The following is a 62,878-nucleotide window of genomic DNA, read 5'->3' as shown; positions in this document are numbered from 1 at the left end:
AGCATGACAATTAATCTTCTTCTCAATTGATTTATTATCTTTACATTTAAAATGGTAAAAACAAAGCTTATACAGGAACTATTGCTTCTGCTGCTGATATCTGAATGTGCCGTATACAACAGCACACGTCCAGAGATCTAGTAGAGTTAATCTTTAATGACATCATAATGACATTGTTTATTCCAGTGGTTCTCAAACTTTCAACAACCATTTTGTGTGTTTTTGTGTGTTGATTGTGTTATTTAAATGAGTCTCTCTCAGTGTGTGTGTTTTTGGTGTCATTTTGTATATTTCTCTGTTATTTTTGTGTATTTTATTGTTGTTAATTTTTTTTATTATTCAGTATGTTTTTTTCTGTTGTTTTTTTGTTATTTTGTAATAATATTAAGGATGATGATCATTTTTAACTAAAAATAGAGGGAGTGCACCATGCTCTGGCTGTGGTGCGTTCAATGTACATTTAAAAGGTCGGACAAAAGACAACAACAAAGGACTTTTTACCCCTAGTCAATCTGATCAAGGCAAACGTTTGCACTGTTAATTTAATTGTTCAGTAAATTTGGATAGTTTATTATTATTAAATATAAAAAGGCAACAGCTAATGGGGCAACAAACCACGTTTATAAAACGTATGTGAACATTTTTTTATAAGTTACATTTGACCAGATTTACAGCAATATTTGTGAAATTTGTGATTTTTTTTTTTTTTTAACAAGTTCTGATGAACTACAGCAGAGCCCGCTGAACGTCTCCGCTCCAAATAGCACGTACCCCGTTCCTGAGAATTCAGTCAAATGACTCGGTTTCACCAAGTAAAACAAACCATATTGTGCGACGTAAAATTGTAATCTACGTTGAATTGCCTTTGAAATGATATATCACACAACTATGTTCCGATAAATTTAGAAATTACCGGAAACCCCGTGCACCCCCCCTTTCAAAAAGGTCTCAGAGAGGCTCTTGAAATCCACTCATAAAATAACCATGTCAAACTACAGCCTCGTGGCACATACAGAGTAATGGGCCCCATTCGTATATTGGTATGTGTCAATGATTCGGTACCACCAAATGTCACATTTGACTCACAAATAAATGAGAAAACGTCTTTAATGGAAATTGCCGAAAAGGGGAGGGAGGGGGGGGACCCTAATGGAATTGTAATCTACGTTGAATTACCTTTGAAATGATACATCACAAGACTATGTTCCCATAAATTTTGAAATGACCAGAAATGGGGGGTGGGCCCCCAGGCCCCATTTTAAAAAAAAAGGGGGCTCCAAGTGTCTCATCAAATTCATTCATAGAGTATTCATACCAAACTGCATTCTGATATAAGGAGAACTAACGGAGAAGTAGTCATTTGAAAAACGGGGCACCCCCATGCCACGTACGGGGTAATGGGCTACCTTTATATATTGCTATGTGCCAATGATTGGGTACCACCAACCGTTGTAAAAATTTGACTTGCAAAATAAATGAGATATCTACTTTTGTTTTCCTTTTCTTTTGGGGCCCCCGTGGGCCCCAAATCAAAAATTGGGCTCCGAGCGTTGATGCGTACACATCTATAGATTATAGCTACCAAATCATGAATAACAGAGTAGTAGTAGTGATTTTAACTTGTGTACACAACAACAACAACAACAACAACAACAACAACAGCGCAAGTGGCGTTTTGAGTCTGGCAAAAATATGTCAATGTTAAATCTAACTGTTAAATATTCAATCTAAATCCTAAATATAAATCTTAAATGTTAAATCTAAATGTCACGGTGAAACTGAATATTTAGCCAATATGCAAATTAACCGGAAGTACCAAAATAAAAGCTCATATACTTGTTCCAGTCCACCACAGTGTTTGTATTGCTTAAATTGGAAAATATTTACAAAATGAAAACTTGCTATTAAAAGCATATGTTGTTATTATTTTAAATGTGTTTTCTTTATGCCTTTTGATGTTGTTATATTGGACCATAGTGTGATTTTTTATTTACTTTGAACATATGAAGTTTTGGACATGATTGATATGTTACAAATATATAACAGTAATATTTAACATGTTGTGACCACTTTTGTTGTACAGTATAATCTTCTATTTTAGTTAACTTAAGCTTTCTATGAATACCAGTAATACTTACATGTTCTCACAGCACAGATGCTTAAAGAGATCAGACGTTTAACGTAACCGTGTGTACTGTACGTTTGCTAATTCACCAACTATTAATTGGATCCATTTGGATCTTGAGCCCTATTTAAACACCATTACAACACTTTGGTTCACATACTTTGCACCACTGCAGAGGAAGAAATATGTCTGAAAACTGACATTTTGGCACCAGTTATATAATGTATAACTGAATATCTGTAGGTTGAGTCAAAACATTCTCATTCAGAATCAGATTGCGGGTTTATTTCATGCATCTTAATCATTGAAAAAGAGTTGTTTGTGTGTCTGTGAAACAGTTACAGTAAAGCTAAAATAAATTAAAAAAAAAATACTGGGAGCTAATATTGATGCCTTTAGAATCCAATACCAAGATTTACAGTAATAATATTCCAACTTTTTATGCTGTGCTCAGAAATGTTGTGTTTAAATTTATAGTGAGGTTATCCAAGTCGTAAAATGAGATGAACCAGGCATTGGTTGAACCTAAATTGACAAGATGTTCCTCCTGTTATTGGATCCATTGGTGGGAATGTTTTTATGCAAATTGGTCTGAAATGAAGTTGAAATGAAGTGTAAAATTATAACAATAACATATATACATAGTTTCAAAGAAAAAAAAAGAGTAAAAGAACAATGGAATTTTCAGGGAGAGGTTGATATGTAGCTACTATTATTTAGAATCAGAATCAGAAATGTTTTATTGGCCAAGTACAGTTTTTAGGACAGCACAAGGAATTGGACAAAAAACAAACAAACAAGACAGCAACAATAATAATAATAATGATAAATATAAAGGATGAGGGATAAATAAAGGATATATAGAGAATAAAGGATAAATATATATATATACAGTGCAGCAGGTAATGTCTTCATGGAGGTGGTGATGGGGGGGGGGGGGGAACAACAGTCGTACTGCTGCATTATGATGAAGAGGAGGGAGAGAAACCAACACTACTCGCAGCTTTGGATGGCTTCCCAAAGACAAACAACATTAAATATGTAATGCACAAACTGCAGCAAAATATGGATATTAGATAACCTGCATCACAAATTTCAACAAATGCACATTAGGATTTTATGCATTTATGAACCAATAATAGCCCCAAATAAGAAATGCATTCAGATTTAGCATTTACAATGACACAGAGACAAATCAAAGCCACTTCCAAAGATCACATGGATAAAGTGATGGGGTTAAACGAAGGGTCTCATTTATAAATAGCTGTGTTTTCCCACAGAAACTATATGGTCTGCAGATGAACCAACATGTGCAGCAGCAGGAGTTCAGACCCAGCCCTCATGGTGATTGGATCATCGATTGGCTTTCTCATTGGTTGAATAATCAGTCAGTCAGAAGGACTGGTTGGTGGTTCGCTAAAGCCTTCACATTTGTGCACAGTGACTAATCTGTGCTTTGGATTGTTGCCGCAGCGACGGAGCGCATCAGTGCGTCGAGTTGCGGCTTTTTGGGGGGCGAAACGCAGCTTAACCATCAGCCTGTAGCTCCAGGCTAAGGAGAGGAGATCTGGGGTTTTTTCTTTGGAAAAGTCGTATCGATGGATTTCCATTTGTGGTCGTGACTGCTGTCCACCACCGACCATTCTGCAGAAGAAGAACCTGAGGTTGAAGTCGCAGCATCCGCGCACTGCGTCGCAGACATGGGTACCGTCCTCTCCATTTCTCCAGCCTCTAAGAAGGCGTCCATCATAGACTCTGAGATCGGGTGTGATGGACTGAAGAATGAAAAAAGCCTCAAAAGACACTCCATGTTCGTGTCCCTGTCCTGGAAGAAGCTCGTGGCCAATTCGGCCAAGAAAAGCGCAAAGAAAGTGACGCCGAACCCGCCACCGGTGGTCGCGCAGCTCAACAATGAGAATATCAGGAAAACGCACCAAACCGTGGAGAAGAAACAACCCAAAGCCCCCATCCCGGTGCCGGTGCCCACTGTACCCACGGTGCCCAAGCAGAACGGCGAAGCACGGCTGGCCTCGGTCCAGAAGCAGCCCAGCAGCCTGTCCCTGGTGTCCCCCAGGCGGATAGTCATCCAGGCGTCCACCGGGGAGCTCCTGCGCTGTCTGGGAGACTTCATGTGCCGCAGGTGCTTCAAACTGAAAGAGTTAAACTCCGGGGAGGTGATCCTCTGGTTCCGAAACATCGACCGGACTCTGTTGCTGCAGGGCTGGCAGGACCAAGGCTTCATCACCCCGGCCAACGTGGTCTTCGTGTACCTGCTGTGTGAGGACGCGATAGAGGACAGGGTGGAGAGCACCGCGGAGCTCCAGGGAACCTTCCAGACCTGCCTCTACCTGGCCTACTCCTACATGGGCAACGAGATCTCCTACCCCCTCAAGCCCTTCATGATCGAGTCCAACAAGGACGTGTTCTGGGACACGTCTCTGCGCATCATCGACAGGATGAGTGCCAAAATGCTGCAGCTCAACGCGGACCCGCACTTTTTCACCGAGGTCTTCCAGGACCTGAAAAACCAGCGCGACACCAGCGAGTCCAACCTGGACCGCTGACCACCTGCTGGACACCATGGGAACACTGGTACCAATGAATGTAAACGTGGTTCTGACTGACACACGTGCAGGTGTATCACATATGGGCTGAAAAATATCCACATCTTTTAGTCCCGATGTGTAGACGATGACATCGTAGGAGAAATAATATATTAAGGCACATGTGTCAAACTCAAGGCTCGGGGGCCAAATCCGGCCGTTTAGAGCATGTAATTCGGCCCGCAGAAGAAAGTAAAAATGACAGAAAAAACATGTATCATTGTGTAAATGACAAAATAATTCAGTTGTAGATATCTTAGCCACTCCCAATACACATGGATACACCTTTACAAATTTCCCAGTCATTATTTAATCTCAAATAGGTGAAAGAAAATTTATTTTTTTTTCAAAAATCTTTCAAACTTCCTCAAATTATTCTATAAAATTAAACAATTGCTCATAATATCAAGGAAATGGAAGTAAATTTATGTTTAAAAGTCACGTAATGCTTTGATATTGTCGGTCTCTTATACTTTATATGTAATTTATACCTGGAAGTGCAAACTATGGCACATTAATGTTGAAAATGCTCTTTTTCCAACCTAAAATCTGTGGCCCACTTGAGGTCAAACTGCTCTGTATTTGGCCCCTGAACTAAAATATATTTGACACCTCTGTGTAAAGGTTTCATTTATTCAGACAATTTTTTTTTTTTTTTTTTTTTTTTTTTTTACCGGAAATGTACTTCGAAATCGACTTTGATCTCCTGACATGTCTCAACTGCCATCTGTCAGTCTTACTCAGAGGCATCTACTGATTCCTTTGATGTTGCTATTCCTTGTAGGAAAGCAATCAGTAGATGCTTTGATGCATTCCTTATGAAATAACTCGTAGAGAGATACATCAAAGCAATCAGTAGATGCCCCTGAGGAAGACTGAGAGTTAGCAGTCGAAACATGTCATGAGATCAAAGTCAAGTTCAAAGTAAATTGCTTAAAAAAAAAAAAAAAAATAGTTGTCTGAATGAATGAAATCTTAACATATTATTAGAAAAAGAAGACAACATGAACTTTTTTGGAGTTACAGTGTAGGAGAGTTTATCACTGCATGCCAATGAACGGTGTTTTGTCCTCTGTTTATTAGTCTTGTCCCCTTTGAATGACGCAGGGGTTTTACTTTACAGTACAGATCACACGTTTAGATGACACCTAAATCCCCGTTTCATTCATGATTAGCCTACATTCAGAGGAAGTGAGTGAATGGACAGTGTGGGATGGATCAGGGTGGAGCAGATAGCGGTGAGCTGTCCGAGGTGCTGACCTGTGCAGACGTCATTTGTGCACATAGCGACGCAGCCAAGCACAGCTTTAGAAGCCAAAGCCTTGTTGTCGATACAGGTATTTATAAATTGTCCTTTCACATTCCCCTTCAGTGTGATGCCAGAGATGTTTGTATTTAAGAAGTCAAAGCTTTCTAATCTGACCCTGGGGAGGAGGAATTAAATCAAGAGTGAAAGGAAAAAGGTGGTAAAACTGCCTTATTCCTGGTGCTGCTACTTTCCGATTATGGGTTTAACTTTCCCTGTGACTAATAATTAGTACTTTACGAAATTCATCTTTTTTGGGGACACTACATGTGTCAAACCCATGGCCCGGGGGCAAAATCTGGCCCTTTGGAGCATCCAATTTGGCCCGCAGGAGAAATATAGAAATGACAGCGAAAACATGAATCATTGTGTAAATGAAACACAACAATATTGCACTCATGTTTAAAGATAAAACATTCGAAAAAAAACTCAAAATTCTTACAAAATCCTTACATTTTCCTCAAATTATGACACATTTGCTTGGATATTGTCGGTTTCTTATACATATTTTGTATTTTACGTATGCATAGAAGTGCAAACTATGGCAAAATAATGTTGAAATTACTCGTTTTCTTGCATAAAATCTGTGGCCCGCTGCTCCAGAACTAAAATGAGTTTGACACTTCTGTTAGACACGGTTCTCAGTCGCTCACAGAACGCCAACTTCCACCTCAACCTTTTCACAATAAGAGCCGTTCATAAAAGCTTGACAGTTCCCATAAAAATATAGATTTATTAACCCAAATTTTGATTTGTCCAATACAAAGAAGTAGCGTTGTTACCTCCGTCGATGTTTACTTCTTTGTTTGTTTGTTAGCAGGATGACGTCAAGAGTACTCAACGGATTTTGACCAAATTTTAACCAAAGATAGAAGATTACATAAAAGTTTGGAGAGGATCTGGATCAATACGCTGATAGGTCAGTTTGAAAATCAAAAATCCTGCTTATCTTTGGTGAACTAACCAAAAATTCATCTCTCAGTCTCAGATTGCGCATTTTATCGCAAATTTTCAGGGCAGAAATGATGGTGTTCAAACATTTGGACCTACTGTATGGTTATTAACGGGAATATAAATGTATTCCAGGCCTTTAAAGTGTGAATGATCATGGTACCATTGATCCAGATAACTCACAATATCTAGAAAAGAGGAGATTTAGTTGCGCTCTTTGAGTCTGTCACACAGAAAGTTGCATCTATATTCAAATAGCGACTCCAGATGGAGATTTTAACTCCTGATTTCAAGCCGTTGTTTGCGATTTTAAGTGATCAAAAGGGGGAAAAAATATGGATTGCATTTATTGCTACTGTAGTCTATATCACGTGTCAAACTGAAGGCCCAGGGGCCAAACCCGGCCCTTTAGAGCATCCAATTTGGCCCGGAGGATAAAGTAAAAATGATAAACATGAATTATTGTGTAAAGTATCAAATAATCCAGCTGTAGAAATCTCAAATTCACCAACTTTAGGGGCTTCCAATTTTCCCTTGTTTATGTCACATTAATGCTGTCACTTTTTAGTGCAAATTGTGGAAAGAACTCTCAATTTTTATTTTTCACAAATCTTGCAATTTCACGCAAACAATTCCTCTAAATTACACAAAATAATTGGTGGTAAAATGAAGAATTTGGCACCTGAAATAAAATGAGTTTGACACCCCTGCACTAGATAATACATAAGAAATCTTATTCATTTAATTTTTACTACAAATTTTAACTGGACCTCAGTCGTTGTGCTTGGCTGGAAACATCACGTCGTTGCATGCCGTTAATGAATTAGTTCTTCTCGTTATGTAAAAACTCATGCGTCATCCCAGTCCCACTCATCATCAGTGTGATTCATCAGTACTGTACTCAACGTTTGCCCTCCAATGTGAGAAATTATTGCACTAAACAGACACATTTTCAACCCCCAGGGTCTCTGTTTTCTATTGTTTTCCAATACATTTCCATCATCTTTGCACAGGTTGGCAATACAACAAGTTCCAGGCTGGGGATCAATTACAATTACGTCTTAAATTATCCATGTTCAATTACACATTCCACATTTTTTCAAAATTACAATTATTATATTTTCATCTGAAAGTTTAAAAAAAAATTACGTTTTCAATTATAATTAATCACAGTTACTGAGCCTTTAATAAATAATCCCATAAAACGTAACCTTCCCGTGTTAGCTTTCTGTTAGCATCTCCGATGATGATAATAATCAGCTGTAAAATGCACTGAAAAATATTATCTTTCATCCAATTTGTTTATCAGCTATTGGTTACCTTGTTAAGCTTCAAAATTAATGATAATATTGGGTTTTTTAAATATTTTTGTCAATATACCCCTTAATTTCAATTTTTTAATTTTTTTAAGATAAAAAAATATACTCAAGAGAACTGAAATGTAGGGGGAAGACTTGATATGAAACATATTTTAATAATTATTAACTACGCATGTGTAAGACATGGTTTGCGTTTTAATTAAATTGCAGTTTTTATAGAATTTCCATGACAATTACAGTGAATTATCTCAACTCAATTGCAATTCAACTATGATTACAACAGAAACGGATGTTGTCAATTGCAGTTGGAATTATAATCATGGTATAATTGTAATTAATTGTCAATTATAATTGACCCCAACCCTAACTACAGGTGGACAAAAGAAGAGCTTGAATGTGCAGATTTGAAGAGATTTTGGTTGTTGACGTACCATCTGTGCCAACATTAAGAAAGCCTGAATCTACATGGTTTACATGTCCAAACCCATGAGTAAACTCCGCCCCCACATGTTATTTTGGTTGTTCATCCACCTCTCTGAGAGCTGTGGCTGTGTCTGAGCATTAGAAACAAACAAACATCTCCATGATAACACCAAACTGCATTTATCGGCAGTTGTGACTGTACGGTGGACACTGGGTTCTCTTTTAGAACCCCGGAAATGGATGAACGTAAAGTCTATAAATATGAATATTTATTAAAAAGACAAATTATAATTGATCAACGGATGAGTATTGCTTTTCACATGTGGTGTTGCGACAGTTTTTATAAGCTATATTTAATTGTTCTGAAACCAAACTGAGGGGACAAATTGGGACTATTCAGTGCTGTGGTTCTCCGTGTGATGTTGTGTCGTGAAAAAAAAAAAATCAAGTGAATTAAGATGCTGCTATTTTTTTGCACAGCTGTGAACAAAACCTTTGATGTTTTTTGCACAGTGATATGATATCAGACTAATGGTGACGTGCCAGCATCAATGTTGCGTTACGGTTAATAATAGTCAATGCTCTAGGTTTATCATCTGTGGAATGAAGCTTTTGTAAAGATTCTGTTTTCCTATACGATAACATGGGAAAGTGGTACTGAGGTGTGTTTTCTGTGGTGGTGGTTACGCTGCAGACGCACACACACACACACACACACATCAACATATGTCGATGAAAAAAATAAATCAACACACTCATTGTTCAAGGTATCCATAAAGAAATAAAAAGCAGACTTGTGTAGAATCGTATGTCTTTGTCTTTATTTCTTCTTTAAACATTTTCGTCGACTACTTTTTTTTAAGTGACAATAACTAGACCAAACTTGGGGTCAGGACTTGATTTGGGGTCGCAAGACTTTGGGAGGGGGTCGTCAGATGCCTGAATGAAACTAAGAATATTTTTTTGAAAAATTTGAGCCCATATTTTCTTATTTTTACCCTTTTTCTGCAACTACATGAAACTTGCCATATTTTAACCTATTTTCGTCACTTTTTCTTGCCATATTTTTTGCTACATTACTCATTTCTGACACTTCTCCATCAAATTTCAATGCTTTTTCTGGACATTTTTTCCACTTTCAAGACATTTTCAGCACTTATAAACCCTTTCCACCACTTTTCCCACCTAATATTGCACATGTTGACCCATTATTGTCACTTTTAACCTTTTTTAACCATATTTCATGCTTATTTTTGCCAATTTAACCACATTCACAATTTGTAATGCCCATTATTTGCCAGTTTTAACTGTTCCTATTATTCTCACCTTTATTTTGGGGGTCATGGGCTGAAAAGGTTGAAAACCACTGAACTAGACTATGACTAATTGAAGAAAATAAATGTGAACAAAAATTATACAAAAATTAATTAATATTTTCATGAACTAAATAACACTAAATATTCACGAGACAAAATCCGATCAAAAGTACTTTTGTTGCGTGGAGGGTAGGACAAGGCGGTAAGTGATCCAATAGGAAGTAAGCTAGTTGTTTATGAACATAAGACGGCTCGTGGTCGTTCACGTTGATCACATCTAATCCATCTGTGTGTATTTACACAATTTACTACCATATCAGGTTGATCAACGCTAATTAAAACTTAAATAATGCATGAACTTTTTGTCTTTATCATTTATTTATATCAATTATATCTGTAATCAATTTAGTCGACTAAAACCTTAAAGCTGCAGTATGTAAGTTTTTTTTTTGGCGTCATTTGGTTAAAAATCCATAATCACCTTTGAGCATATTGTAATTCTAAGTGTTGTGATGGAAACTAAATCTCTTTTCCTTCTCTTGGCTCTGGATCTGAGCTTTAGATATCCAGGAGCATGACGCTAGATTTCAGCCAATCAGAGATCTTTCTACAGAGTGCTCCATGAGCTGTTTTGCGTGTTACTATTGGTTGCTCGACTGAAGTCAATGCACATTTAGGTAACATCGATAGTAAAAATGCACTGGCAGCCGCTCCAGCAGAAGTCTCACTCACAGTGTTAAGCACATCGGTTACACGGCAAAGAAACCAAAAAAAGGAAGACCGACGTGGTGAAGCAAGAGTCTAAAGGCACATATTTCGGGCAGAATGAACTCGATGGAGTTTCACGCAGACTCAAAGTGGACCGTGCGCAGACTGTAACACGTACTAAGTCAGAGGGAGAGTGGTAACAGATGGGATAAATCGCTCGTAAACCTAAGAGAAGCTTATCCGAGGTGGAGAGAACATGCATCCTGGTGTCGGTCTGCTCTGACCTGCAGCTGGAATCACTGTGACTTCTGGTGTAAACTTTGTGGCAGAGGTCAGGCTCTAGTTACTGTCCACACAGCAGCGGTAAATACAGATTAATACATGTACATGCACTCCAGTCAGAGTCTCTAAAACATCTGAAAACTCTCCAATAACACAAGATAAAGTCCCTACATTTGAGAAAAAAGTCACCAAGAGTGTCACAGTTATGTGCGTTCATGAGAATACCGGTAAGGGACCATAGGTTTGGAGCGTGGTTGTTTCTATTACAAGTCACGTAATTCTACATACTGCAGCTTTAGGGTTTGTCTCATGCAGTGTTAATTGTGTCGACTAAAAATTGTCCAGTTTTCGTCGACTATATTCTGCTTTTAAAAAAAATCAGAACTCGTGTAATCAATCATACGCATTGATCACATCAACTCTGTCTGTAAATATTTACAAACATCAATAACATCCGATATCAGGTTGGATTTAGTCGATTCAAATCTAAAACTATATTATACTGTATCACTAAAAAAGTGCTACATTTTTACTAAAATGAAGTTGTATTTTAGTCACTGATCAAAACAGTGGCCTGAGCACGATGCTTGTATCTAGGATTCAGTAATACCTGTTCTCCACTCACTCACGCCCTCCACTAATCCCTGATTCACAGGGACCTCTAGAGACCGGTTTATGTAACGGAAATAAACCTGTGACCAATACGCTTATACTGGGATGATGCTGCTGCAGGTTGTCATGAATCTCACGGAGGCATTTGGATGATTCTAGTTAGTGGGAGAGGGTTTTTAAACCAGGTGTGTATGAAGAAGATACACATCTTTAACATATAGCAGTCACTAAAGCAGGCTGACATACATGAGGAGTTATTTCAGGTGTGTCTCCTGAGGATTGGAATCCAGGACACACAATGTCAGCCATCATCTTTAATCTTTAATGCAAGGACCAGATTTCTTAAGATTTGTAAAATTACAGGTGAAGAAATAAAGAAAAACTGTTGCTTTGAGTCGTCATCCTGTGTTCATTGATAGTTTTTACTGTGTGACAAAATGGAGGTGAATTGATGAGGATTTGCTGTTGTTTTTTTTTTTTTTTTTTTTATGAATAAGACACGTAGGCTGACGGGTTCCTTCATGTGATTGGTCAGAATCTGCTGCAGTCTCAGAACTCTCTCTCTCTCTCTCTCTCTCTCTCCTCTCCTCCTCTGTCTCTCACAGGAACACGAGGCGTCTATTTACAGAAACGGAACTCACAACGGATAAAATGGGAACGAACGGCTTCGTAAAGGACTACAAGAATACACAAGTTGACTAGAGAAATACACAAAAGGATCACAATATACTCTAGATGACTACAGAATTATACAAAAGGACTACAAAAACATACAAAATGACTACAATATACAAAATTAGTCAAGACCACTAAAGAAATGCACAAAAAGACTACAAAATATACAAAAGGACAACAAAATAACTTAAGATGATTTAAAAAATACACAAAATTACTACAAAATGCCAACAGAAATACACAAAAGGACTACAAAAACATACAAAATGACTACAATACACAAAATTAGTCAAGACCACTAAGGAAATGCACAAAAAGACTACAAAATATACAAAAGGACTACAAAAATACTCAAGATAACAGAAATACACAAAAGGACGAGAAAAACATATAAAAGGACTACAATACACAAAATTACTCTACACTACTACTAGTACAGAAATGCACAAAAAGACTACAAAAATACACAAAAGAACAACAAAAATACACAAGACGACTAGAGAAATACACAAAAGGACTACAAAAACATACTAGATGAATACAAAAATACACAAAATTAGTACAAAAATACACAAAAGGATCACAATATACTCTAAGTGACTACAGAAATACACAAAAGGACTACAAAAACATACAAAAGGACTACAATACACAAGACAACTACAAAAATACTCAAGACAACTACAAAAAAACACCAAAGGACAACAAAAATAAACAAAATGACAAAATACTCAAGGTGGCTACAGAAATACACAAAATACTCAAGATAACTACAGAAATACACAAAAGGACTACAAAAACATACAAAAGGACTACAATACACAAGACAACTACAAAAATACAACAAAGGACAACAAAAATACACAAAATGACAACAAAATACTCAAGGTAACTACAGAAATACACAAAAAGACTAGAAAAACATACAAAAGGTCGACAAGAATAGATAACATTGCTCAAGAGGACTACAAAAATACACAAAAGAACAAAAAGGCTCACGACTGCTACAAGAAAACACAAAAGCACTACAAAACCTCATTTCAAGAAGATGAAATAATAAAAAGTAGATGATAATAATCTGAAGTCTGAATTCCAATTAAAGGTAAGAATGTGCAAAGGTCATGGAATGCAGCACCGTATCAAGTTAAAAATAACTCTGCTGTTGGTGTTTTTTCTCTCCATCTAAGTCTTGACTTGTGGACTTCGTGCATGTCAGGATTCTGCAGCACAGTTATGTAACGCCCTCCTCTCCCAGTGCTGTGTTCGTGTGTTATTTAAAATTCAACCCAGGTTCTCCTGCATATTATCTGTTATCTGTGAGCCTGCTTTGCTTTCTGCCATCTGCATTCTTCTCCTCTGGGTCTCTATAGTAACAGGTAGGTAATGAATGAGAGCTGGATGGAGGCGAGCGTGGACCACACACACACACACACACACACACACACATGCTGCAGTGATCAATAACGAGTCATGCAGGTGCTGCAGATGGACTCATGCTCACATTCTGCCTTCCTTGATTTTCTGAACCACAAAGAACAAAGAAAATGACTTTTTTTTTTTTACTTTTCTTTCTATACATCCATCATACAACAAACTGTGCAAGACACCATTAATTTCCATAAATGCATGCTGGGATTTTCTAAACCTGCAGACATGGGCAATTGGTGGCCCGGGGATCACATACGGTCCTCTGATGTAATGTGGCCCCCAAACACACAAAAAATGAGTACTAAAAATGTGCAAAATTACAGAAAAATACAGAAAAGGACTGCAAAAATACATAAGATGAGAGAAAGACACAAAATGACAAAAATGCACAAGATTACTACAAAAATACACAAAAGGAACACAAAAACATGCAAGACGACTACAAATATGCCAAAAAAAGAACAACAAAAATACACAAGACGACTACAGAAATGCACAAATAAACAATAAAATGCACAGGACTACAAAAATACATAAGACTACAAAAATACACATGCCTACAAATCTGCCAAAAAGAACAACAAAAATGCACAAAAGGACTACAAGAATACACAACATTACTCAAGCAGAGTACAAAAATACACAAAAGAACAATAAAACGCACAAAATGACTACAGAATTACACAAAAGGACCACAAATTACTCAAGAAACCTACAAAAATGCACAAAATAACAGATTTACAACATTAACATTAAAGTCTGTGCAAAGCAGAAATAAATGTGTGTTATGAGTTTGTCACACCACAGAAACACGTGTCATTGACCACTGAGCCAAATTTGAAAGACAAAAAAAATCGCTAAGTATATAAAATTAAGTCTCAAAATCATGGAAAAACAAGCAATTCTCTTTGTTCTGAGATGCTGGGGGCGTGTCAGTTAGAGGTGCTGGAACCACGCCCAGGAAGGGCGCCGCCTCCTTACTGTGTCTATGGGAGAGAGCAGTGTGAAAGCGGCTCCAGCGTCGATAGCGCTTCCAAAAGTGCTTGGATCGGGCCAAACAAGCGAAAGGTCTGCTCCACCCGATAAAGCTATGATTAGCGATGCGAGCCCTAGCACGAGTCACGCACCGGGCTCGTGCACGCTCTCTCGCACACATTTAATAGGCGTTCCATCTTGGGAGCAAGTAGAGTGTGACGCATGTGCATTTTTTCAAAAAGTGGAGAGGGCGTTTCTTTTCCAAACTTTGGGAAAATCCTCCTCTATACCATATATCAATGTGACCTTGTAATGTTCCGCGATGCACGTGCAGAAAAGTAGAGGCGTGGCTTCTGGTGGATTGGCAGAGGCAGTGGTAGGAGCTGGAACTATTTAGGGCGGGACAATCAGACGTTTCTCAGAGACTCCAGATAGCAGCTTTAAGTATGACTAAAAAACACAAAACAACTCCAATAAACAAGAACCTCCAACCCAGAGGTTGGGAACCACTGAAAATGACATGAACTACAAAGCAGCATAAACACATTCACTATCTGCAGTAAAACTGGGAATTAGAACCAATGCAAGAACATTTTATACATATTTTAAGTGTTCAAAAACAACTGATCATGTCATCAGATCAAGTGGAATGTTATGTGTTCAAACTGTTCATGTTGCTGTGCATTATGGAAAACCCCTGTAAATAGAAATATATAAGCCTATTATATGTTTATATGTGTGTGGGTTTTATTAAAGTGCGTTAAAATATTAGCGTAAACACATGTTTAGTGAGTGTAAATTGTGTTTACGTACAAACTGAGTCGTACTCATTCATTCATTCTGCTCCCATTATGAGAGGCTCTCACTATCAACCTCAACACAAACAACTGGTTGACCAGTTTGACCAACTGGAGAGGATTAAGTCTATTTGCTGTCCTCTAGCTGCATAACCACCCTGGTAATCCATTTAACTAGATTATACTGCAGCGTTAAAGTGAGACTCGCCTTCTTCTTACTGTCACATAATACATTCACACGTATTTATACTCATCAAGAATTGTGTTATTTAAATGTTCTTATGTGATCTGTAATAATAATAATAATTAATTCATCACAGTTTTGGACATTGTTTTTTGTTTTTTTGTTTTTTTTCCTAATCAATGAATCATTTCACAGTGTATGAATCCACACCATGATTCACCAAGTGTGATGTAACACCTTTTCTATCATTTATTAAATGCCTTTTTACTGCATTGCAAAACTTCCTTTAAAATGTTGAATAAGTGGGGAAGAAATAGATGGTTACCATGGAAACCACACATCCACTCAAGGCAGTTTGTCATAAATAAAGCACGAAACGAAAACAAAAATACACAAAATGACCTCAATAACACAATAAATGAAGGAAATATGTATGGAATGACAACAAAAACACAAAATATACTCCAAAGACACACAAAATGACCTCAATAACACAATAAATGAGGGAAAAATGTACCAAATGACAAAAAAAACTATTCAAAACACGAATCAAAGCAAAAATACTTAAAATGACTCCAATAACCCAGTAAATAAAAGAAATGTGTCTGACATTAAAACAAAAACATACAAAATTGACTCCAAAGACACAAAATAACTCCAACAACACATTAAATAAGATTATTTTACCAAATTAAAACTAAATTAAAATGAAAACACAAAACAGCAACAAAAATACACAAAATGACAACACAATAAATGAAAGAAACGTGTATGAAATGACAAACACACACAACTTACTCCAAAAATGTATCAAAATTACTCCAAAAACACATCAAATGAGGGAACGATTAACCAAATGACAAAAAAAACTGTTCAAAATAACAACACAAATACACAAAACAACAACAAAAATATACAAAATGACTCCAATAACACAATAAATGAAATAAATGTGTAACATCTGGACCAGTGGGAGGACTTTTAATGAGAAAATATGGGAATAAAGCAGCATTTTAAAATAAAACGGTAACTCCAGCAATGGGCACAAATAAAAGTGTTATATTTGCTTTTTTTTAATTTATTTTTCTATTTGTCATCATTAAATGAAGTCAGGTCACACCTCCTCCTGCGCTGCTTCCCTTTCTTTTCTCAGGTTTATTTCAGAAGATGGAGTAGGTGTGTTTTCCTAAATGAGCTCAACGTTCATTAACACGTCTTCATCCTGAAACAATGACTCACTGACTTGAACGAGTCACAGGAAGTAGAAAAAGAGCAGATATATCCTGTTAAAAGTGTTTCTCCGATGGGAAACATCTCTCACAGTTAAAAGGTCAGATTATGAGTCATTCATAAAGTTAGCATGCGCTCACAGAAGGTATGCATGTCTTAAAAGTTATATACAGTATGTACAGCACGTTAGAAAGCACTTTGCATCATCATGTGCTTGTGTGAAAAGTGCTAAAGTGTGATTTTGATGTGCTACTTGTAATACATAGGCAAGGTGAGTACGGTGAAAAAGACTTTAGTGCATTGTGACCTTGATAAGATAAGTGTGTAAAGAATAGTTGCCTTTGCAGTGACGTCTAGAGGAAGAGAAGTCCAAAAAAAAAACAGCCAAAATAACAGAAAATTACACAAAATGATTCTAAAAACACATTAAATGATAGTAAGATTAAACATATGACAAAAAAAAAACTATTACAAATGAGAAAAAATACACAAAATGACTCCAAAAACACAATAAATGAAAGAAATATGTATGAAATGACAGCAAAAACACATAGTTTACCCCAAAAAACACAAAACAAAACAAAAAATGCACAAAATGACTTCAAAAACACATTAAATGAAAGGAATATACACACAAAATTTACTTCAAATTAAAACCACAAAAAAAACTATTCAAAACGACAACAAACATACACAAAATGACTCCAAAAACACAATAAATGAAGTAAATATGTATGAAATGACAACAAAACACACACACAATTGACCCCAAAAAAAACACAAAAGAAAACTACACAAAATGATTTCAAAAACACATTTAATGAGAAAACCTTACCAAATGACAAAACTATTAAAAATGAAAACAAATACACAAAAAAGCAACAAAAAAAAAAACACAAAATAATGCCAAAAACACTAAACAACAAAAAAAATACACAAAAACACAATAAATGAAAGAAATACGTTTGGGGAAACGATTAACCAAATGACAACAAAAATACAGTGGTATGCAAAAGTTTGGGCACCCTTGTAAATGTTCATGATTTTCCTTAATAAATAATTGGTTGTTTGGATAACAATTCCAGTTAAATTTATCATATAGGAGACAAACACAGTGATATTTGAGAAGTGAAATAAAGTTTATTCGATTTACAGAAAGTGTGCTAGAATTATTTAAACAGAATTAGGCATGTGCATAAGTTTAGGCACCCTTGCATCTTATTGATTTTAATACTCTTAGCACTAATTATTGGAACTCAAAATTGTTTTGGTAACCTCAGTGATCCTTGATCTCCATACACAGGTGAATCCAATCATGAGTCAGGGTATTTAAGTAGGAAAATTCTAGGTGTTTCCTCTTTGCATCTTCTCTGATTAGTGGCAACATGGGAGCCTCAAAACACCTCTCAAATGACCTGAAAACAAAGATTATTCAACATCATGGTTTAGGGGAGGGATACAAAAAGCTATCCCAGCGATTTAAGCTTTCAGTTTCAACTGTGAGGAACATTGTGAGGAATTGGAAGACCACAGGCACAGTTCTAGTTAAGGCCCGAAGTGGAAGACCAAGAAAGATCTCCGAAAGGCAGCGGCGCAGGATGGTGAGAACAGTCACAGTCAACCCGCAGACCAGCTCCAAAGACCTACAACATCAGCTTGCTGCAGATGGTGTCACTGTGCATCGTTCCACTATTCAGCGCACTTTACACAAGGAGATGCTGTATGGAAGAGTAATGCGGAAAAAGCCTTTTCTCTGCACACGCCACAAACGGGGTCACTTGAGGTATGCTAAAGCACATTTGGACAAGCCAGCTTCATTTTGGAACAAGGTGCTGTGGACTGATGAAACTAAAATAGAGTTATTTGGGCATAACCAGGGGCGTTATGCATGGCGGAAAAAGAACACAGCATTCCAAGAAAAGCACTTGCTACCTACAGTAAAGTTTGGTGGTGGTTCCATCATGCTGTGGGGCTGTGTGTCCAGTGCAGGCACTGGGAATCTTGTTAAAGTTGAGGGGCGCATGGATTCCTCTCAATATCAGCAGATTCTGGAGAACAATGTCCAGGAATCAGTGACAAAGTTGAAGTTGCGCCGGGGCTGGATCTTTCAACAAGACAATGATCCTAAACACTGCTCAAAATCTACTAAGGCATTCATGCAGAGGAACAAGTACAACATCCTGGAATGGCCGTCTCAGTCCCCAGACCTGAATATTATTGAAAATGTATGGTGTGCTTTAAAACGGGCGGTCCATGCTCGGAAACCATCAAACCTGACTGAACTAGAGATGATCTGCAGAGAAGAATGGTCCAAAATACCTCCCACCAGAATCCAGACCCTAACTGGAAGCTATAGGAAGCGTTTGGAGGCTGTTATTTCAGAAAAAGGAGGATCTACAAAATATTAAGTATTGTTTTTCTTTTGTGGTGCCTAAACTTATGCACATTCCTAATTCTGTTTAAATAATTCTAGCACACTTTCTGTAAATCGAATAAACTTTATTTCACTTCTCAAATATCACTGTGTTTGTCTCCTATATGATAAATTTAACTGGAATTTGTTATCCAAACAACCAATTATTTATAAAGGAAAATCATGAACATTTACAAGGGTGCCCAAACTTTTGCATACCACTGTACATAAAATGACTTGAAAAAAACAATAAATGAAAGAAATGTGTATAAAATAACACCAAAAACACAAAAGATGTACTCCAAAGACTCAAAACAACAACAAAAAAAATACACAAAATGACTTCAAAAACACGGCAACTGAGAAACTCAGACAAAATGTCGACAAAAATACAAACAATGAGAGAAAAATAAACAAAATTACTGCCAAAAACACCACAAAACAACCACCGTATGCACAAACCTTTTGTGCTTTCTTGTATTAAAGCTCAGGTTGATCATTATTCTAAACACTGAACCCCCCCCACCCCCCCAAGAGACAATCACATTTTTGTGGCCCTTGCTGATATTGATTGGTCTCACCCCTTTAGTTTGTGCCCTCGATGCTAGAATATCACATTTCATAAACTCATATTTAAAAAAACAAGCTGACACATGACATGAATGCTTCAGAGAGCATCTTTAAAATGATCCTAAAAACTCGTAAATCAACTTATTTCTGTCTATATTTGCTATCTAAACACTCTCTGACCTTGTTCAGAAAATGATAAATTCCCAGATGAATGTATGGGAATAGCCTGTAATGTGGTGCAATGTTGTTGTTGTTGTTGTGTTCAGATTGTTTCTTCTCTTCTTTTTCCTCCTCCTCCTCTCCCTCCGTTTGTTTTCTCGTGTTAATCCTGTGTCTTGCAGCAGGAATACACCCACTTAGTTAGTTACGTAAGAGGAGAGAGGCTGAGGATCAGCAACAATCTATAGATATACAGCAGATTACAGCACATCTATCTATCTATATCCATGTCTGTGGAAAAAGCTGGTGGCTGATTGACTATAAATGACTGAAACAGGTTGAGTTGTCAATGGCAACCCTTTGTTTTCTCTATTAATATTCAGCACACACACACACACACACAGAAGCAGACATTTCTCTGAAAGTAATCCACTAATCTGCTCTATTTAAGAAAATAAAGTGTCTTTAATTACAGCCCATCATTCAGAAAGAAGCACAGTGGTGTCCAACATCAGGTCAGGGGGGCGTAAATCTGTCAGAAATTGTGATTTGAGGTGAATCTGTTATTATGGAGTCCCTTTATGTTCTATGAGTGCAGCTTTCTCAGTAAACTGTTATATAAACAGTTTTATCCTGTTGGTGACAGAGCTGTGGCGCCCTCTGGTGGCCTAAAAAGCAACAGCACGTCACAACACAAGTAGCTTCAATATTATTAATAATAATAATATATGAGAACACGTGAACAAATACAAAATGAAAACATCCAACGTATTTATTTGATTCATTACATCTGTTTTAAGTTAAAAAAAAAATAAAATATCAAAGTCCCATCATCAAAGGCTGTTTCAGCCTCATTGGTTCTCTTTGATGTCACTCTTACTGAAAATTTGACATCTTTTTTTTTTTATCTAAATTGGCATTTTATACTCAACGCATACATGAGGGAGGTTTGTGTCCTTAAGGTAGTGTTTATTCCATTAATATAAAAAAATACATATAAAGTAAGATAATCAGTTTTTTAAAGATGTTTTTGCAAGACGTATTTCTATTTATTCTAGGTTTTTATAAATGACATTAAATGGTGTTTTTCCTCAAATTCTCAACGTGTTCCATGTTAGCTTATGATGCTATTAGCTACTATTTGGTTTTATGTATTGTTTTTAAGTCCACATGCTCAGTTTTTTATTCTTATAATATTTGATATTTTTATTATATATTTTAGTTACATTTAAAAAATCTTTTTTTTTTTTTAAACAAAAAAGTTGACAAAAAACGTTTGCTTGATAATATATATATATAACGTAAAAATATCTGTTTTTTAAAGATGTTTTTGCAAGACGCATTCTATTTTTTTCTGAAAAATTCCCATAGTTAAGTTACAATTGTAGATTTAAATAAATTACATATTCAATGGCAATTCTTTTAGGTAATAATGCTATATGCTACTATTTGGTTTTACTTGCATATTTATTAAAATCAAAGTCGCTTTATTGTCAATTTCCACTATATGTACAAGATACGTAGATATTGAAAAAATTACAGTTTACTATGCCCGAAACACAAAACACGAAAACATGACAATGTAGAATATATAAATTATAAAGAGAGAACAACACAACACATATTTACACTATGTACAGTGAGATAAGACTATGAAAATATACATAATATAATATATTTATTTAATCATTCATAGTTGGGGGGTAGTGTGGGGCATGTATTACTTCTGAGTAATACAATTAATACATGCTTTTTGATTTGTTTTTTCACACAAGGTCAGTTTTTTATTCTTTCCTTTGGATCATATTTTTCCAGACAATATTTGATATTTTTTGTTAAACTGCATTTTTTTTTTTTTTTTTTTTTTTAAATTGGGGGTGGGGGGAGTTTAAAAACAAGTTTTAAATCTAATTTACTATATTGTCTGTGGGTTTTACTTTATTTATTAGAAGGATATGAAACATTCTTATCTGAATAATATCCAAAGATTGTGCTATACATGGAAGAAAAAAAAAATCAGAGGGCAGTAAAGATCAATTATAAGCTACCATAGTCAACAACACCATTACTACAAATTCAACAAACTTAAAAGAGGCGATTTAAAAATAAATAAATAAATACATTTAAATTTTTTTTATTAAAACCCATTTTGATACACCTTTATGATACATTTTTAGTGTGTTTTCCCCATTGTAAATATATGAAAGTACAGGCTAATTGTACTCCCATATTCACGTAATAACCAAATAGGAGGGTGTGACCCACACGTATCAAACTCAAGGCCCGGGGGCTAAATCTGGCCCTTGCAAGCATCAAATTCGGGCCACAGGAGAAAGTAAAAAACAACAAAAAATCACAAATCATTGTGGAACTTACCAAATAATTCAGTTGTAGATTATCTTAAAAAATCAGAAATTCAATAACACTGCACAATATTTGCAAGGGCTCCGCCTATATCACATGACTGCAGCCATTTTTAATCACAAATTGTAGTAAAAACTCAAATCCTGCAATTTCTGTCAAACAGTGGTACAAAATTCCTCTAAATTACATTAAAATTAATGACTTAAATGTTTATTTTTTTAACATACACAGTGTGTTAATCCAGTGAGGATGTTTTCTTACCTTTGCTGTTGTTTCCTGTTCACGCTATCACTTGCTTCCTCGTGTGAACAATTAACGTGGTAAAAAAAAAAACAGCTGATTGGGCAGGAAGACTTTTCAAAATAAAAGCACCCGACCTGGCCATGTCAGCTCTCAGCAAGCAACAGACATCCTTACTAGACTTACTGAAAACGACAACAAAATGACTCCAAAAACACAGTAAATGAAAGAAATATGCATGAAACAACAACAAAACTATTACAAATGAAAACAAAAAACGGCAACAAACAACAACAACAATAATAATAATAATAATAATAATAATAATAATGCGCAAAATGACTAGAGCAATACAATAAATTAAAGAAATATGTATAAGTGACAACAAAAACGTACAAAATAGACTCCAAAAACAACAAAAAATACACAAAATGATGTCAAAAACACAGTAAATGAAAGAAATATGTAAGAAATTACAACAAAAACGCACACAATTAACCCCCAAAAAAATAGAAACAACAAAAATACACAAAATCACTTCAAAAACACAATAAATGAAAGAAATATGCATGAAACAACAACAAAACTATTACAAATGAAAACAAAAAACGGCAACAAACAACAACAATAATAATAATAATAATAATAATAATAATAATAATAATAATAATAATAATAATAATAATGCGCAAAATGACTAGAGCAATACAATAAATTAAAGAAATATGTATAAGTGACAACAAAAACGTACAAAATAGACTCCAAAAACAACAAAAAATACACAAAATGATGTCAAAAACACAGTAAATGAAAGAAATATGTAAGAAATGACAACAAAAACGCACACAATTAACCCCCCAAAAAATAGAAACAACAAAAATACACAAAATCACTTCAAAAACACAATAAATGAAAGAAATGTGTATGAAATTACAACACTAACACACAAAATTGACTACAAAAACACAATATAACAAAAAAATACACAAAATGACTTCTAAAAACACAGAAAAGATTTACCAAATGACAACAAAACTATTCAAAACGTAAACACAAATACACAAAATTGACTCCAAAAACCCAATACAACAAAAGAAAAAACAAAAAACACAACATGACTTCCAAAAAACGTTAAATGAGAGAAACTAATAGAAACTGTCACCAAAAATACAAAGAATGAGAGAAAAATATACACACAACAAATACATAGACAAACCCTTTGTTCTTTTCTGTGTTCTGGTGTGTTACTGGACTAACACATTGTGTCTGTAAAAAACAACTAAGTCAATATTATAAAAGAAGACATGACGAACACAATCGATTTATTAAATGAAAATTGGTCACAAAAGCAAAGAATTGTAAAGTGGACTGATTATGAAAACTATAGTGCACAGTGATGTAGAAATGTATTCATTTTTACACCTAAAATCTGTGGCCCTTTTAACATCAAACTGCTTGTGAAAAATGTCAAATTAGCCACACATGGGCGTGGCCAAATAATCTGTGTAGCATCATGTGACTATTTACACGTGCGGATGAAACAAGCAATTTCGTCATTGACTAGAATTTTTTTAACTAAACTTTGACTTATTTAAAAAAAAAACACACACATGAATAAAAACCATATCAAAATATATTGATACTTTTGTGAACTAATAAAAATTTTGTCTCATGGGACGAAATCCAATCAGATTGTGATTTTTACGCATTGATCACATTAAATGTGTCAGTGTAAATAATAATACCAATAATACAATAATCCCATCCAATATCAGGCTAATCAATCAACTCAATCTTTAGGTAAAAAAGATCTATAAACTCTTGTGATTTATATTAAGTCGACTAAAATCTTGATGATATTTAACTGACTAAAACGATAGACTACAACTGAAATTGTATTATATTTTGACTAAAACTAAGTAGCATTTTAGTCAAAACACTGTGACTAAATGATCCGTGCTGAGTGACAGCAGAGGTTCACAACCTTTTTTTTTTTTATTTGGATCGTGACCCCATTTTTATATCACACATTTATGGCGACCCCCAAAAAAACATTTAAAAGCCAGTTTTATTATTAATAATAATAATAATAATAATAATAATAATAATAATAATAATAATAATAGTAAAAATAATAATCATTACAACAAATCATAATTATGAGTTAGTAAAGTCATAACTGAGATAGAAATTATGACTTTTTAATAATTATGACTTTACTAACTCATAATTATGACTTTTTATCTAATAATTATGACATTACTAAATCACAATTGTGACTTTCTTTCTCATAATTCTGAATTTATTTCTCATAATTATGACTTTTTATCTAATAATTATGATGTTACTAAATCACAATTGTGACTTTCTTTCTCATAACTATGAATTTATTTCTCATAATTGTGACTTTTATCTCATAATTGTGACTTTACTAACTCATAGTTATGATTTTCTTTCTCATAATTGACTGTCTTTCTCATAATTATGACTTTAATGCTCATATTTATGAGCTATTTGTGTAAAAGTTATGACTTTTTATGTAAAAATTACGACTTTTTATCTCATAAATATGATTTTCTTTCTCATAATTATGACTTTTCTCTCATAATTATGACTATTTATCCCATAATTGTGACTTTTTTAATTAGTGGAAACAAGCTTCCATTAAAAAAAATGCATTTTTAATCATCAGTAATTATTTTTTTAACACATTCCAGGTGACCCCCATTAAAATTTCAGGCGACCCCACATAGGGTCACGACCCCCAAGTTGCCTTTCATAGTGTCCGTCAGTTGTAGTGGTTATTGATGTTGTTCACACAGCTGATGTGTGATGGGGACACGGTCCCAAAGGGGCCCGCGGGCTGCAGGTTGTGGCCGTGGTACAGTGAAGGAGACCCGGGCCAGTAAGAGAAGCCTGACGCCCCCACACCGGGGGCCACCAGGTTGAGTTTGGAGATCCCGGGGAAGGGAATGGGAGAGAAGTTTCCCTGGAACTTGTAGATGGCCTGTTCCGTGCACGTGGACGGCTGGCACACCTGCGCGAGGCCGTGGAAGTCGAACTTGTAGGCGTAGCGCTTCCCGTGCACTTTGGTCATGATGTTCTTATCGTAGTAATAGCGCAGCGCGCGGCTCAGCTTGTCGTAGTTCATGTTGGGTTTGCTCTTACGCTCCCCCCAGCGCCGGGCCACCTCGTCCGGGTCGATGAGCTTGAACTCCCCGTTGGTTCCTTCCCAGGAGATGCACGACATGTTGGAGCTGTCCGACAGGAGCTCCAGGAGGAACTGCCACAGCTGGATCTGACCACTGCCTATAGGAGAAAGAGGCGGAAAAACACATTTATTATTTCTAATAAATAAAATATATCATAAAATATCACATGTTCAATTTATTTTTGGCCGCATAATATAGTAACACAAAAAATAAAAGAGAGAAGAATAAAAAGAGAGAGAAAAAAGGAAGAGAATAAAGAGAAAAAGAAGAGAAGACGGAGAAAAAAGATAGAAAGAGGGGGAAAAATCTAAGAAAAAAGAAGGAAGAGGGAGTAATAAGAAATAATACAAAATCAAGTAGAAACAAAAAAGAGAGAAGAAAAAATGGAAGAGAATAAGGAGAAAAAGAGATGAGGAAGAAAAAAGAAATGGAGAAAGAGGAGAAAAATCAAAGAAAAATGGAAGAAAAAGAAAGAAAAAGAGCGAGAGAGAGAAAAGAAAAACGCAAAGAAACAAAGAAGAAAAAGGGAGGAAAGAAAAAGAAGAAGAGGAGAAGAAAGAAGAAGAAATGAAACAAAATAAAATTAAACAAAAAAAGAGAATAAAATAAGACAAGAGAAGAAAAAAGGAAGAGAATAAGTAGAAAAAGAGAGAGAAAGAAAATGAACAAAGAAAAGAAGAAGGGAAAAAAGATGAAGAGAAGAAAAAATTAAATAATAGTGACAATAATCTACTCTTACCCTCGCTCATGTGTTTATTTTAGTACTTGTTATTTATAATATCACATGCTGCACGTGCAAAATATGTATGTTATGCTTTAATTTGGCCTCTTTATTAAAAATGAGTATTTGTCATTTTCTCTCCTTACATATAAATAAAAAGACATTCATGTATATTTTTTTAAAACCTGTTTTTTTATGTCCTTTATTCCACTGAAATAAAATAAAAACATTCTCCTAATTTCATGTCTATCCTACTGTTCTTACTTTTTTACACTATTATCCCATGGTGGTATTTATTTAATTTCTTACTTTCTGCTCTTTTTATTGTATAAAAATGTGTTGCTGCAACACGTGAATTTCCCCTCTTGGGATCAATAAATGCATTCTATTATTCTATGATAAATTACGCAAGGATTCTGGGTTATAAAAAAAAAAAAAAACATTTAAAGATGCTCTTTTGCCTTATACTGTTAAGGGATAAAATACAAAAAAAGCAATAAAATGTTATTAATATTTGCATAGTTATATAAAACAGATATATTGTTATCATAAATCATTACACATTAAAACAGTGACTGTATTTATGATGCTATTGAGATGTCATAGATTCTAAATATTGTATCAATTGCTGCTTAGCTTATACTGTGACATTTGCGTGATAATTCTTTAACTGAAAACAACCCTAAAATTCTTCATTGTATGTCTAATAAAGAATAAACCTATTATCTGATTTATATATTTCTATTATAGATATTTATTGTGTTTATGTTTGTTTCTTACCTTTTTGCACTCCTGTGTTTAACGGACCCCAAGACGTTCCTTTGCTCTCTTTCAGTAAATTGTCTGTTGGGTCTGAAATGGAGAAAAAAATAAAAATAAAGTCTGCAAAAATTGAAAATGCATTTATTGCAATATATATATATATCTATATATATACAACGATAAATTAATAGCAACAAAAACCCTGGCAATTATTTTTTTTTATTTTAACACAACGTATAATAGAGTGACTTAATGATATAGCTTATATATTTAAAAAAAAAAAAAAAAAAAACAGGGATATTTTAAGGCCTTTTTAAATGACGTATAAATCAAATATTACGAAATGTGTATTATCTCATCAACTCAGAAAAACCGAAAAATATTTCCTATAAAAAAAAAATTTTTTTAACTCGGCCAATTTTTATTTATTTATTGTACTTATCACTTATCTCATAAATTCAGGAAAAACGGGAAATATTTCCTATAAAAACCAAAAAACAGGGAATTTTTTTTAAAGCTTATTTTTATCTCATCAAATCAGGAAAACCGGAAAAAAAAATATCCTATAAAAACAGGAAAAATGGGGTCAATTTTGTATTTACTTGTCTCATCAATTCAGAAAAAAAAAAATCTGTGAACGCAGCTTCCATAGCTAAAGAAAAAAATAAATAAATAAAAAAGCTTTATAATATCCGTATCCGATCTATATTATTACATCACACTATTTATATGCTGTAAGGAATCAAATAGTTTGAATTATCTGTTATAATAATATAAATAATCATAATAATTTCGCTAATATATATTTTTGGGGGAAAGTAAAAATACTATTCTGTGTAAAAATGAAAGTAAAATAGTTTAAAAAAAATAAATAAATGTTTGGAAATCAATTAGTTTGATTGAAGTCCTCTGTGCGTTCCGGGCGCGCGCATGCAGCCATGTCTCCACGTGCGCTCCTCTGCGGCGGGAGAAAGCTGCAGGAAACGCGTGCAGGAAAAAGGATTTCCGATTTCCGACAAAAGAGCAGACGGGCTTTCAGATTGAAAAAGGCTGAACAAAGCTGTGCCCTCGAAGGCAGCAGGAGGACACCTACCGCCACCCGGCACAAAAAAAGAAAGAAAGAAAGCACAAAAAAAAACAACCATTGAAATGTCCCTCATGAACGAACCTGAGAGATACATGTTGAACATGAGCTTTCCTCCACAGTCCTGTCTCATTGTGCTCACTGCTTCAGAATGGCTTGGATTTCATTTCGTTGGTGCATCAAGAAAAAAAAAAAAAAAAGGATTTTTATTAAACTTTATCTCATAACTGAGATCTGGAATAAACGCGGGTGGACAGATTGAAGTTTCCAGGCAACTGTCACTGGCCCCCATCTCTGAGACAATATTCAGACAGCAATTTCCCCTGGTGCATTGCTTTAATTAAAAGAGCAATTTACCTCTGTCAGCCCGCCTGGTGCCCACAATAAAAAATAAAAAAAAAAGAGCGATAGAAAATTCGGCCCCTTATCAATCCACCATCACAGTCTAATAATAAAGTTTCCGCGTTAAGATCTGAGTTTCTATGGTGAATTGAAGTGTTTGACATGGAAACCAGTTCAGATCCAACCCCCACTTTTCCGCCTCTTTACCTCTGGGCAAACAACAAAGACCTTTTTCATGTTGGTCAAAGAATATTTACCTTAAAAACACGCTTCAGTGCACACGAGAAAACAAGCTTTAAGGTTATATGGCCTCCATCAGGAGAGTAAATGAGCTTGTAACTTTAAAATCATGGTTTCAGCTGAAGGGGAGAGATTTTTGGGGCCCAGCCATAAAGTCAGCAAAATGATGGTCCATTGTTCTATGATTCTGTGATATTCACATTTATTTATTCATCTGAATAACATCCACTGTTATCCAGGAAGTTTATTATTATTATTTGCACTATCAAGTCATCTTAAATATGTACATCTTTGCTTTAATCAGAAATAAAATGGGGTAAAAGTCACCCAAAATGGTGGAAAAGGTGGTGAAATAGGATTTTTAAAACCACAGAAATTGGTTAAAAGATTAAGTGTAAGCTACAATTTGGCTTAAGAGTTCCAGAATAAATTAGGAACAATTAGTTTAAACTAGCAAATAATGGTCATGACAAATTGTGAGTGTGGTAAATTACAAAAAATAAGCATAAAATATGGTGAAAAAAGGTTGAAATGGGTTAACATATGCAACATTAGGTGGGAATAGTGGTGGAGAGCGTTTATAAGTGCCAAATATGTCTTGAATGTGGAAAAATGTGCAGAAAAGGTTTTGACATTTACAGGAGAAGTGGCAGAAATGGGAGTAATGCAGCAAAAAATGCATTAAAAGGAGCAAAAATATGGCAAGAAAAAGTGATAAAAATAGGTGAAAATAGGGCAAGTTTGGTGTAGTTGCAGATAAAGGGTAAAAATAAGCAGAATTGTGCTCAATTTGTTTAGAAAATATTCTTAGTTTCTTGAAGGCATCTGGCGACCCCCTTCTATTGTCTCGCGATCCCAAATGGGGTCCTGGCCTCAAGGTTGAGAAGCCCTGCTATATAGGTCACACATAGTAACAGACACTAAGTCCCTTATTCACTTTATTAATTTTTTTTTTCCTATTTATTCATCTCGTCTGTTACCATATACATGATTGTATTGTCTTTGTGCTTTGATGATGGCTGTTACAGGTGGAAATCCTTGTTATGCACATGTACTATTTACATTTTAGCTCATTTATTATGATATGTAAAAGCTCAGCTATAGGGCAAGAGTTCATGTGCATTCATTGCACTGGAACTATGAACGTAAAACTGTATCGGAAGTCAAGGAAACATCAAAGAAAACATCAAAGTGATCAGCAGACACCCCTAACGAAGACTGGCAGTTGATTGTCGAAACATGTGAGGAGATCAAAGTGCATTTCCTGAGGAACAGTTGTCTGAACAAATGAAACCATACAACCTATAACCGTATATTATAGGTTTTATTTTGGTTTTGTTTGTTTATAATATGGACTAAGAGTCTAGAATACATCTATCTATCTATTTCAATTCAATTCAATACAGCTTTATTGGCATGACAAACAGGTTAAATATAAAAATCAACATTTGTGTTGTGCAAAATAATAAAATAAAAATAGGGTTTCACTATATAAATGTAGAACATATATATGCATAAATGTACAATATATCTATCTCTATCTATCTATCTATCTATCTATCTATCTATCTATCTATCTATCTATCTATCTATCTATCTATCTATCTATCTATCTATAATTATTGATTATACATGACAGGAAACCTTAATAAGGGGGTACAGAGCAAAGCTTGTTATGTTCTTCATTAAAAATAATGACGTTAGAAATAAATTCAAAGTCCTAGTTTTGCATCCCGTCAACTGAGTGAAATTTTGGCCTTATCTTTATTTATTTACTGACATATTTACTAAATCAGAAATAAAATGGGTTAAAAGTGACCAAAAATGGTGAAAAAGGTGGTGAAATGGGATTTGAAAAACCACAGAAATTGTTTAAAAGTTGCAGTATACATATTGGCTTAAAAGTTGCAGGAAAAAAGAATGAACAATTAGTTTAAACTGGCAAATAATGGGCATGACAAATTGTGAATGTGGTTAAATTGGCAAAAAATAAAGCATGAAATATGGTGAAAAGAGGTTAAAAGTGAGAATAATGGGTCAATATATGTGACATTAGGTGGAAATATGGTAGAAAGGGTTTAAAAGTGGCAAAAATGCATTGAAAATGCTTTGAAATTGTATGGAAAACTCACAGAAATGGGAGTAATGTAGCAAAATTACATTAAAAGGGTCAAAAATATGGCAAGAAAAAGTGATGAAAATAGGTTAAGCTATGACAAGTTTGATGTAGTTGCAACAGCAAATGTAACATTTTAGTTGCGTTTTTATCTCACTTCAAAATCCAAAAACTGTAGATACTGAAATTTTGTAAACTTAGTTATTTTATTTTTTTTCAATGAATTGCCAGACAAAGAAAGAGGCGATAGACGTAAAGGTACAAATGTATTTATTGGTAGGAAAGGTTCCACTTGATCCATCTAAAACATGAACTCTACTGATCAGTTATCTATACAACAAGTAGTGCACATATCAAGACTTTATTATCCCAGAGAGAAATTGCTTGTTACAGCCGCTCAAGAAATACATGAGCAAACACCAAACAAGAGAAGAAGAAAAGAAAGGAAACGTTAACCAATAATGAGTCAGGAATAAATACACTCTCCAACATATGGCATTACTTGGTTACATGCATTATAAACATATTCACAACTGATCTCAAAGCACATAAACAGATTTATTGGATATCAAACATGTTGGAGTAAAGTTTCGTCATCTGCTGATAAGGTTGAAGGTGTGTCTAAAGCGTCCCAGGCTTGCTTTAGCTGCCTGTGTCAAAGTACCCGTCGCAGGCAACTTAAAACAAGCCTGGAAAACCAGACCTGAGACCATATGGATGAAGTGGGAAGTCCAAACATCAAGGAAAACATCCTGGTAGCCTGCAGCCAATCACAGGTGAAGACAGGAAAAAAGTTGGGGTTTTTGTTCAATTGCATTTTTATGTTAATAAGAAACCTGATCATTTAACAAAGAGCTTAGAAAGTAAAGGCCAGTAAGCTAGAGAAGACACAATATAACCATTGTCTCCAATTTTCAATTGTTTCAACTTGATTATCTTTAATTCTCTACAGCAGCAAAAGTTCTCAACACCTAAAAAAGTTGGGTTTTTCATTAAATTGCACTTTTATGTAAATAAGAAACCTGATAATCTAACAAGACCTTAGAAAGTAAAGGTCAGATAAGCTAGATAAGACATAATATCGGACATTTTCTCCAATTGAATATCTTCAATTCCCTTAGCAACTAAAGTTCTAAACACCAAAGTTCTCTACAGATATTCCACTTACCTTGAGCTCAGAGTTGTGCACTCGTACTATATCGTCCCCCTCGCTTGCCATTTTCAACCCAAGTGTCAGTCGTCTGTAGGCTGCTGTGGAGCGACTGCTTTATTCACTCTGCAGAGGAATGTATGTTTGAGAAAGGTGTGTGTGCATTGGTTACACATTTATTAAAAGATCCTGTTTTTTTGGGTGTGGTGCCGCGAGAGGCTGCGTGTTTTTGGGTGTGCAACACGGAATCAGACGTCCTGGACCAACAGGAGAAGTGTGTGTGCGAGTAAACACACTCCAGGAACCTGTGTGGTGTGTGTGTGTGTGTGTGTGTGTGTTTCTGTGTGTGTGACTGTAAGACAAACACAATGATGTTATATCAGAATAAACAAACAAAATGCTGACAGAGATAAGTATGAACGTCTCATTCGGAGAGGAAAAAACCAAACTGTAAACGCTGGAATGGGAATTTTCTGCATGAAATTCTTTATATTTTTTTTAACTGTGTATCTTAATATGAATAGATTAATCTGTACAGCACTAGTTTGTACAATTGGAACAATAAAGAATGAGGCAAAGGTGGCGAAACTGTTTGACAATTAGGAATTGAGTTATTTCATGTCATTTCAACACATGGCCTAGGCATTATGGTCTAAAAAAAATTGAGAGCAAAGTGTGAAAAACTGATAAACAACAAATGCTTATAAGACACAGAGGAAAAGCCACAATAGCCTCATGTAAAGGACTTTACATTTTTGTAGTGAAATAGCCTGAAAGTTGGAGTCCAAAATAAAAATGAAGAAGTCGCATAAAGAAGAATTGTGGGGAAATGGGAATTTTCTGCATGAAGTTCTTGAAATTCATTTTAAGCGTTTATCTTCATATGAATGGATGAATCTGTACAGCACCAGTATGTACAATGGGAATAATAAAGGACCAAGCAAATGTAATAAAACTGTTTGACATTTAGGAATTGAGTTATTCCATGTCATTTCAACAAATGGCCCACGCACTTTGGACTCAAAAAAATACTTGAATTTGTTACTAGTAAAACACTAATGAGCAACAAGCTACAATGGCCTCATGTAAATTATATTTGATATTCATGAATGGTGAAATAGCCCAAAGAATGGCATCCCAAAAAATATTGAATAAGTCGCATAAAGAATAATTGTTTTATATCCCAAGAAAGGATCATCTTGATACTGTAAATTAAAACAAAACATGTGAACAGTGTATGTCCATAGCTCAAAGCTGATCAAATTACAGGTAGCTGAAACATATGCTAAGTTATTTACTGAAGGCCCAAACATGTTCCAGACCCAAACACACAATAACTTTTTTCCAATTTTGAGGAGCTGTTATGTCCACCAGATAGGATGTATAGCAGATATTTTTATATATTCTGAGAGAGTAGGTGGAGCTGTATTACTATACCAATTTTTTAGTTTCCTATGTGATGCAGTTCCTTGGATGTTGGAAGCTGAAAATGGAAGAACCCCCCCCCCCCCCCCCACTAAATTGGCCATATCTCAAGAAGTATTCATCCGATCAAATGAAAAATTTACAGTGTGAATATTGAGTTACTTACTGAAATGACTTGAAATGACCCAATTAGAAAGATTGGATTTGTGTCTCCTTTATGCAAAACTAGTGCATTGTTTGATATCCGTTACATTTAGCTTTATGCTACATGCTGTTTTTTTCCTATCACTGGTGGCAGGGGAATCCCAGCACTAGAAAATGCCTTGCCTAGAGGCAAAAATACTTCAGGAATTCAACTGCCAACAAGTAGGAGTTGTTGAACTTGTTTCCAAGTAGGAAAGTTTAAGATCAAAGAAGGAAAACATGAAACAATAAGAAACAAGAGCTCTAATGCAGAAACCTGAGCCAAGCTCCAAATCTCCTCTTTTCCATATATTGGCATTTATCTGGATCAATGCTTCTGATAGTGGTACCATGATCAATCACACTTTTAAGGCTTGGAAGACATTTAAATCCACAACTATAGGTCCAAATGTATGGACATCCTTGTTTTTAAAAAAGGCAATGAAATCAAGATCAGTGAGGTAATTGAAAAACCAACCTTATATTCACATTTCCTAAAGGTTACTCAATTACAAACAGAGATATTGATTTTTTTTTAAACATTTCGCCAATGATGGAAGATCAGGGTTTTTGATCCCTTCCCAAATTTAATGGACTATTCCACTGCGTAAGGTTGAAATTTGGTCAAAAACTGTTGAGTACACATGACGTAATCCTGCTAACAGACAAACAATGAATAATACATATTTATTAACTTTTTCTGCATTATCTGTTCCTCTTGTTTCTTTTTTTTGACACATTCTAATCTCTAACCAAGCACTTCAGTGAAGCACTATAACATCATGGTGAGGCTTAATTATAAGCACCTCGGGTTTTCTGCCTCAATGGGAAAACAACTGCCCCCGTTTCTCTCATTTTGGGCTTATTTTAGATGTTTTTAGTGTAAAACATGCTCTGAATCAATTCGAAAACACTTATTGGTGGATTGTAACTGGTTTCAGGCTCCATATGTCATCAATGAAGACGACTTCTGCATCACTTGATCCAACTAATCCCTGTGTTCTGTTGGGGTCCCCTTTGTATTAATTTACAGCAGTTCTACATGGTATAAAGTCACCCACTATGACAGCTGATCAAAACATTTGTTGACTTCTCTTTAGAAGATCGAGAAAAGTGCAGACAATTACAGAGGAACACAGAAACAGAGAAGAAGAAGAAAATGACATTTAATAAAGTATAATAAATAACTCTTGCATGTCAAACAACTGCAGGAAAAGCAGAATAGCCTTTCTAACAAGAATATTTAGTGATAACTTTTATTCAGAGGCGTTTCTGGCTATACGCGTACTATGCATTTGCATACGACCTCATAAGACACTAGGGACCCCAAAGGTGAGTTGTTGGCCTCATCTCTGAATATTGAAATCTACCAGTCTTTATCCCAGATTTACTTAAAAAAAAATGTTGGACAGAAATAGCTAACTGGCTATACGCACAAAATGACTCTAAAAATACCCAATAGACAACTAAAATAATCAAGATGACTCCATAAACAAACAAAACAACAAAAAATAATACATAAAAGAACAAAAATACAGAAAATAGGAACAGAAATCCACGATTGATCAAAAAAAATGCTACAAAGTAACACAAACTGCTGCTGTAGGCTATAGAAATATGATAAAACACAATTATAGTGTGGTTACAGTTTGTGTTCTTGCTCCTAAAGCTTTAAATACATATTTTAACATCTGCTTTATTTACATATAAAGGATTGTTTCTTCTTGATTTTTTTAAAAAGTTATACTCATCTTGCATTCTTTGCTCAATTTGAACTGGGGGCCCAGAAATAGCATATTTCCTATAGGGGAAAATCATTTTTATTTCTTTTCTTTTTTGACAAAACCATTGGCAATTATCAATCTTACCAGTATTGAGTGAGAGAAAGGTATAAAAACATATAATAATGTACAATATTTTCATTTAAAACTAGGCATTGCTTTTAATACAGGAGAAAATAATATATTGATATTTTTATTCCACTGCAAGCATGACATGAGTATTCTTTTTTAATGAATTCAAAGCTTGTGCACGTGCCAAATGACATGTGCTAAAAACATTTTTAATAAGCAACGACAAGATATTCAGAGTTTATGTTATTTATTTACTGGAATCAAGCAGATTCACAAAAAGAGACGGACAGGCGTCTAGTTTGGAGCAAAAAGCCTTTATTTCCTATTCCTAGAAGATGCATCAGCATGGTATAGAAGTAGGTACTTTATGAAATCCATACATGCAGAGCCACAGAGAGCTATAGAAACATCTACTGGTCTGTGACAGCAGCCCGTCCAGGGTTCAAGTTAGCGACATTAGCAATGATGATGACCCAGGAAACATTTCTCCTGTGTTTTGGTTTTTTTTTTTCAGGTGTGGAGGGGGGCGATGTCACTTAGTGCTGGATCCTACGGATGGACTGCACCTGGTTGGTGTGGGCCTGGGTGCTGAACTCATTGTAGTTCCTGTAGTCGCCTTGGTGTCTGTCTCTCTCCAGGATGTACTGGTAACCACGGTAACCGGGGAACTGATAGGCCACCCAGCTGCAACAATGGAGGAGGGGGTTGGATCAAAGCCAAGCATCTTCACTCAGAATAACCAACAAAAACAAGAAGGAAAAACATTGTTCTGCTCCTTTTGATTCATATATTCTGGTATTTTTAGTTCTTCTAACGACAATGGTTCTCAACCTTTTCAGCCCGCGGCCCCAAAATAAAGATACCAGGGAACCATCGATAAGGGGGAATAAAGGGGAGAGCTTTTTGGGGTTCATCCATGAAGTCAGCAAAATGATGGTCCATCGTGATAACCACATTTATTTATTCATCTGAATAATATACACTGTTGTCCAGGAAATTCATTGTTATTGGTGCCATAGTATATATTCATCTTAAAGATGTAAATCCTTGTTTTAATCAGAAACAAAAATGTGTTAAAAGTGACCAAAAATAATGGAAAAGGTGGTGAAATGGGATTTTAAAAACCACAGAAATTGGTTAAAGGCTGCAAATTACAGTTTAAACTGGCAAATAATGGGCATGACAAATCGTGAATGTGGTTAAATTGGCAAAAATAAGCATGAAATATGGTGAAAAGAAGTTAAAAATGACAATAATGGGTCAACATATGCGACATTAGGTGGACAAGTGGTAGAAGTGCTGAAAATGTCTTGAAAGTAGAAAAAATGTGCAGAAAAGGCATTGAAATTTGATGGAGAAGTGGTAGAAATGGGAGTAACATAGCAAAAGTGCATTAAAAAGAGCAAAATATGGCAAGAAAAAGTGATGAAAAAAGGTTAAAATATGGCACTATGTTAAAAATATTGCTAGTTTACTGAAGGCATCTGGCAACTCCCTCCCAGTGTTTCGCAACTCCAAGGTTGAGAACCCCCGTTCTGACAAATGAAAAGAATTGAAAATGAACTGAATGTGCAGATACAGTAGAGCAAGAGGGGAAAGATGACACGTCAAATTCTGTTTTAGTTTCAATCCCTGAACAATGTGAATTGAAAATAACTCAAATAATGTTGACAAAGGCAGGAAACAGAAAAGCAGATGGATTATAAGAAGGTTCTGAGTGACTTACGCTCCTGAGTTGACTTTGATGGAAGGAACCTCCTTGCTGCACCAGCCCATGGCCTGTAGGGAGGGGTAGTCGTCACACATCTCAAACTTACGTCCCTGGAAGTCCTCGCACTCGTACAGGGTCACCTTGCTGTCGCTGTGGTTCTGAGACAAAGAGGATGAGAACATGTGAGGATGATGTTGATGATGATGATGATGATGATGATGATGATGATGGAGCAGACAGAGAGGAACCTTGTGGTATTAATCAATAGAGGTGAAAGTAATGGATTGCAAGTACTCATTTTATCATAGCTGAGTTGCTTTTATTGGTACTTGTAGTTTTTTGAGTATATTTCTAAATCAGTCGTTTACTTTTAACCTTGCTATTAGCCTTGGGGTCACTTTGACCTCATTCAGTGTTTACGATTAAAAAAATAATAGACTTTGTGTTTTTTGCTTCATATTTCATGACTTTTCCTAATTTGATCAATTGATTAAGCATAAAATTATCACAATGATATTTTTTCCACACGCTGAATGCATTTTGTATCATTGGTGTTCCACTGGGGTCATTTTGACCCCAAACTGTTTTAGCTGTAAAAGATAAGTTAATGTTGGTAAATTTGAGGAGGTTTGACCTAATGATGGCGCTTGAGAACAGACGAAGGTTTAATTATCAACGGGTTATTTATGTATTCAACAAATAAACAAAATGCCTGACACAAAAAGTTGGTCAACAATTTTCGTAAAAAAAATCATTTTCTGGAGGTAAATATCCCTGGGGTCATATTGACCCCTAGGGTAAATTAGGTTTTTTGAGGATAATCGGAGGGTTAAAGTATTTCTGATTCGGATTCTAAGCTAAAATTGAGTTTTTAAAGTTGACAAAAAGTATCAAACTAAACCATTTTCTAAAATAAATTCTAGAGGCCCAGCTTTGACGCAGCTTCACTAAAATAAGAAAAGTAGGTTCTAGACTTCCTTCACTGAAGCAGAAATCTGAATGAAACTCCCTCAGAAATTTAAGTTACTTAGAAATATAATTTTCTTGGTGTCCGAAGGTGGATGGTGGACTCACAGCACACTTGATGGGTCTGAAGGAAAGCATGTGCTCTGTTCTGTAGCTGCTGTTTCCGCTCCAGGCCTCGTAGCGAGGATAGTCTCCCTTCTCCAGGATAAACTGCTGTCCCTGGAACTCTGGGTACTCATAACCCACCCAACTGTGGAGAAGACACAAGCATACGGAAGAAACACATGATTTCAAATGAAAGCTCTAACCCTCCTCAGACATGGTGGGCAGCTGGAGGCCCTCAGTCGAACATTGTGTGGCCCCTAGAGGTATAAAGTGACTCTAAAAACACACAAAAATAAAGAAAGGTACACAAAATAAGAGCAAAAATTCTCAAAATGACTCCAAAAAGATAGAAAACACTAACACACACGCACAAAATGACAGAAAACATACACAACAATATTAAAATTGCACAAAATGACTCCAAAATTACAGGAAACACCAACAAACACACACAAAATGACAGAAAAATACACAGTACGACAAGAAAAATACACAATACAACAACAAAAACACACAAAATGACTCCAAAAACACAGGAAACACTAACAAACACACACAAAATGACATAAAAAAATACAAAACTACATTAAAAATACACAATACAACAGCAAAAATACACAAAATGACTACAAAAGCACAACTGACAGAAAAATACACAATACGACAACATAAATACACATTCCAACCACAAAAATACACAAAATGACTCCAAAAACACAATATTACAACAAAAAACATGCACAAAATGACTCCAAAAAAGCATAAAACACTAATAAACACACTAAATGAGAGAAAACAATACAAAAAATGACATTAAAAACACCCACCCAACCATGGAGAAGACACAAGCGCATGATTTTAAAACAGTTGCTATGTTAGGGTCCTAATGACACTGAAACTGTCTTTTCTTTTTGTTAAACATGAGCAGGAGGCTCCTTTTGTTTGTGCAGAGCGTAAAGCAAACAGTGCCACCATCACTATAAGTTGTTATCTGATCAGCAGTCACTCAGCCATGTTGGCTCCCAGCCCACAGCTGCACACAGCACAGCTCATATCACAAAGATTCATGAATACAGACGCACACAAACACAACAACCAGGCACGCCGGCGAGCAGCGCAATAAGACCACAGGTTAGAATCACAAGGTTTGGTTCTTCCTTTTAGTGAGAGTGAGATTGTGAGGCAACAAAAAAAAGCCATTCTAGTGCAGATATTGAGTAGTGTTGATGTAAATTACTATTCACTGTTTCTTTTTGACATACTCTAATTATATATCCCTTTCCTAATTATCATTTTACCAAATATATCCTTACATAAAATAGTTCAAACTGGTCAACCAAATTTTTCGAGGCCTAAGTCAGATATAACAACCTCAGGGACACTCAGTTTATCACTAAAGACAGTTTGAGAACTGATCAATAATAAATATTGCATAGTAATTCATTAGAAATGTTTTATTCAAAGACTTCTAATTAAAGCCTAATGTTAGATATAAACTTTTGAATTACTGCCTGGTTCAGTGTCTTTGTCTCTTTTACCTTATTATAATGTGCGACGGCTAATGTTTTGACTCTGACAATTAGAAATGTGAAAGTCTTACGTAACTTAAAATAAAAGAAGACACGTGGCCAAAACCATGCCCACGCCAAAGGGAGGAGGGACCAGATAACGACTGATAAAAACTACAATCTGGGCCTGTTGGTTCGAACAATGTCTTTGCACATTTAGAACGTGTGTCTACTCCAGATGTGGTCGACAGCTGTGTTCGATGAGTGCCTGTTTTCCTATTGAATTGATATTCTTGCTGATTCATGTTCTGTTCATTGAAAATCTAATAATAACAACCGATTGATTGATTGATTCAAGCAAAGCAAAAACCTCTGACTCTGATCCATCTTAGGTTTGAACAACTACAGAGTCACTTCACTCTATTCCAAGGGTCACCAACACGGTGCCCGTGGACCCCAGGTTGCCCGCATGGACCATGTGAGGGGCCCTTAGGGGCTCTAGTCACCAATGAGCTCCATCTAAAATCTGATAAATATATAAGACAGATGTATTTAATAGTTCAAGTTAAATAATGCTGCATGTAATAAAGTTTTAGTATTAAATATTAAATTACCTATCTTTAAATGATTATTATTTTCACTTAAACATGGTGACAAATGTTTTAAAGTGTAGCAGATCTGGTGTATGGTCAGTGGTATATTGTATATAATATGATAAATATAAAAAGGATTTTTTTTTTTAAAAAATGCAATATGACATAATGGTTCCATTTTGAAAATGTTACATGTTATACAATTAGTTATAAGTTGTTTGGTAATAGCTAGTAAAATAGGAATATGATTGTTTTCAATGAAATGTAATGAAAATTAAACAAATGCAATAATTAGGAGAAATAAAGCATTTCATGTCCTTCCTATTTAAGTTACGGTGAGCCTTCCTTATAATCTTACCCTCTAATTAAAGTGAAACCATGAAAATGTAGTTATTTAAGAAGTGCTTTTCTAACTGGTCGCCGTACTGACTATACGGTATCTATGAAGTAGCTCACAGTGTCAGAAAGGTTGGTGACCTCTGCTCTATTCTATTCTAACAGTAACCTATCAGGTTATTGTTGGATTACAGTAGAGACGTAACTTTAATAGTTTGTGACGCAGGAGGAAAAGCGGTGAGATGTTGAGGATGTGGCGACTTACGGGCCATTCTCGACCTTTATGGAGCGGATCTTGGCGAAGCCTCTCTCCATGATGTTCTGGCACTCCAGCATGAACTCACAGCGCTTGCCCTGGAAGTTCTCCTCCTCCCACACTGTGATCTTGAACTGACCCATCTGCTCCATCTGTTGAGTGTTCATTCTGCTGCTGATGCTTGTTCTCCTTCCTTCAAGGTCACTCTCTGAAAGCATGAAGGTCAAAACACTTTTGTTTTAAACTCAAAGGTTTCCGAATGAAACCTTTTCACCAATCAAATGACCAGTACCAGGTTACACCCACGTGTGGCTGAACTTACAAACGGTACTGGGGGTGGGACAGATCCAGTGGAATAATTTATTTATTTTTAATTCTTTATTTTTCTGTATTTTTGCTTGCACAACTACAAAGTTTATACAAAGGGTGACATACAACACAATTTGATCGATAAATTAATAATAAGTAAAGAGATGCCTGTGGTCTTTGAGTGTTTTGTTTTAGGAAAGAGGACTTGCAGAGAGAAATAATAAATAAATAAATGAAATAAAAGGTTCAAGTCACCCTTTTCCATAGGTTTCAAAAAATATATAATTAAATAAAAGAAAAGAAGAAGAAAAGTGTACATAGTTTTATATATCAACATACATACCCACAAACACATAAGTTGATTAAATTAAATGTCCAAATTTTTCAGAACTTAAAAAGTCAGATGACTAGCTACTTGTGCTTTTTGATAACAACTCAATTAAAGTGCTAAATGAATGAAGTTTAATTTGAAATAATAATTTGAAACAACAGGACTTTATCATTCTTACCATGTATGTTGAACTTAAGTTGTGATTTTAAGTTATGCTTACTTATAAACAAATTAAAAATTATCAGTTAAAGTAACTCAAAAAGGAAGAACATGTTACACCTACTTGACATAATTAAGTAAGTAGAATTTTTTTCTATAACTTTGAATATAAACTACTTAATCTATTTAATTACTTTGAATGTTTGGGTTTACATGCAACACACAAAAATTTTAATTTACCATAGTTATATGCAACGCAATTACAAATTAAACGGAGATGGACAAACCTGAGCATCTTTTTTTCTACTTATTTGCCATTAAAACCTTTTATCTTCATACTCAAAAGTTTAAAAATAAACAGAATTAATGTAGCAATGTTCTCTTTTCCTGTTTTTTGGGGATTTCTCTTCTTCTGAAAAACACTTTTGTGTAAAAATGTATGATCAACCATCGTTTTTTTGTTTTGTTTTTTTTTTAAATCAAAGGTTTCCAAATCAAACCAATCAAATGCACAGTACCAGGCCCCACCCATGTGTGGCTATACTTACAGACGGTACTGAGGTGGGACAGATCCAGTGTAATCAATGTCGGGAGTGGGTGCATGGGCCGGTCTTTTATAGGGTCGGGCCCCCCTGGATCCGGCAGCCTTGCACACTCAGCAGCTGAGCAGAGCCGCTTGCTTTGTTGAAGCCTCCAGACCCCCATTGTCCCCCAGAGCCCCAAAGTGACTGAATCATCACTATGGCAGCCATGGTCAGAGGCAGCCTGACCCACGGCTACACAATGGTAACACACTGACACAACAGTTTGATTGGTGTGGAAGGATAATAGTAACATTCTGGGAGCTGATCCATCCTCTGGCTCTCACTGAGAGGAAACCTGGGTCCACACATGGTGAGAGATTTAAAATATTGTAATATATGTCTCATTAGGGGACACACTTGTCTTCTTCAGGTAAAACATACTGAGAGGCAGGTTACTCCAACTCAAACATGGACCTTCAGTCTAATATTTAGTGGTCCCCCAAAGGTAAATGTACAAAATGGCGTCAAAAATTCACAAAATTAAAAAAAAGCGCACAAAATAACAGCAAAAATACACAAATGACAACAGAAATAGACAAAACTATCCCAAAATAACATGTTACGAGAACAAAAACATTATACAAAATATTGACAAATATACAGTACATGAAAATGCTTTTTAAAACCAAATGTGACAGCAAAAAACACAAATTGACAGAGATATACACAGTATGACAACAAAGACAAACAAAAAGAGAGAAAAAAATGAAAATCAACAACAAAAACACACTTGATCTAAAAAAAAAAAATCAGAAAACACAACAAACTGACACGAAATGAGAAAAAAATATTGCAAAAGGACATAAACATTACACAAAAAGACAGCCAAGATGAAAATAAAAACACACAAAAATGTAGCCAAAAACACAATATGATAACCGAAACGCTCAAAATTACTTGCAAACAATAAGACAACTACAAGAATACATAAAAATGACACTAAAAACACAAAATGACTCCAGAAACGCACAAAATAACCACAAAAACACACATAATGATTCCAAAAAACACAACAGACACAAAATGAGAGAAAAAAATATGCAAAATTACACAAAATTACAGAACATATTTAAAGCTAAAATAAAAAATACACAAAACTAAATACAAAAACACAATATGACAACAACAATGCTCAAAAATATTTGCAAAACACACAAGACGGCTACAAAAATAAACAAAATGACAGAAAAATTTAGAATATGACGACAAAAATACAAAGATGACTCGAAAATAGCATTTTACCACAACAAAATACACAGAATTATGGAGAAATATACAACATTGACAAAAATACACAAACGTGACTCCAAGCACAAAATGTGACAACAAAATGATGGAAAAAAAACAGAATAGGACAACAAAGACACACAAAATTTAAGATAAAAACGCAGAACGACAACAAAATCTCTCTTAATGACTTCAAAAGACAGAAAACACCAACAAACGCACAAATTGAGAGATGAAGATACAAAATTACATTAAACGGGAATAAAAACACACAAAAATGACTCCATAAACACAAAACAACAACAAAAACACACCTAATGATTAAACAAACCATTTACAAACAACAATTAATACACACAACATGACGGTACAAATACGCTAAATGAATCCAAATACACAAAACAACAACAAACATACAAAATGAGAGGAAAAATATACCAAATGACTACAAAAACACACAGAAACCCTTTGTTCTTTCATGTATTAATGCTCAGTTTGCTCATTAATCTAATTGCTGTGATGAATGTTGATAATGGGAGCCTGCTGGGATAATAATCTCTTTAATCTGCTTTAACCTTGTGATGTCAGCTTTTATTTGCTACATTTGGTCCCTCTAATTAGATTTGCTTCGCACCCTTACTACAAAATAAAAGTAGACTATAGAAAAGACTGATTTACATGGTTTTAGTGTTTTTTGCTATGAATTGAAATTTAAGCTCGTCTTCACATTTAGTATTTACTGCTTTCTACAACTGTGTTTCCATCAAACTGCAACTTTTTGGTATCTTTACCACAGGATTAAACAGTTTGTTTAGTAAATGTACCTAAAAGGATTAGCAATAAACATCAAATATCATTATGATCATATATGAGGATCATGACAGGGACCCCAAACAGATCTAAAAGCCTTTGTATTACTGTTAATTTTGTATATTAGCTCTACTTTCAATATATTGTTAACACATTTGACAAAGTCTTGAACCATCTCGCACTCATACAGCATATGGATCAGCGTACCCCGTTTTCTTAATATTTTAATGAAATCAAACATGTCTGCATGTCTCGTGCTGTGGAGTACCATGACTGTAAAACTTTTACCCAAGTCACTTAACACCATCATAGTTTGGAGGTTAGTATGTTTTCTCAACTCTATAATATAATTGTACCATATTGATGATCCTTAAAAGGTATGCCCCCCCCCCAAATTCTGGATTCACCGATTTATTCAAACGACATAAAACTGTACATAAGCGTCCGCAGTGTGGCTTGCAGGGTGTTTATTCCAGCAGTGACAAACATCTCACTCGCACTGGACCATCTCAGCCTCCTGAGCAGCACATGCAGAGCATCGTTATAGGCAGTGTTGGGCGGTAACGCGTTACTTGTTACTTGGTGAGTCAATGCGAGAGCAGGACGAGCTTCTCAGGGTGGAAATACGCGCATTATTTTTGTCTCCAAAAGATGCATCAGTGAAGCTAAGCTAACGCTGCGGCTGGATTTTAACGGACTGTGACTATAATCCAGGGACAGGTCAGCCAAACTATTGCACGGTATGTTGTTGTAAATAAGAAGCCTGTCGCTACTGCTGAGTCACTGCTAACAGTAGCTCGTTAGCCTGATATGTTTAGCATTGTGTAGCTGAGAAAAATGCTGTGAATTAGTTTTTCCACATTTATTTTTATAAGCATTTTCAACAGCAGAATGTGCACCTGGAATATGCACAGCTTACTTTACATTACTGTGCTAAGGCTGAAAATGTACTGCTTTAATTTTGGAGCAGCTGTTTTGTGCTTTATATGCACATCATTTATGGTTGTTTTATAGCAGTTGATCAACAGTGGATTATTATATTATTACAGCACTGATATGAAGCTGTATGGACACAAATGACCCAAAATAAATAATACATTCTTTAATTCTAAGTAACTCAAAAGTTACTTTTTCCAGTAACGCATTACTTTTTGGTGTAAGTAATCAAAATAGTAACTGAGTAACTTTGTTAATGAAGTAACTGAAAAAAAAAAAAAAAATGAAGTAACGAGTAACGGTAACAAGTTACTTTTTTTTAGTAACTAGCACAACACTGGTTATAGGCCACCTGCAACCTTTGCAAAGTTCCTTTTTTATAGTTCGACCAAAGCTACGCTGTGTACAGAGGTGTACAATATGATTTGAACAACATTATTGTCACTTTGTTCGTACAAAATCCAAATTTATGCACCAGCGTGTTCGCATGGGCACAGTGTCGCCGTCATGGGGGGGCATTCGCGGGCCGTCGCAACTGACTGTGTCCATTCACTGACAGCGGACGGGAGTCTGCTCCATAGATATAATATACTGTGGTGTAATTGTTTTACATTTGTGCTATTGAACGTACCCTAGAGCTGTTGCTAAGATCAACCAATCGAATGTGTATATGTCTATGGCCTGCTCTGTTGATTCACGTGACGTCACTCATGTTGCTGCATCGTGACAAAGCGAGAGCGCTAAAATCAGATGGAGGGCAGGAAGTGAAGCTCGAGAATCTGCCGTCTGAAATCATCAAACTGCTCATGTTTTGTGGAGTTTACGGCTGCTCCAATTGTTCTAATCGTTCTAATAAACAAAGATTAAACCTACGTCTGCGGTCGGGAGGAACAGAGTCTGCTGATGCCCGTGTCTGTAGCGACCACTTCATCAGAGGTATGTTAGTGAGCTAACTTTGTTTTTGTGGCTGTGTTTATATAGCATTAGGTTGTCGTTTAATGCTCAACAACTATTATTTACTATTCAGAGAGGAGTGTTTTTGTGCCCCCTGCAGTTTTCTTAATGCCCCCCACATTTAATACTGCCTGGCGCCGACTTTGCCTGGGCACACAACGGTCTACATTGTCTGTTTATGTCGGCATCATCAGACACGTCCTCTGTGAATATATACCCAAGATATTTTGTTTTGTTTGTAATATTAAGCATTGTGTTAGACAAATACAAATCAGGAAATGTTGTACTTTTATCATCCTTGGTTCTACAGATCATAACCAAACTTTTCACTGCATTATATTTGATGGTACGCTCCGGGCCATGGCGTGAACGGATGTTAAGCAGCTGTTACAGCCCAGTCGTGCTCAGACTTAACACCACTAGATCGTCTGCATACAACAGATGATTTAACACCAGCATCTACAGTACATCCAGCGTTACAAGCCTCAAGTCTTGTTGACAGTTCATCCAGATACAAGTTAAAGAGAATCGGGGATGACACCCCCCGTCTGACCTCATTGCTGACCCTAAATGGAGCAGACACACAGTTCCCCCACTTAATCTGCATCTTATGCTGAGTGTACCACAAGGTCAAGATATGCACAATGAATTTAGGAACACCTTTCTGAGTTAATTTAATAAACAATTTCCTGTGATTAACTCTGTCGAAGGCCTTAGAGGCGTCTTAAAAAACACATAAAAACTGAAGAGTTTTGATTCTTATATGTAGCAGTAATTTCTTTGAGAGCGTATATACTGTACACATATCTGTGTCCAGCTTAGCTTTGAATCCAAACTGCTATCTGAACACAAAACAAATTTTATCCACTTTTAGACACAACACTGGCCAATGCTATTGGTCTATAATTGTCTGAACAGCCAATCTTCCTAGATTTATCTTTCAAAACAGGGACTAACAAAACAGTTAGCGTAGCTCAATATATATTCTATATGTATATATGCTTTGCTTTTTTGTCATTTGTTTTTTTTTTATGTTTGGGTTTTTTCTGCTCTGTTTCTTTTGACTTGCTTTGATATGTGTACATGATTTGTAAATCTGTGATGTATGTTAAAATGTGAAAAACACAATTAAAAAAAAAAAAAGCTCTGCACTGCCCGGAGTGATGGTGACATCCAGTGGCAGAATAAGATAATACACCCTTTCTTAATAAACCACATTTATAATTTTCAAAATAAAAGCTCATTTTTCCCCCACTCTGTTGTTTGACTTTCGAGTTGTTGGTTTGAATAAAATTAAAACCTTTGGACTTCTTTAGGAGTCGTGTACGCCTGCGTGTGAGCCGCAGGGCATGATGGGATCTGTTGACTTGTATGAACAACTCCTCTTTGTCGTGTGTGTGTGTGTGTGTGTGTGTGTGTGTGTGTGTGTGTGTGTGTGTGTGTGTGTGTGTGTGTGTGTGTGTGTGTGTGTGTGTGAGAGAGCAGGTGAGAGGAAGGACTGTGTGTACACAGATGTGTGTGTGTGTGTGTGTGTGTGTGTGTGTGTGTGTTTTCATTCATAATTATGATCCATAAGTCAGTTTGTGTGTAGATTGTAGAAAACACACGCACCTCATTTCCCTTGAAAATGCAGCAGAGAGAAATTTGCATTTATTTGCACGTGTTTGGGCCCGATTTGAACAACATAGATGTTTTCTATAAGCTTTGTGTGTGTTTTTGTTGTCTTTTTTTCATTTTATTTTGAAGGTTATGTTTTTTTTTGTGTGTGTGTGTAGTTTGTGGTCCTTTTCAGTATTTCTGTTGTAATTTTCTGTATTTTAGTTGTCAGTTGGTGTACTTTTCTATTTTGTATGTTTGATGAGTCATTTTGTGTAATTTGGTCGTCCTTCTATAACATTGTGCACAAAATGACAGAAAATTACACAAAATGACGACAGAAATACACAAAAAAAACAACAAAAATACACAAAATGAGTCCAAAATAACATGTTACGACAACAGAAATGCACAAACTTATTCAAAAAACACAATACAACAACGAAACACCACAAAATCACAGCAAAATTTACAACACGACAACAAAGGTACACAAAATCTGAAAAGCAATATATGAAAAATGACATTAAAATAACACAAAATGAAACAAAACATTTAAAACTAAAATACAAACACACAAAAATAAATCCAAAAACACGATGACAACAAAACACCCCCAAAAGATGGAAAAATGTACAATACGACAACAAAAACACACAAAATGGCTCCAAAAAGACCTAAAACACCAACAAACATGACAATAAAATTACACAAAATGATTTATATTTAAAACAAAAATAAAAATAACATGTTACGACTACAAAAATGCACAAAATGACTCCAAAAACACAACATGACAACAAAAACAAAATTACTTCTATTCTATTCTCCTATGGCAGTAAAAGGACATTGTTAGGCAGGTTGTTTTTGTCAGTGTGTGTGTGAGTCTGAAGTGTTTGGATAGGTAATGAACACACACACACAAAATGAGTGAAAAATATACAAAACAACATTGAAATTATACAAAATGACAGAAAAGATTTTTAAAAGTACGCAAAATAACAGCAAAAATACAGAAAATGACTCCAAAAACACACAAAATGACGACAAGATAATATGTTACGGGAACAAAAAAGCGCAAAATGTCTCCAAAAAGACAATATAACAACAAAACAAACACAAAACGACTCCAAAAAGACATAAAACACCAACACCAACACACAAAATCAGAGAAAAAATGTGAAAAACAACATTAAAATGACACAAAATGACAAGAGACATTTAAAACGAAAATAAAATGACACAAAAATGGCATCTCTTCTCTTCTCTTATGGCAGTAAAAGGACTGTATTACGCAGCTTGTTTTTGTGAGTGTGTGTGTGTGAGTCTGTTTGAATAGTTAATTAACACACATACACACACACCTCCTACTTTCTCTCAGTCCTGACAGTTGGTGTGTTCACTCGTGCACACACTGACACACAAACAGACGTGTGTGTTTTGTGTGTGTGTGTTTACTTCCATGCCCTGAATAAATGCCCTTCCTCCACAGCTTCAGGTGGAAGGTTACCGTGGCGACTAATCCAGGTGAGGATGATGTGAGGAGGACATCTGCTCACTCCTCCTACACATGTTTGGACGACACTGGGCGACCAAAGCAGCTGGATTCATACGCACGCTGGAAAAACACCAGGAGAAAAAGCCACGTTCTTGTCTGTGTGTTTGTGCTGCTGTGTGTTTAAGAAGAAGGAGTTTAGGATATGTTAAATAAATGCTGACTGTTTACTCATGGAACAGCTATTCTAACTACCACACAGAGCAGAGAGAGAACGCCAGGGTAGGGAAGGGAACGGAAGGGAAACAGGCCTGGGGGGCCATTTGCATGACTCGTCATTATGATCAGTAACTGTCAGAGGAAACAGCACACAGCCTACAGGCACCATGCACAGAAACACTCTGAGTACTGCTCCAAACTCAAATAGAATCATCACGGCCCAGCTGTAGAGATAGAAACGTCGCTCTGAGGCAACAGGCGGAGTGAAACAGGAGACGATCAGGCTTAGGGCCACTTTACTTTATCCATGGAACACATCAGTGTGTAGGTTAGCTAAGCGTATCCATATTCAGCTCCCTCTGTTATTCTACTGCTGACCTGTGGCCGTCAGGAAAGAAAAACAACAAAACACATAACGTATAGATAGCGATTCATCAATTCGATTAGTGGTTCTCAAACTGTGCAGCCCACAAACCCCAAAATAAAGGTTCCAGAGTGGGGACCCCCACTGTTGCTAAAGGTGGTTCAACACAGACATGAACATTGAAGAACATGTGTAGACAGGACCATCTATAGGAGGAATAAAGGGGAGAGATTTTTGGGGTCCGTCCATAAAGTCAGTAAAATAATGGTCCATTGTTCTATGAATCTGTGATAACCACATTTATTTATTCATCTTAATAATATCCACTGTTATCCAGGAACTTTTGTTATTATGTGTGACCCAGTATATATTCATCTTAAAGATGGAAATCCTTGTTTTAATAAGAAATAAAATGGGTTAAAAGTGACCAAAAAATGATGGAAAAGGCAGTGAAATTGGTTTTTAAAATACAAAGAAATTGGTTAAAAGTGGCAGAGTGGCCAAAATTGGACAGAAAAAGTGGTTAATGAAGGTTGAAAGTGTCAATAATAGAGCAATTAGTTTAAACTGGCAAACAAAGGGGGTCAAATTAGCAAAAAATAAGCATGAAATATAGTGAAAAGAGGTTAAAAGTGACAATAATGGGTCAACATATGTGACATTAGGTGGAAAATGTGGTGAAAATGGTTTGATATTTAATAGAGAAGTGTCAGAAATGGAAGTAATGTAGCAAAAATGCCATAAAAAGAAGTGAAAACATGGCAAGAAAAAGTGATGAAAATAGGATAAAATATGAAAAGTTGAAGTAGTTGCAGAAAAATTGCGAAAATAGTTCTCATAGGTAAAAAAAAGAAATTGTTTTTCTTAAAGGTATCAGGCGGTTCCCTCCTAGTGTCTGGTGACCCCAAGGTTGAGAGCCCCTGCTTTAGATCAGTATTTCTAAAATAGGTGTCCCAATCTTTTCTGATGGAATCGCCCTAAATTAACCAATATCATCCATGTATCGAATCGGCAACAACAAATCATGACTTTAATCGAATCGACTGAATCGTTACACCCCTAATAGACCAGTATCAACTCTCTCTAAGGCTTTCATTATAATACAACATATTCAACCATTTTCAACCTAAAGAACTCTACAAAAAGTGATCCAATACATTGAGAGATGGTACAAATGTTCACTAATAGTCCAACCTATTCAATTTGCATGGACTGACTCATTATTATTATTATATATAATAATATATAATATATAATAATAATGATAATATATAATTATTAATTATTATTATTATTATTATTATTATTATTAATAACTCAGACTGAAGACAGAGGGATTTGGTTAATGCATTGAGTAAAGAGAGAAGCAGTTTCCCCTGCAGCCTAAACCTAAAGTAGCATAACTACCAAAAACATTGTGAGGTTAAAGGGATCCTCCACTATTTTTACAAATGTGGCCTAAAATATTTGAAATGCACTTATTAGAAGACCTACGCCTAACAAAACACATTATTTTGCACCATATTCATTGATGATTGATGATGTCACACTGCCTGTAAACATCCCATTGTTTCTACTGGAGTTAAACATTCAGCCGAGCAGCTTTTTTCAGTTAAAATGACAACTTGTGCTGCTTTTGGTCGTTGTAAATCAGGGGTTCTCAACTAGTCTCACCCTGGGACCCACATTTTGCCACTGTCATTAAATTGCAACCCACTTTAGTTTTTCAAAAATAGCTGTTGAAAAAACATACAGTATATAATCTTTTTTAAAACATAAATCTATATATTTTCCTGTGCAACATGCACTTCACAGCATGCCTGTCAAAAGAAAAGTTTCTTTCAAAATGAAAGACAAGTCCAAAATGAGAAACATTAAGTATTTATTTATTTTTGACCAGCCATCCGTGACCCACTTTTGGGACCCGACCCACCAGTTGAGAATAACTGGTCTAAAAAAGTAATCATGAAAAGTCAAAGATGTCGATGTAAACCTCTTTTGTTTACTGAAAGAGGATAAAAACAGAAAAATCTTGCAATTTTGGTTCCAATTTAAACCAAATTTTAAATCAACTTCAGATTATTTCTTAAAAAGTCAATCATTGTTGGATTCCTACCAGTTGCGTCTTCATGTCGAGTACAATCTGTGTGTTTGTGTTTTCTCAGTTGGTCAAAAGGCCGAAGGAACAGACAGACAAACATTTTAAGGCATGCTCTGGAGGAGAAGGTGCTCCGGGAATAAGGTCCCTGAAGGAAACACTGGTGGATGTTTTTTTAAAGTCCCACTTCCAGGATTTGCTGTTGCTTCTTCAGGCTTGGAGGGAACTCTACTTTACACTTTAAAATAGTTTGTAGCATTTTTGTGCTCCAACTCAACAGGAGTAGACAATGAAGCAGAGAAGAAGAGCTCTCCTAACGGGCCTTTACTCTTCCTTAAATAGTGCAACGCTGACACTCTGGTGGCTGAAGTTATTGAGTAATCACAGACTGCTGAAGACACACAAACCCTGAGAATAACCTCTGTCTTAGGGAGGGTAAAGGTCCTTTAGGAGAGCTCTTCTTCTCTGTTTCATTGTCTACCGCAAAACTACAGAGTTGGAACTGTCACCACAACTGTTTTTATCCTCTTTTGGTCAACAAAAGACGGTTACATTAGCATCTTCAACTTGTCCTGATTATTTAGAGCAACTAAAAGCAGCACAAATGGTCATTTTGACAGAAAAAGCTGCTAAATGATCTGAAAAGCTGCTGAATGATGTATAGATGAACTCCAATAGAAAACAATGGGATGTTTACAGGCAGTGGGTCCGTGTGACATCATCAATCACGTGATTTCAAGAATTTTTAAAAGTTAATAAAACTATGGTGTGATTTCAGCGTATAGGCGTGGAGGCAGACTGTAAGACAGCAAGACTGTAGGAAAAGTATTTCCCCCGTTAATAACAATACAGTAGGTCCAAATGTAAGGACACTCCAATTTGTTTTGAAAAATCGCGATCAGGATTGATTGAGGAATCAATCCGACCTAAAAGAGCCAAATTTCATAAAGATCGTTCAACTACAAATCAAGATATACATTTCTGAAATCTCGCCAAATGATGAGAATGATTTTTACAACTGATCTAGAATCAGCACATTGATCCGGTTCCCCTCCAAAAACAAATGGACTCTTCCGTGGCCCAAGGTCTGTCTTTTGTCAAAAATCTCTTCAAAACTTTTGATGTAATCCTGCTAACAGACAAACAAACATGACCTCATTGGCTGAGGAAATATATCAGGTGTTAGGTGTGATTTATTTTAGTGTTTATTCCGTTATATTTATAGTTATAGTATATTAATATTCTCAAATAAAAGCTTGGATTGATTGGGACCAATTTTGATGGAGAACATTTTTGCAATGCAAATCAAGAAGAAAATCAAAATGTCAAGATTAAAGTTGAAAAGATTAAAATATACAGGAAATTTCGAAAATTAACTTAAAATATAATATTGTGATAAAAGTTGAAGGTTTGCTAATAAAGTCAAAACTATGGAAGCTGACTAGAACCAATTCACCATATGACGACAAACAGCAGATCGTGGCCATCTACAAAATGCCGTATATCGATGTATGTGTTCAAATATGTACTATGCGTTCTGTTTTAGCTCATGAGCGTTATAATCTCTTTAAGGACTCTAGAGAATTGTCGTTTTGGCCGCGCTACCAACAGCTGCCACTAGTGTCAGTCCGTCTGTGGCGTTTGAGGAGCTACGGAAACAGATTAGGGTCAGTTTTGATGAAGACTGTTGTCGTACATGGTGAATTGGCCCTAGTCAGCTTCCGTAGATTTGACTTCATTAGCTCACATTTGACTTTTATTACAATATTGTAGTTTGAGTTCATTTTCTAAATTACAACTTTAATCTCGAAAATCTCAATTTTAATCTTGACATTTCAACTTTATTCTTGATTTTACCAAAAAGGATTTTCTCGTTCGACATTGGCCTTAATCCGCTTCCGTCGGATTCATCCTTCCAAGCACGTTGTGTCTTTTTTTTCCTCCCACACGTGGAAACTAAAGCCTGTGGTTTGTTGCCTGAGCCTTGGTTTGGTTTAGTTGAATCCTGGAGAGATTATTATAATGTGGAACCTGAGGCTTTATTATGGCAGGAAGGAGCAAAGCAGCAGGACCAGTTAGGATGGTCTAACTCTGAGCTGTATACGCATACTGTATATACCAACGTAACCAGGATATACTGGGGGGGGGAGGGGGAGAGCTCGCTTCCCTTTGCCTTTAAACAAATATTGACTGGAGTTTTAAAGCAGACAGAAGAGAGGCGGAGAGGAGAGGCTCTCAGGTAGAGCAGCAGGTGAGACCGACTGCACAGTCAGCAGAACATTTGGGCTTTTTTAGGTAGAGATAATGAAGGGATTTCATAAAAACACTAAAACAAGGGTCTCACTTCAGCTACTGCTTGATAATTCACATTAAAGATATGTTGAAAAGTTGGAACATTTGCTAAATTTAATTTAATTGTCCTTTTTTTTTTTTTTTTAATAAACTGTGGAATAATCTTGAATAAAACAGTAATTTTATGCGGATAACTGTTTTTCAACACAACAGGCCCTTGATTAAAACCAGAATTAGTTGAAAAGTGTGTTTCAAACATTATTATATTGGACATCCTGCTGTTTACACACCTGATCTAAAGCATATGAGTGTATGTTTGTTCTGTTAATTATGTGTGTGTGTGTGTCATCATCTGACACTGTGTGCACTGCTCACACTGTTTCGTTGTGTACTTCATAATTTATACATATATATATAAACTGAAGATGTATATCAACGTGTTGTTTATATGATAAAATACGTTGATTGTAGGGAATTTATAAAGTTCACTTTATTCTCTGAAAAACAACAACTTTATCGATGTGTCACACAGTCAAAGCTGCAGCTTGTCGACAGAACTTCAAAATAAAATACGCAGTCACACCAACAACATGTCCACGGGAATAAATGGAGGGTGAAATGGGATTGATCGCTGATGGCAGATGGCTTGTATTATAGAAGCCTGCTGTGTGTGTGTGTGTGTGTGTGTGTGTGTGTGTGTGTGTGTGTGTGTGTGTGTGTGTGTGTGTGTGTGTGTGTGTGTGTGTGTTCAGGTAATGTTTAGTGAATGATTCACCAGGTTTCCCATCAGGTCCCATCTCTACTCCCCCACCCCCCAACCCCTCACCCCTTATTGTCTGTGTGACGTAGGAGATAAAGCAGTGAGAGAACAAATGCAGTAACAGTTCATGCATCAAAATATTAGATTCACAAACAGAATTTATCAAAACTTCATTTTACATTAAAAAATGTTATTTATCCTATATGTTATTGTAAAAACAGGTTTTACCCTTTAAAAAACATACCAAATGTTTTATATTAAAATGCCATATACAATTTATTTTGACATGACATATGACATATTTAATTTCTCTAAACAGTTCCAAAAAATAATCCAAAAATATTCAAATCCATGCAGAATTTCCAGAAATGCTAATCTCCTGACATGGTTTAGACTGCCAACTGTCAGTCTTCCTCAGAGGTGATTGCTTTGATGTATCCCTATTTGAGTTTTTTCATAAGGAATGCATGAAAACATCTACTGATCACTTATGAAAGAAGTCGTATGGGACCCATCAAAGCAGTCACCTCTGAGGAAGACTGACAGTTGGCAGTCAAAAACATGTGACGAGATTACATTTCTTGGAATAAAAAAAAAACTCTGAATGAACAAAACCGTAACATATTATTTCAAAAAAGAAGACAAAATTAACTTTTCTGGAATTACAAAGCCTTAATTTTACAATTAAATTTTTTTTCTTGATTCTATATGTTACTGTAAAAAACTAAACAAGAAAAACTACAGGTTTTAGCCTTTAAAACACATAGTTTACTTAATGTTTTACATTAAAATGCCATTTACAATTGTTTTGGGTTTTTTTGCCATGACATATGACAGTTTTTTTTTTTTTTTTTTTGCTTGATAATTAACAGTTTGTTGTAAATCACCCAAAATTGTTAAGATTCGTGCAGAAATCCCCCTTTCACAGATGTTTCTGAGTCTGTTGCACCTATTTTATTTGCTTTTTAACTGGTTAGATTTACCTGCTGCAGACAAACTGCCACCTGTATGCAAATCCACACACACACACACACACGCACACGCACACGCACGCTCCTACTGGCTGCACAGCTGTTTCATAGAAATCCCAGTTTATTATCTCTGTCTCTTCCACTTTGTAACTGCACCTCCACGACTAGTAAATGATCAAAACACACATTATAAAACCATCTCAGTGGTCATGATGTGGATCTGAGCTGAGGAAATGGAGGAAAACCTTCTTCCATGATGGAAAAACATGAGTTTCTCCTCCTGTTGCCAACCTGTACCTGCGTAACGCGAGCCGAACGAACAAAACTTCATCTTTAGGTATTGTACGTGAGGCTCAACGTGAAGCAAATACAGACGGACGGACGGACGGACGGACGGAGTGCTGCTGATGCTTCTCAACCTGAGGTCCACCTGAAGGAGAGAGAGAGAGAGAAGAACAGGATGAAGGTGAGGCATCACATGGAGAAGTGTGAGGAAGGAGAAGAGGAAGAGGAAGGTCTGGCCTACCTGTGGACGGACGCGCTCCATGGCGCAAAAAGTCAACTCACAACTTTTACGCACAGTGTTTGTGAGGCTTCAGTGACAGGTACACACCTTTTATACCCCCTCCCTCCCTCCTTCCCTCCTCCCTCTCCATCTCTCCATCCAGGCTGTCTTTTTCTCCACCCCTGGAGGTGGATGGGTGGATGGTGAGGGCGCACACGGACACCTGTCGCACGGTGCGTTGCTCTAATTCAATATTGACTCCAAGTGGGGGAGGGGTTTTCACAACGTTTATCTCTTTTATCGCTGCAGGGGCCTCAAAAACACGTGATCAGTTTTTATTTTCAGGCACTTTTGTGCGTTTTTGTTGTCGTTTTGGAGTTACTTTTGTATATATTGTTATTTGATGTCGTCATCTTGTGCCTTTTGAGGCCGCACAAAAATAGACAGAGGGCCACATGTGAGATGGTCAACTTTGATCACTATTATTATGGCATCGGGGCCATAAAGATGTAATTGTTTGATTCGAAGGTCACATTATTAACATTTAGAATAATGAGCAATCTGAGCATTGACAGGAAATAACAAAAAGGTTTGTGTGTTTCTGTTTAGTTTATTTTCAGATCATTTGTGTGTTTTTCCGCTGTTTTGTATATTTTTGGAGTCATTTTTGTTTTTTTCTATCTCATTTGGTGCGTTTTTGTTTGTTCGTTCATATTTTTCTTCTTTCATTTTGTGCAGTTTTTGTTGTTTTGTGTGTCATGAGTCATTCTTGTGCATTTTGTTGTCCTTTTGTGTATTTTTCTGTAATTTTGAATTTTGTATACATATATTTATTATTTTGTGTGTACAGTAAGCTATATTTGTTGTTTTGGGAGTCATTCTTGTATATTTTTATCTCATTTAGTGTGTGTGTTTTGTTTGATGTTTTGTGTATTTTGGTGGCATCTTGTGTTCTTGGAGTCATATAGTGCATTTCGTTGTTTGGTGTATTTTCCTGTAAATTTGTATTTTTTATGTATTTTGTTTTGTGTATAGACTATATTTGTTGTTGACTTTGGGAGCCACACACAGACGGAGGGCCACATGTGGCCCCCGGGCCACCAGTTGCCTACATCAAACCCCTGTCCTCCATAGAGCCTTCCTCCTCCTCCTCCTCCTCCTCTTCCTCCATGCCCATCACCCCTCCTGACCTTTGCTCCTCCTCGTGTTGCCGTTTTGGCTCCATTTGTCTACTCAGCATTATTTCCATATCATATGACTTGCAAATGCTTCTCCACTGTGGCTGTATTCTCATTTCTCTATGTGATGTGTTTAGATAGTGAACGGCCACAGTCATGGGGCGTTAACAAAGGAGTATTTTCCAATGTTTAAAACAGGGATGGACAACATTTATTACACTGGGGGCCACAATTATGTGATTGTATCTGATTCGAGGGCCAATAATGATCAACATTGATGTCAGCGTTTAGAATAATGACAAATATAAGCTTTAATGTAGGGAAGAACAAAGGGATTTTGTTATTTATATTATTCTCCAATTATGTGTATTTTAGTCATTGTTTTGTAGGTTTTTGGAGTCATTTAGGAAATTTTTCTTTAACTTTTTGGATGTTTTTGAGTAATTTTGTTGTCGTTTTGTGTTTTTGGAGTCATTTTGTACTCATGTTGTATTTGTTGTAATTATGTGGGTTTTTGGAGTCGTTCGGGAAATATTTCTTGAAGTTTTTGGACCTTTTTGAGTATTTTTGTGTTTTCAGAGTCATTTCGTGTGTTTTTTTCAGAACGACAACCAAAATTGGAGTAATTTTGGTTGTCGTTTCATGTGTTTTTGCAGTTTCTGGACTCATTTTGTGCATTTTTGTTGACATCATCCAGGTTTTATGAGTAATTTTATTGTTCTGTGTATTTTCCTAATATTGGGAGTAGTTTATGTGTATTTCTGGTGTTGTTTTGTACTCGTCTTGTGTGTTTTTGTCAAAGAAATAGTGAATTTTTCTGTCAGTTTGCAAGGTTTTTTGGAGTCATTTTCTGTGTATTTTATATCACTAGCTGATACAAAAACATATTTTTTTTTTTTAAGTATTCATTTGTGGTAAATTCTTAGTGTCCAATCAGACACTCAGTGATTCATTTCCACAGTAAATTATGATTTATTTTGCATTTATTCATCCCAGGTCACATGGCAACAAAACAGACGGTGGAACAAAAAACAAAAGACCCCATAATGACAACATTATAGCACCTTTACCATTGTAAAAACAGTGAATAAACACTGTTTAGAGCAAACTTTAGTATAGAAATGCTCCTGTATCGTCAACTTGCAAGAAATGCTAAGATGACATTATGTCAGTCAAAGGTAAATGTTAAATTATACAATAATGTGTATGTGTATGTGTGTGTAAGCATTAAGAAAGAATCCTGGTGATTTAACTGGTCCAGAGCAGCTGCATATAGTCAACTATATGCATTATTAATATTAGAAGTCTTTACATTAAAAACAAACCAGACATAGGAAAACATCCCTATTTAATCTGTCGTTAGAGTTTGATAATGAAAACCTGAGCCACTCGTACGTTAACAAGCTTTTGCCAGAGTATTGTGTTTAACAGAAAACCCTTTCATTTCACAGCGTTCAATGCATTTAAAGGGGAACTCATAGTTTACACAGGACAAAAATCACCAGCTGTGTCCATTCTTTTAAACATGTGTTCTGAAGTCTTCTCCTATTTGCTGCTCTGGCTCAATCTCTTCTCGTATGCGTCCCAGCCACATTTACGGTACGACTCAGCAGCTTTCAGCCTATCAGAGGCTTCCAAAATCCCTCGTCCCACAATGATGATGTCAGAGCCTTTGTGGTAGATGACGTCCTCTGGGGTGGAGTACCGTTGGCCCAGAGAATCACCTGGAAACACAACGTGTTAAGATGGAGGACAGAAAGAAGTGTGAATGGGATGGAGACATTAGTGATAGTGCTACAGCTCCCTCTGGTGGAGAAGAGGAAGAACAGCAGATCAATACGTTTCACTGTAGTCTGAAAGTTTATGGATCTTTTTGAGTAATTGTGTGTATTTGTTTTGTCATTTTGAGTGTTTAAGGAGTCATTTGGTGTCACTGCAGTCATTTTAAAGTCATTTTGTGACTTTTTGTTGTTGTTTTATGTGTTTTTGGAGTTGGTCTGTGTATTTTTATAATTTTGGGACTTGTTTTTATGTATTTTAGTGTCATTTCATGTGTTTTTGTTGTAATTTTGTATGTTTTTGGCGTCATTTTGTGTTTCCAGAGTCATTTTTTCATCATCTTGTGTGTTTTTGTTGTTATTTTGTGCCTTACTTGGAGTAATTTAGTGTTTGCAGGGTCATTTTGTGTGTTTTTGGAGACTTTTTGTGTATTTTCGTAATTTTTAGAGTCATTGATGTGTATTTTTGTTATTGTTTTGTGTGTTTTTAGAGTCATTCTGTGGATTTTCATAATTTTGAGAGTCAGTTTGTATAATTTGGGAGTCATTTTTTGTGCTTACAATTTTATATCGTTAGCTGATACAAAAAGTGTTTTATTTATTTTTGAAAGTATTTACTTGTGGTAAATCTTTAGTCTCTAGTGGAGAAGAGACAGGAGAGTGGAAGACTTCACTGCAGTTTTTAAATGTGAAATAAACGGTTAATAATCCAACATTCACAGGGAAACATGAGGGATCATTTTTACCTCCAGTGTGCATCTGAACACCAGGTGTCATATGGATAAACTCTGGCCTCTTTGTGATCCTGGAGCCACAGATGAACCCAAAGACAAAGTCTAGATGCTCCTCTGCTATCTGCAGCTAAAACACACACACACACACACACACACACACACACACACACACACACACACACACACACCAGTGTGGATATAGAGTCTCTGATGACACATCATGATGAAGTCCATTAAAGAACTAGCTCTCCTACCACAGCCTGTGTGTATTCTCCTGAAGCCAGCGAGCCCTGGGAGCTCATCTGAGCGATCAGCAGGAGGCCCCGACCCAGAGGTTTCCCCACAGCGCTCAGACCCTTCACCACACCAGGGCCCGGCACGCCGTGGGCGTTCACCATGTGGGACCACGAGGAGATCTGGTAGATTCCACCTGAACAGAGACGCAGTGTCACTTTCACTGTAACCTGTGTATAGGTTTATTAAATTAGAGTAGGAAAAATGTGATTGATCAATATTCATATCAATATTTAGAATAATGAGCAATCTGAGAATTAACAAAGGAAAAGACAAAGACTTTGTGCCTTTTTATGGTCATTTTGTGCTTTTTTGGAATATTAATGTACATTTCTGTTGGATTTTTTAGCAATTTGGGTCAGAATGACCGTGGGAACCTATTGTTCTTGCTTTTCTTGGATGGAACCTCACGACCGGCAGGTTTGCCCGATTCAAACAAAATTCGCCACATGTATTCTTGGCCCCAAGATGAACAAAAAGTTACCCAATGACCCAAAACCAAACAGGAAGTCAGCCATCTTGAATGAAAGGTCAAAAACGGTGAAACGCATTTGTGTGAACTAGTCTGAGGGGCTTCAAACTCGTCCAGAACACTTAGGACCCTCTGAAGATTAAAAATCATCAAAAATAATTTGCGTATCTCTAACAGTTTGGTCGTGGCGCCGCCGAAAAGTTGCAATGCTAATTTCTGAAGCACGCCACAATTTTAAAAACCCAGAATTCTGACACAAAGTTCAATCAGACAAAAACTTTAAACAAATGACATTTGCCCAAGCCTATTCCTGACTGCCATAAAACATTTCCCATCATGCCTTGTGTTTTCGACTGGCGCTATTTACAGTCGTGTTCACTGTTAGCAACTATGGCACGCCATAATTGAAAACTACATATAACTCTAATGTACAAAGTTCAAACTGCTTCATATTTGATACACATGTTGACTGTCCATCCCTAAAAAACACAAAATGTGATAATTACCCATCATGCCTTGCGTTCTCAGAGGGCGCCGCATTTAGTGACACCTTCGGACCCTGCGATGCCGCTCGTGGCTTTAATTTATTGTTATTTATATTATTGATTGATTGATACAATTCTCTCACGATTTATTTTACAAAAATGAGACTGTAGAGTAGACAAATGACTGAAAAATATTCATTTTTTTTCTTTGAAAATAAAAAATACTGTACTATTTTCTTGTATCTTTCATTGTCAAAAGCATCCCTTGATAAACTTTGCAAAACAATGCAATTAATTAAAAAATAAATCCTGAATTAAATAAATAAAGAAATAATACAAATGAAGAAGACTATTCGTTTAAATGCTGGTTCTATAGTAAACAATGCAAAACTGCATAAAAGTTCCTTTTCTTTTTAAATGTGCAACTGAAAATGTATTTTGTGCCTCAACAATTGGACTTTAAAACAAATCTAATATCAAAGAAATATAAATAAATAAACCTCTTTCATTGTGTCTTGGAGAAGCCAAAATGCTTCCACACTTCTGATTAAAAACACGGTGGTGCGTCCTGAATTTCAAATTCTAAATAGATGGCGCCCTTTAAGATAAAAAAAAAAAGATTTAAGTACTATTAGTATTATTGTGTTATTTCTTAGTTGCTTTGTAGTCATCTTGTGTTTTTAAAGTTTTTTTTTTTTTTTTTTAAATATTTTAGTTGTCTTTTGCATATATATGTTGTCATTTTCAATATTTTGTTTATTATTTCTCATTTTGTGTGCTTCTCTTTTTGTTTTGTGTATAATTCTGTTACTTTTGTAGTCATCTTGTGTCATTCTTAACTTTTTTAAATGGAATTTTTGCATATTTATCTCATGATATTCAGTATTTTTTTGTTTTTTTGTATATTATTTCTCATTTTGTATATTTTCATTGTTGTTTTGTATTTATTTCAATTGGTTTTTTAATCTATCTACATCTTGTGAGTCATTTTGATTATTGAAGTAGTCTTTTGTGGTCATTTTGTGTATTTTTCTAAAGGTTTTTATGTTTTCATAGAGTCATTTTGTGTATTTACTTTGGAGGC

At 35.7% G+C, this 62,878-nt stretch overlaps 4 protein-coding genes across 4 annotated transcripts in view; 1 reads left to right on the top strand and 3 right to left on the bottom strand.

Annotated features, from left to right (window-relative positions):
* Window positions 1-3,557: 3,557 nt before the first annotated feature.
* Window positions 3,558-5,312, top strand: LOC114455613 (cyclin-dependent kinase 5 activator 1-like). Its single transcript, XM_028436951.1, has one exon. The coding sequence runs from the start codon at window positions 3,826-3,828 to the stop codon at window positions 4,687-4,689; it is 864 nt and encodes a 287-aa protein (XP_028292752.1). The 5' UTR covers window positions 3,558-3,825; the 3' UTR covers window positions 4,690-5,312.
* Window positions 5,313-25,308: 19,996 nt separating this feature from the next.
* Window positions 25,309-29,145, bottom strand: LOC114455437 (protein FEV-like). Its single transcript, XM_028436675.1, has 3 exons — window positions 28,544-29,145; window positions 27,394-27,465; window positions 25,309-25,989 (listed from the first exon to the last, which is right to left on the bottom strand). The coding sequence occupies exons 1-3, from the start codon at window positions 28,590-28,592 to the stop codon at window positions 25,469-25,471; spliced, it is 642 nt and encodes a 213-aa protein (XP_028292476.1). The 5' UTR covers window positions 28,593-29,145; the 3' UTR covers window positions 25,309-25,468.
* A 6,918-nt stretch (window positions 29,146-36,063) lies between these two features.
* LOC114455184 (beta-crystallin A2-like) lies at window positions 36,064-41,442 on the bottom strand. The gene is made up of 4 exons (XM_028436241.1): window positions 41,253-41,442; window positions 38,554-38,695; window positions 37,495-37,637; window positions 36,064-36,452 (listed from the first exon to the last, which is right to left on the bottom strand). The coding sequence occupies exons 1-4, from the start codon at window positions 41,408-41,410 to the stop codon at window positions 36,305-36,307; spliced, it is 591 nt and encodes a 196-aa protein (XP_028292042.1). The 5' UTR covers window positions 41,411-41,442; the 3' UTR covers window positions 36,064-36,304.
* A 17,597-nt stretch (window positions 41,443-59,039) lies between these two features.
* The window catches only part of LOC114455286 (uridine 5'-monophosphate synthase-like), a 10,698-nt gene continuing 6,859 nt past the window's right edge, over window positions 59,040-62,878 (bottom strand). Inside the window, exons 8-10 of the mRNA XM_028436426.1 lie at window positions 60,798-60,973; window positions 60,556-60,670; window positions 59,040-59,755 (exon numbers count right to left, since the gene is read on the bottom strand). Coding sequence (XP_028292227.1) covers window positions 59,577-59,755; window positions 60,556-60,670; window positions 60,798-60,973 — 470 coding nt within the window. The 3' untranslated portion in view covers window positions 59,040-59,576. The remainder of the gene's footprint in view (window positions 59,756-60,555; window positions 60,671-60,797; window positions 60,974-62,878) is intronic.

The sequence above is a fragment of the Gouania willdenowi genome, chromosome 21 (genome assembly GCF_900634775.1).
Source record: "Gouania willdenowi chromosome 21, fGouWil2.1, whole genome shotgun sequence".
In the NCBI taxonomy this organism is placed as follows: Eukaryota; Metazoa; Chordata; class Actinopteri; order Blenniiformes; family Gobiesocidae; genus Gouania; species Gouania willdenowi.
The sequence above is the reverse complement of the archived record's forward strand: the minus strand, read 5'-3'. Positions and strand labels throughout refer to the sequence as shown.

Bases quoted from the DNA above. Each gene is read 5' to 3' on its own strand.
- LOC114455184 (XM_028436241.1), bottom strand. From the start codon at position 41,410: ATGAACACTCAACAGATGGAGCAGATGGGTCAGTTCAAGATCACAGTG. The intron at 38,696-41,252 runs GTAAGTCGCCAC...TCTTCTCCACAG, and splicing joins ATAAAGGTCGAGAATGGCCC to TTGGGTGGGTTATGAGTACC. The intron at 37,638-38,553 runs GTGAGTCCACCA...TCTTTGTCTCAG, and splicing joins TCAGACCCATCAAGTGTGCT to AACCACAGCGACAGCAAGGT.
- LOC114455613 (XM_028436951.1), top strand. From the start codon at position 3,826: ATGGGTACCGTCCTCTCCATTTCTCCAGCCTCTAAGAAGGCGTCCATC.
- LOC114455437 (XM_028436675.1), bottom strand. From the start codon at position 28,592: ATGAGACAGGACTGTGGAGGAAAGCTCATGTTCAACATGTATCTCTCA. The intron at 27,466-28,543 runs GTTCGTTCATGA...TCTCCATTTCAG, and splicing joins GTTCAACATGTATCTCTCAG to ACCCAACAGACAATTTACTG. The intron at 25,990-27,393 runs GTAAGAAACAAA...TTTCTCCTATAG, and splicing joins AAACACAGGAGTGCAAAAAG to GCAGTGGTCAGATCCAGCTG.